The sequence below is a fragment of the Bufo gargarizans genome, chromosome 4 (assembly GCF_014858855.1).
Source record: "Bufo gargarizans isolate SCDJY-AF-19 chromosome 4, ASM1485885v1, whole genome shotgun sequence".
Taxonomy (NCBI): Eukaryota; Metazoa; Chordata; class Amphibia; order Anura; family Bufonidae; genus Bufo; species Bufo gargarizans.
Window position 1 is genome coordinate 1,386,091 of NC_058083.1, and position 72,089 is coordinate 1,458,179.

General features: G+C 46.2%; 1 protein-coding gene across 1 annotated transcript; it reads right to left on the bottom strand.

Annotated features, from left to right (window-relative positions):
- Positions 1 to 36,090: 36,090 nt before the first annotated feature.
- Positions 36,091 to 51,813, bottom strand: LOC122935587 (omwaprin-a-like). Its single transcript, XM_044291353.1, has 3 exons — positions 51,656 to 51,813; positions 45,696 to 45,839; positions 36,091 to 36,312 (listed from the first exon to the last, which is right to left on the bottom strand). Coding segments are annotated over exons 1-3 (231 nt in total). The 5' UTR covers positions 51,741 to 51,813; the 3' UTR covers positions 36,091 to 36,310.
- Positions 51,814 to 72,089: the final 20,276 nt, after the last annotated feature.

A 72,089-nucleotide genomic window follows, 5' to 3' on the forward strand; every position in this document is an offset into this window, starting at 1 on the left:
AAGTCGACACACAATCAAGACATAGCTAAGCCAAGTAAAGAAGTAAAGAAATGGTGGGGAGAGGCCAGTATCTGATCCCAAGAAGGCAGGTAAGGCCTGGAGGGAGACGTGGAGGTACGTACAACGAGGCTAGGTGAATACCCCTAGAGAGTATGACACATGATGGTCCGAAGTGTAAGAAAACTACCCACATGGGCTACAGTCAGAAAATATAAATTACGGCTTGGGAGACCTAAATTTGGACCATAAGGACCATTTCTTAAGGAAAGACCCATGAACGCGTGCTTCCCAGGCTGACAACTCCTCAAATCTATGTATCTGGTCAATCTTTAGAAGCCACTGTTCCAGGGTTGGAACAACAGGGCGGAGCCAGAATTTAGGAATGAGGAGACAGGCCGCTATCAACATCTGAATGAATACGAATGGAGGTTTAGTATCCTCTTTAGATTGAGGGAGGGACAGAAGGGCTATTTGAGGTGACAGATTGATCGAGGTGCTGCACACTTTGTTAGCGAGTGAGAAGACCTCACTCCACCATGCATGTATAAGGGGACAAGTCCACCATATGTGTAGGAAAGTCCCCCTCTCCCCCAGGCATCTCCAGCAAGCGTCAGAAGCAGATCTGGTGTACCTTGATGTTTTATCTGGCGTGCTATACCATCTAGTAAGGATTTTGTAACCATTTTCTTGGATTCTGACGCAGCGAGAGGTCCCGTGGGGAGATTCCAGCAAAGTAGGCAGAAAATCAAATGAGATTGTAGTGTTTAGATCTGACTCCCAATGTGCAATAAATGATGGTTTAGCTAGCATAGGGGGTGAGCGGAGTTTGCTATAGATCCGCGAGATTAGTTTCCTTGGTATCTGACACTGAGATATCAGAGATTCAAGCCAAACCCACGGACGCGTAAGGTCTCCTAGGGTGACATGTTGTTTCAGGTAGGATCTAATGTAGGTAACAGAGAAAAAATCCCGCGGATGAGGATTCACAAGGGCAATCATGTCTTTAAGATCCATCCATTCTCCAGACTGAAGTGCTAGAGAAATTATAAGGGTCTTGGATGACAAGAGCTCCGAAGAGGTCGCCCTCCTCAGTTCCAAGGGGGCCGTGTTTAACACATCAGATACGGACAGGAGCGGAGAGGGGAAAGGAATAGAGCAATGCGTGGAGGACAGCCACTTCCAAGCCTCTAAGGTGGCTTTAAGTATTGGGTAATAGGTCATGGGGCAAGGAGGGACTTGCTTGTGGCCCAGGAGGAGCGCCCTGGCCGGGCTATTCAGAACGTCTAATTCCATCTGAACCACTATGGGTGGTGGAGAAGGGCGTAGCCAAGCCAAGGCCCGTGAGATTTGGATGGCTCTTCCGTATAGTTCAGGATTTGGCAGACCAATTCCCCCTGCCTGTCTAGGCTTAGTGAGAAGAGCACTGGATAGTCTCGCCTTCTTTCCATTCCAAATAAAGAACCTAAATTTCTGCATTATGAAATCATAATAATGTTTAGGGACCGATATGGGCAGAACTTGTTGCAAATATGTAAGTCGTGGGAGTATTAGGGACATGATTAGGTTTTTGCGACCAAACCAAGACAGCGTGGGATTGTTTCGAGCTAGGTGATCAATGGCTTCAAAAAGTGACTGCTTCAGCGGAGTGTAGTTGAGGGAGAATAGGTCCGATACGTTAGAACTAATCTTGACTCCAAGATAGGTAATAGGGGGGGAAGACCAGTTAAAAGGGGAGTTTATCATCAACTGGTGTTTAGTTGTTAGTGGGACCCCTAGGCAGAGGACTAGTGATTTATTAGAATTGATTTTGAAGTCCGAAAGGTTGCTATATTCATTTAGATGAAATTGAATTCGGGGTAGGGAAGTCTTGGGATTGACCGTCATCACAAGGACGTCGTCAGCAAAGGCAGCTAACTTCTGTTCCCTACCTCCCAAACATAGACCCACTACCTCCCGGTCCAATCTAATGGTGGCCAGTAGGGGCTCCAAGGCCAAGATAAAGAGAAGGGGTGACAGGGGGCAACCCTGACGCGTTCCATTTCTAATGGCAAATGGTGAGGATATTGTGCCATTGACTAGGACAGCTGCTGATGCACACTCATACATCGCAAATGTCGCTTGAGAAAAAGAGTCAGGAATGCCAAAGATCCGTAATACGTGTCTTAGATATGACCAATTGACCCTATAGAATGCCTTTTCGGCATCTGTGCTAAGTAAAAGTAACGGGGAGGACACTCGTTTGGCATGGCACAATATGTTAATCACTCTAGTGGTGTTGTCTTTGCCTTCCCTATTGCGGATGAAACCAACCTGGTCTCCATGAATCAAATGAGGCAGGAGGATAGCTAACCTATTGGCCAGCATCTTGGCCAGGAGTTTGAGGTCTATGTTTAGGAGGGAAATAGGTCTATAATTGGCACAAATTTTAGCATCTTTCCCTTCTTTGGGTATAAGAGTGATGTTGGCCGCGGTCATGTCCCTGGACAAGGGGATTCCTCGCAGGGTCTGGTTACATACTTTCAGGAGATGAGGTAGGAGAATTTCATGAAATGTTTTGTAATAAGCCAGTGGGAGACCATCAGGGCCTGGGCTTTTCCCTAGTGGCATTTGATTCATAGCTGTTTTAAGCTCAGTAAGGGAAAAAGGGGCCTCCAGACGCAATTTCTGTTCTGGGGAAACGCTTGGGAGGTTAGCAGCCTCTAGAAAAGAGGATATAGCCGAGGAACGGGATTCCGCAGCCATTTTTGGGGGGAGATTATATAAATCTTTGTAAAAGGATCGAAATTGGTCCGCAATTTGGGATGCCGAATATATGGGAGTCCCATCTTGAGAGGAGAGCTGGTGAACATAATTCGCGGATCTTCTCCCTTTGATCCTGTTCATGACAAATTTGGTGGCCTTATCGCCGTGCGCAAAGAATTTGTGTTGGGAGCTCATGTAAAACTTGGCTGCTCTAGCGTTCAGGAGGAGTTTGAGTCTGGCTCTATATTTTGAGAGTTCACTAAATTGGGGGTCAGTCGGTTTAATTTTGTGGGCGGACTCAAGCCTTTGGATGTTTTTCAGAGTCGTATCTATTTCCTTTTCCCTGTTTTTCTTTTGAAAGGAGCCAATGTTAATGAACTGTCCCCTAATTACCGGTTTGTGGGCGTCCCAGATAGTATTGATTTGGAGTTCCGGACTGTCATTTAGGGAGAAATACTCCTTGATGTGTTTAGCTATCCTCTCGGACGAGTCTTGGTGGCTTAAAAGGGATTCATTTAGACGCCAATTGAAGCACGAGGGGGATTCATTGGGAGCCCTAACAGTTATAAAGATTGGGGAATGGTCGGACAAATGAATTGAGCCAATAGAAGACTTCTGACACAGGTGTAGATGTTCCTTGGAAACAAACAGGTAATCGATCCTGTGATATGTACCATGTAGGGACGAGTAAAACGTATAATCCAAATCATTGGGATGTTGGGTACGCCACACGTCAATCAGATGCAGATCCCACAAGGAGCTCCTAATTGCTTTCAAGGAACTATTGGAGTGAGAAGATTTACGTGTGGAGACATCAAGTTGCGACCATAGAGCCACATTCAAGTCCCCTCCTGCTATCACTATGCCCTCCTTGAAGGACTCTATTAAAGGGAATATAGTACAGAGCCAGCGGGCCTGGTGAGAATTTGGGGCGTATAAATTGATAAAGGTATAGGTCTGTGGTCCTATTGTACCTTTGAGTAGCAAATATCTCCCATCCGGATCTATAACCTGATCGACAAATTTAAAGGGGATTCTCCTCTGTAGCCCTATACTGACCCCACAAGAAGCTGAGGAGCCTCCGCCACAGTGATACCAATTGGAGTAGTGTGAAAACCTCATGTCAGGATAATGGTTGAAGCGGTAGTGTGTCTCTTGTAGGAAGATCACCCCGGCTCTGGCTTTTCTTAGAATGGCAAAGATTTGGCTCCTTTTTGAAGGGGAGTGGAAGCCTTTGACATTGTAAGAAGCTATTGATAAATCAGCCATTAGGTGTGGTGTAGGTGGAATTACCTCGACGCCGGTGTGACCTTCCCAAGAGTAGCACTTCAAAGTTATGCGAAACCTTTGTACCAAATGTTGTAGGGGTCGTGCAGGATAGAAGCCTTTTCCATGTCAATGCAAGAGACAGGTACCTTGGAGTAGGGGAAAAAAGGGAAAACAGAACACAAAAGGAAGAACATTCATAAAACAGAAACATGGACATATTGGGATATGTCATAATCGAAGGGGGAAATTTGGTCAGTAGACCAATTTAGGAGACCGTTTAACGCCTCGTGGATGGCCTTAGATAGGCAAGAAGAGGGAAAGAGACCTCATAAGAAATAGGATTTCACAAAGTCCTAGTGGTAGTGGGACTTCAACTATTGCCGCGACCGCACTATAGAAGTATCGCAAAAGTCCTCAACTGCAGACGGAGATCTCATGAGTCCATTCAGTGTTCCTGTGACAGACTTCTTGGGGTGAGATGGTGGCCCCTTTTCTTTGAACGGGAGGTCTTCGGCGTACGAGGCAGTTCAAAGGGGACCACCTTGGGAACATCCGGCAGAATACTTAAGTCTTGGAAAAGTTCCCAATTTTCGATCGGCATAGGAGGCACATTCAGTAGCTCGTAAACTGCTATAAGATCCGAAAATGATGAGACATTCACTCTCTTGCCCATATATGAAAAAGACAGGCCAAACGGGTATGACCAGCGGTACAGTACCTTGTGGGACCGAAGCCAATCAGTCAAAGGCTTGAGAGCTCTGCGTTTCTTCAATGTGGAGGGTGCCAGGTCCTGGTATATGTCTATCTTAGAATCTTCATATCTCAGATCTTGACGAGAGCGAGCAGCTTCCAGGATGGCCGTTTTCACTTGAAAGTTGAGGAACCTGCAAATGACATCTCTGGGGGGTTCGGCGGGTTTAGGCTTGGGTCTCAGAGCTCTATGTGCTCGTTCTATAACAATGTCGTGCGGGTAGTCGGGTCCCAGCAGGGATCCGCATAGATCAATGATGGCAGCAGGGATGTCACCCGGGGCAACAGACTCTGGTAGACCCCTGAATCTCAAATTGTTCCTGCGCCCCCTGTTTTCCTGATCCTCTAGGGAATTATGCAGGTCGTTCAGATACAGGGCGCACCGGCGAAAGGAGTCAGAAACTGCTGACTGGTGGTTCAGGATTTCCACCTGGTGTGTTTCAAGGGCCTCCACGCGCTCCCCCACCTGCCTCACCTCGTGTCTGCACGCCGACAGTTCCGCAAGCATCGGCTCCAGTACTCTGTTCAGAGCACGGTCGAGGTATTTCCTGGTGATCGGGAGTTCAGCGCTGGGCTGGCAGGCCTCTGAATCGCTCTCCTCGTATGAATCTGCTGAGGCGCGCTTCGGAGCTTTAGGCTGTGGCGTCAGCGCCATCTTGGATTCTTTTGCAGCGATCGTGCCGGCGGCTTTTTTCAGAAACTTCTCCATGTCTCCGCTTGAGACTTGATTTTTAGAGGGAGCAGGAGGGTCATCGTGTCTAGCGTTCCCGATTTTGACCATTCTTGCCTATTTTAGCTTAAGTTAGCTGGCGTTAGGGACGATTCTCCTTACAGAGCTGAGCGCTATGTCACCATTCTCTTCCGGCGCTAGCTCCGCCCCCCACATTTTTACTTTTTTGTTATTAATTGAAATTTACCGAATTTGAAATTTTTCACTTTCAGTTGTAATTATTTTTTTTTAAAACTACATTTTTATATACATTTTTCTCAAAATGTATTGTTCTACATGTCTTTGATAAAAAAAAAATGTTTGGGTAAAAAAATAAATGGTTTGGGTAAAAGTTATAGCGTTTACAAACTATGGTACAAAAATGTGAATTTCCGCTTTTTGAAGCAGCTCTGACTTTCTGAGCACCTGTCATGTTTCCTGAGGTTCTACAATGCCCAGACAGTAGAAAAACCCCACAAATGACCCCATTTCGGAAAGTAGACACCCTAAGGTATTCGCTGATGGGCATAGTGAGTTCATAGAACTTTTTATGTTTTGTCACAAGTTAGCGGAAAATGATGATTTATTATTATTTTTTTCCCCACAAAGTCTCATATTCCACTAACTTGTGACAAAAAAAAATAAAAAATAAAAAAACTTCCATGAACTCACTATGCCCATCATGAAATACCTTGGGGTGTCTTCTTTCCAAAATGGGGTCACTTGTGGGGTAGTTATACTGCCCTGGCATTTTAGGGGCCCTAATGTGTGAGAAGTAGTTTGAAATCAAAATGTACAATAAATGCCCTGTGAAATACCCCACATGTGACCCCATTTTGGAAAGAAGACAATGAGGGGCATGGCGAGTTCATAGAAGATTTTTTTTTTGGGCACAAGTCTCTCACAAAGTCTCCCTTTTCACTAACTTGGGACAAAAAGTTCAATCTTTTATGGACTCAATATGCCCCTCAGCGAATACCTTAGGATGTCTTGTTACCGAATTGGGGTCACATGTGAGGTATTTATACTGCCCTAAAAATTACGCATTTGGATTCCGTGAGGGGTATGGGGAGTTCATGTGAGATTTTATTTTTTGACACAAGTTAGTGGAATATGAGACTTAGTAAGAAAAAAAAATAAAAAAAAAATAAAAAAAAAAAAATTCCGCTAACTTGTGCCCAAAAAATGTCTGAATGGAGCTTTACAGGGGGGTGATCAATGACAGGGGGGTGATCAGGGAGTCTATATGGGGTGATCACCACCCTGTCATTGATCACCCCCCTGTAAGGCTCCATTCAGACGTCCGTATGTGTTTTGCGGATCCGCGGTGTCCGTGTTTTGCGGATCCAAGGATCCGCAAAACACATACGGATGTCTGAATGGAGCCTTACCGGGGGGTGATCACCCCATATAGACTTCCTGATCACCCTCCTGTCATTGATCACCCCCCTGTAAGGCTCCATTCAGAGGTCCGTATGTGTTTTGCGGACCCACGGATCCATGGATCGGATCCGCAAAACACATACGGACGTCTGAATGGAGCCTTACAGGGGGGTGATCAATGACAGGGGGGTGATCAGGGAGTGTAAATGGGGTGATCACCCCCCTGTCATTGATCACCCCCCTGTAAGGCTCCATTCAGACGTCCGTATGTGTTTTGCGGATCCGATTCATGGATCCGTGGATCCGTAAAACAGATACAGGGGGGTGATAATCCTATATAGACTCCATAATCACCCCCCTGTAAGGCTCCATTCAGACGTCTGTATGTGTTTTGCGGATCCGATCCGCGGATCCGCAAAACACATACGGACGTCTGAATGTGGCCTTACAGGGGGGTGATCAATGACAGGGGGGTGATCAATGACAGGGGGTGATCAATGACAGGGGGTGATCAGGGAGTCTATATGGGGTGATCAGGGGTTAATAAGAGGTTAATAAGTGACAGGGGGGGTGTAGTGTAGTGGTGCTTGGTGCTACTTATTACTGAGCTGCCTGTGTCCTCTGGTGGTCGATCCAAGCGAAAGGGACCACCAGAGGACCAGGTAGCAGGTATATTAGACGCTGTTATCAAAACAGCGTCTAATATACCTGTTAGGGGTTAAAAAAATAGCATCTACAGCCTGCCAGCGAACGATCGCCGCTGGCAGGCTGTAGATCCACTCGCTTACCTGCAGTTCCTGTGAACGCGCGCTCCTGTGTGCACGCGTTCACAGAAGATCTCGCGTCTCGCGAGTTGACGCATAGATGCATGACTCTGCCTGAGACAGCCGCCTCCCGACCGCGATCCTGCGTTAGTCGGTCCGGAGGCGGTTAATATATATATTTATGCATTTTTACACTCTGTCGCTGATGTTAGCGACAAGGTTCTGGGACGTTGTTCATACCCCTTTCCCTTCCCCAAACGTTTTTTCCTTTTTATTCAGTTGTTAGTTCTCTGTTGAGGTCTTATTAAGGACTACTATTACTGGGCCATTATCGCCTATTGGCCTGTCATACCAGCTAGTATTTCTATGTCTTCCATGATAGATCTTCACTTCTTGATGAGTAGGGTGAAGTAACCCAAGATACTTCTGTAACTTTGTAACTACAATGTAAGAACTGTTATTTATACCTTATTTATACCTAATTGTACTGGTGTTTCATGCATAACCTATGCCCAATTACTTTGACTGTATTTTGTTTGTTTGTTACAGTACTTTCCTTGTTAATAAAAATAGAATCATAAAAAAAAAGTATCAAGGCAAGAATATGAAGGAAAACACTATCAAAAAAAAAAAAGGCTTTAGCGCCCCCTGTTGGTGATTTTGAACCATGCACCACCTCCTATTTGCCGGGTGTTTTTAATCAGTAGGATTACATAGCTGTACTTTGCCCATATTGTAGGCTGTTAGCCCAGGAAAGGCATGTGTTAGAGTAGGCCCCGTCTATTGGAAGCCACCTTTTCGCCGGTAGATGGGCCCGCCAATTTTTTTATCAATAATATTAACAAAAAGCTACTATTTTTTTCTAACAGTGAGTATAGCAACCAAGCAGTTTATTTTGCATTCATTGTTTGCTTATGTCTTTGTGCATTTGATAGAGCAGTGTGCTGTTACTTGTAGTTCAATTGTATGTGTTGACTCCTCATGTGGTTGCCACCTCACCACTCTGTAAGGCTACTTTCACACTAGCGTTCAGAACGGATCCGTCTGCATTATATTGTAAAAAAATGTCTAAGTGTGAAAGTAGCCTGAACGGATCCGTGCAGACTTTTACATTGAAAGTCAATGGGGGACAGATCCGTTTGAAGATTGAGCCATAGTGTGTCATCTTCAAACGGATCCGTCCCCATTGACTTACATTCTAAGTCTGGACGGATCCGCACGCCTCCGCACGGCCAGGCGGACACCCGAACGCTGCAAGCAGCGTTCAGGTGTCCGCCTGCTGAGCGGAGCGGAGGCTGAACGCTGCCAGACTGATGCATTCTGAGCGGATCCGCGTCCACTCAGAATGCATCAGTGCTGGACGGATGCGTTCGGGGCCGCTTGTGAGCCCCTTCAAACGGAGCTCACAAGCGGACACCCAAACGCTAGTGTGAAAGTAGCCTAACTGGGCCACTATGTTGACTCCTCACACAGTTGCCACCTCACCACTTTGGGACTGGGCCATTGTGTTGAATCCTCATATGGTTGCCACCCTCATCACTCTGTGACTGACCACTATGTTGACTCCTCATGCGGTTGCCACCTCAGTAATCTGTGACTGGGAAACTGTGTTGATTCCTCATGCGGTTGCCACCTCACCAATCTGTTACTTGGACACTGTGTTGACTCCTCATGCTGTTGCCACCCCCATCACTCTGTGACTGACCACTATGTTGACTCTGCAACTGGCGGCCTCCCCCCAGGGCCCTCTATATCGCTTCCCAGGTTTGGTAGGAATGCCGAGTGGTGTAGTGCGGCCTAAATGTCTCTTTGTGTGTCACGGTGCTCCAACCTGGATACGGCTGGACACCAGGCTTTGGCTCCGAAGCAATAAATAGGGGGAATAATTGAGGGATTTGAAGAAATAACTTGAGTCCAAACCTTGAGATGAAGTTTAATGGTGGCTTTACTTGAATAAACATTTCTCCAAACAGTTTCAGGCTTTGTCTTGGTTTCAGCATGCTTTAGCATTAAACTGGCAGGCAAACTCAACTCTGCTTTATGTCTTTCTCTCACTCTGCTGTACTTAACATAGAATGTGTCGGCAGATAAGAACCATTTGGCCCATCTAGTCTGCCCAATAACTTGGTGTGTTTGTTTCCTATTTATGCTGCACTTTACTCTTGTAGTCGGACTTATGTTCAGCCAAAAAGTAGGTTAGAATCCTGGCAGCCCCAACATGGAGTCTCAACCAGAACAAACCAGAACTGCCCCACCTCCTTCTGGTAGCAAGCAGGACTCGCCCACTTCTGCCCAAAGGGGGGAGAATGGAATGGTAAGTTCCATTCTCTCTAAGGATAGCTCTGCCATTTACGCTGCCACCTGCTGGTGAACCAGGCACATTACATGTAATAAACATAACAAGATCATAAATGTACATTGTGGAGGACCAAGTGCATTTAACCCTCAGTAGTGTGGTTGGTCAAGCTGTCACACCAAGTGCATTTAACCAGCAATAGTGTGGTTATTTTTTGGACATATCCCAGTCTAATTCTGTCAGTAAATCCATACCGGTCACCCAGCGCCCAAATACTAGGCCTCAAATTTATATCCCGCTACATCTGTCGTTACCGCTGTACTGTTGTGGCTGGGCAAGTTATTTAGTGTCCGTCAAAGCACATTTTTTGTTCTGGGTTGAAATACAATTCCCAATTTAGCAATTTCATAATTTAGTGGTTTCTGCTATATCAGAGCTATTTGAAATCTATCCCTAAAAGGGTATATAATATTCAAGGTGCACATAGGGTCATTCAGAATAACTTCACACACACCCGCTACTGTGCATTTCCAATTTTAATTCTGTCAGTAAATCCATACCGGTCACCCAGCGCCTAAATACTAGGCCTCAAATTTATATTCAGCTGAATTTGAATACAATACATTGGGCCAAATAATATTTTTGTTGTTGTGGTGAACCATAACAATGAGGAAAACATCTAGTAAGGGACGCGGACGTGGACATGGTCGTGGTGGTGTTAGTGGACCCTCTGGTGCCGGGAGAGGACGTGGCCGTTCTGCCACAGCCACACGTCCTAGTGTACCAACTACCTCAGGTCCCAGTAGCCGCCAGAATTTACAGCGATATATGGTGGGGCCCAATGCCGTTCTAAGGATGGTAAGGCCTGAGCAGGTACAGGCATTAGTCAATTGGGTGGCCGACAGTGGATCCAGCACGTTCACATTATCTCCCACCCAGTCTTCTGCAGAAAGCGCACAGATGGCGCCTGAAAACCAACCCCATCAGTCTGTCACATCACCCCCATGCATACCAGGGAAACTGTCTCAGCCTCAAGTTATGCAGCAGTCTCTTATGCTGTTTGAAGACTCCGCTGGCAGGGTTTCCCAAGGGCATCCACCTAACCCTTCCCCAGCGGTGGAAGACATAGACTGCACTGACGCACAACCACTTATGTTTCCTGATGATGAGGACATGGGAATACCACCTCAGCACGTCTCTGATGATGACGAAACACAGGTGCCAACTGCTGCGTCTTTCTGCAGTGTGCAGACTGAACAGGAGGTCAGGGATCAAGACTGGGTGGAAGACGATGCAGGGGACGATGAGGTCCTAGACCCCACATGGAATGAAGGTCGTGCCACTGACTTTCACAGTTCGGAGGAAGAGGCAGTGGTGAGACCGAGCCAACAGCGTAGCAAAAGAGGGAGCAGTGGGCAAAAGCAGAACACCTGCCGCCAAGAGACTCCGCCTGCTACTGACCGCCGCCATCTTGGACTGAGCACCCCAAAGGCAGCTTCAAGGAGTTCCCTGGCATGGCACTTCTTCAAACAATGTGCTGACGACAAGACCCGAGTGGTTTGCACGCTGTGCCATCAGAGCCTGAAGCGAGGCATTAACGTTCTGAACCTTAGCACAACCTGCATGACCAGGCAACTGCATGCAAAGCATGAACTGCAGTGGAGTAAACACCTTAAAACCAAGGAAGTCACTCAGGCTCCCCCTGCTACCTCTTCTGCTGCTGCCGCCTCGGCCTCTTCTGCTGCTGCCGCCTCGGCCTCTTCTGCTGCTGCCGCCTCGGCCTCTTCCTCCGCCTCTGGAGGAACGTTGGCACCTGCCGCCCAGCAAACAGGGGATGTACCACCAACACCACCACCACCTCCGTCACCAAGCATCTCAACCATGTCACACGGCAGCGTTCAGCTCTCCATCTCACAAACATTTGAGAGAAAGCGTAAATTCCCACCTAGCCAGCCTCGATCCCTGGCCCTGAATGCCAGCATTTCTAAACTACTGGCCTATGAAATGCTGTCATTTAGGCTGGTGGACACAGACAGCTTCAAACAGCTCATGTCGCTTGCTGTCCCACAGTATGTTGTTCCCAGCCGGCACTACTTCTCCAAGAGAGCCGTGCCTTCCCTGCACAACCAAGTATCCGATAAAATCAAGTGTGCACTGCGCAACGCCATCTGTGGCAAGGTCCACCTAACCACAGATACGTGGACCAGTAAGCACGGCCAGGGACGCTATATCTCCCTAACTGCACACTGGGTAAATGTAGTGGCAGCTGGGCCCCAGGTGGAGAGCTGTTTGGCGCACGTCCTTCCACCGCCAAGGATCACAGGGCAACATTCTTTGCCTCCTGTTGCCACCTCCTCCTACTCGACTTCCTCCTCCTCTTTTTCCACCTGCTCATCTAGTCAGCCACACACCTTCACCACTAACTTCAGCACAGCCTAGGGTAAACGTCAGCAGGCCATTCTGAAACTCATATGTTTGGGGGACAGGCCCCACACCGCACAGGAGTTGTGGCGGGGTATAGAACAACAGACCGACGAGTGGTTGCTGCCGGTGAGCCTCAAGCCCGGCCTTGTGGTGTGTGATAATGGGCGAAATCTCGTTGCAGCTCTGGGACTAGCCAGTTTGACGCACATCCCTTGCTTGGCGCATGTGCTGAATTTGGTGGTGCAGAAGTTCATTCACAACTACCCCGACATGTCAGAGCTGCTGCATAAAGTGCGGGCCGTCTGTTCGCGCTTCCGGCGTTCACATCCTGCCGCTGCTCGCCTGTCTGCGCTACAGCGTAACTTCGGCCTTCCCGCTCACCGCCTCATATGCGACATGCCCACCAGGTGGAACTCCACCTTGCACATGCTGGACAGACTGTGCGAGCAGCAGCAGGCCATAGTGGAGTTTCAGCTGCAGCACGCACGGGTCAGTCGCACTGCGGAACAGCACCACTTCACCACCAATCACTGGGCCTCCATGCGAGACCTGTGTGCCCTGTTGAGCTGTTTCAAGTACTCCACCAACATGGCCAGTGGCTATGACGCCGTTATCAGCGTTACAATACCACTTCTATGTCTCCTTGAGAAAACACTTAGGGCGATGATGGAAGAGGAGGTGGCCCAGGAGGAGGAGGAGGAAGAGGGGTCATTTTTAGCACTTTCAGGCCAGTCTCTTCGAAGTGACTCAGAGGGAGGTTTTTTGCAAGAGCAGAGGCCAGGTACAAGTTTGGCCAGCCAGGGCCCACTACTGGAGGACGAGGAGGACGAGGATGAGGAGGAGGTGGAGGAGGATGAGGATGAAGCATGGTCACAGCGGGGTGGCACCCAACGCAGCTCGGGCCCATCACTGGTGCGTGGCTGGGGGGAAAGGCAGGACGATGACGATACGCCTCCCACAGAGGACAGCTTGTCCTTACCCCTGGGCAGCCTGGCACACATGAGCGACTACATGCTACAGTGCCTGCGCAACGACAGCAGAGTTGCCCACATTTTAACGTGTGCGGACTACTGGGTTGCCACCCTGCTGGATCCACGGTACAAAGACAATGTGCCCACCTTACTTCCTGCACTGGAGCGTGATAGGAAGATGCGCGAGTACAAGCGCACGTTGGTAGACGCGCTACTGAGAGCATTCCCAAATGTCACAGGGGAACAAGTGGAAGCCCAAGGCCAAGGCAGAGGAGGAGCAAGAGGTCGCCAAGGCAGCTGTGTCACGGCCAGCTCCTCTGAGGGCAGGGTTAGCATGGCAGAGATGTGGAAAACTTTTGTCAACACGCCACAGCTAACTGCACCACCACCTGATACGCAACGTGTTAGCAGGAGGCAACATTTCACTAACATGGTGGAACAGTACGTGTGCACACCCCTCCACGTACTGACTGATGGTTCGGCCCCATTCAACTTCTGGGTCTCTAAATTGTCCACGTGGCCAGAGCTAGCCTTTTATGCCTTGGAGGTGCTGGCCTGCCCGGCGGCCAGCGTTTTGTCTGAACGTGTATTCAGCACGGCAGGGGGCATCATTACAGACAAACGCAGCCGCCTGTCTACAGCCAATGTGGACAAGCTGACGTTCATAAAAATGAACCAGGCATGGATCCCACAGGACCTGTCCATCCCTTGTGCAGATTAGACATTAACTACCTCCCCTTAACCATATATTATTGGACTCCAGGGCACTTCCTCATTCAATCCTATTTTTATTTTCATTTTACCATTATATTGCGAGGCTACCCAAAGTTGAATGAACCTCTCCTCTGTCTGGTTGCCGGGGCCTAAATATATGCCAATGGACTGTTCCAATGTTGGGTGACGTGAAGCCTGATTCTCTGCTATGACATGCAGACTGATTCTCTGCTGACATGAAGCCAGATCCTCTGTTACGGGACCTCTCTCCTCTGCCTGGGTGCTGGGCCTAAATATATGACAATGGACTGTTGCAGTGGTGGCTGACGTGAAGCCTGATTCTCTGCTATGACATGCAGACTAATTCTCTGCTGACATGAAGACAGATTCTCTGTTACGGGACCTCTCTCCTCTGCCTGGGTGCTGGGCCTAAATATATGACAATGGACTGTTACAGTGTTGGGTGACGTGAAGCCTGATTCTCTGCTATGATATGAAGACTGATTCTCTGCTGACATGAAGCCAGATTCTCTGTTACGGGACCTCTCTCCTCTGCCTGGGTGCCAGGGCCTAAATTTATGACAATGGACTGTTACAGTGGTGGGTGACGTGAAGCCTGATTCTCTGCTATAACATGCAGACTGATTCTCTGCTGACATAAAGACAGATTCTCTGTTACGGGACCTCTCTCCTCTGCTTGGGTGCCGGGGCCTAAATATCTGAGAATGGACTGTTCCAGTTGTGGGTGACGTGAAGCCTGATTCTCTGCTATGGGACCTCTCTCCAATTGATATTGGTTAATTTTTATTTATTTTATTTTTATTTTTATTCATTTCCCTATCCACATTTGTTTGAAGGGGATTTACCTACATATTGCTGCCTTTTGCAGTACTCTAGCCCTTTCCTGGGCTGTTTTACTGCCTTTTTAGTGCCGACAAGTTCGGGTCCCCATTGACTTCAATGGGGTTCGGATTCGGGACGAAGTTCGGATCGGGTTCGGATCCCGAACCCGAACATTTCCGGGAAGTTCGGCCGAACTTCTCGAACCCAAACATTCAGGTGTCCGCTCAACTCTACATACATCCTCTTTAGTAGACAGTATTTATTATGAACAAAAGCGGTTGTGGAATGGGAATAGAAAAATTAATTAGAAAGAGTTTATACAGGGATTATGAGGAGTTATTGCATTCTGACACTTACCTGGCCCCCACTGCTTTCTACTTCCTGGTCCAGTCTCAATACCCAAGAAATACCAAGTGATGCCTGCTTAATTGTCAAGTAGGATAACCACTTTCGAAAGTGATTGGATGAGCAGGCATCACCACAACACAACCTCTTTAATCTGTGTCATTTAATATGTCCATAAATCTCTTTAATGGTGACAATAATGAACACGTCTGAGGCAAAAATGTTCTCGACTGGAAAGACTGGTCAGACACATGGTAAATGTTTCTCAGTGTTTAGAAAGCATTTCTGATCTAGCTATAAGAGACCCGCATGATGACCTATAAAAGGTTTAATGTTGGTGTAGACATGTGTTGAAAGGGAAGGATATATGTAGACTTTGGAGAAAGATTTGTGGAGTCTTGACTAAATCAAGAAAAAAAACGTTCATGTTATTCTGGACTGTGATGCTCAACAGACATAAAGAAAATAGAGGAAGAGGAAGAACAGTGAAGAGATGGAGATGGTGACAGGGAAGGATCATGTCAAAGATTTCTGAAATATTAAAATGTATCCCAGAGCAGAGAGTTTTACCACTGGACCTCTTCCTATGCAGGCATCATTTCTCAGTGCAGCTATGGACATGAGACAAGAACCCAGCCTGGTCACCAGTTATATTCAGCACAAGCAATGAGCCAGAAACAAGTGAAATATGGGAACCATCCCTTAGATGTCACTTAGAAGGTTCTCAATGTATCCCTGTGACACATCAGCATGCTTAGTAGGATTACCTGGAGGGGGTTTGCCATTGGTGTCTGCTAATGCTCCTGCATAGAAAAGAATGAGAAGAATGATAGAGACGGTCACAGGTGCCATATCGGATGAGCACTGGAGATATGCACAATCCAGCTGAAGGACTCACCATTTAAAGAGATTTATGAGGTGTGGAGGAGAAGCTGCAGGGCAGGGCGTACTGTTTCATAATCTTGGATTTCCCATTTTCAGGAACTTCTTGTTTTTTTGGTGGTGGAAGGACATTTCTATTTTTATCTACAAGACATTTGGTATGAGATATGAATAGACCAGACGACACACTTTGGTTTTAGGTCAAAGGAATTACTTTCCATAATTGTGATGTGCATGTTCTTTTAGTAGCTGGAATTTTCTTTCTAGGTGGGGTGGGTGCTCCCCACCAAGGGGAGTTCAGACTGCTAGTAAAACAGCCTGACTCCGATGTCCCATCGGCAAAGGGCACCCACCCCATAGTCTTTTTACATCTCTCAAGTTCCTTTTAGTTTTCTCTATCATTCTATGAATAGATCAAGATAAAGATGGCAATAAATGAAAAATAATAATTGAAAATAATTTAAAAAACAACATAAGATTTAATGTTTACCATTACAAAGAGTTTCTTACATCCATTTAACAGATTTGTGCAATATCATTGAGTACTTTCACTCATTCTATGTGCATAAGGGTATAATATGGGTATAATATGAGTATAATATGAGTAATAATGTTTTAAAATTAACAAAAAATGCATATATTAAGAAAAACGAATGAAAAACACATTTAAACCGCATATGCGTTTTCGTGCAAAATATAGAGAAAGTTATGTGATAAATAACACTATAGATAAGAAGTAATCACTGATAACCGATATTGATCGTTTATGTGGAATTTTTTTATTTTTCATTCTGTTTTAACAATGTGAGAAAACATTACAACTATGAAGAATCAGCAACTGTTTCCTGCCAGGTCTTTAAAGTAATCTACAGCTGGATCCGGGTTTTCCAAGTAACTAGTAATAAGTATAAAAGGAAAGACCTTATGGTGTTTGAAACATGGCTACTGAGGAAGAGGTCTGGGAACCTCGAAACGCGTTTAGCAGGCTTATTGAAAAATGCAAGATACTATACTCTAAAAAGTAATGCAAGGATTGCGGAGATAATTAACAGTGACACAAGCAGTCGGCTTGTCAACAAAGAAACAAGCAACCGATCTACTGAAGGATAAGAATCACGTGATATCTCCTTAACCACGTGAGACGCCAAGCGTAAACTACGGCGGACATAGGAAACCAAGACCATGTGAGCGGCAGCAAGAACACTGTGATCAAGCGGGGTGAATGCACTGACGATCGTGTGGGACGCCACCGAAATCAGTCAGACACTATAGAGCAGCTAACAGAGAGTACAAAACGGATATAGAGTCAGTTTTATTGCTGCAACTAATACTGCGGTTACCAGCGAGTTATCAGTCAAGTAAGCTAACAACAAACACTGCACTACTGATCAGGGCTATCACTGCTGCTATTAGACATACCAATCAAGCCCCACCATTTCAGGACTACTGCTACTAATTTAGGATTCATCATCTGAAAACGCTTTTGCTAGTTGTCTGCATGGTATCTTTGTATATTACCCCCAACCACAAATTTTAGGGTGAACTTTCATTTTATCTTATTATAGGTTTTATTTTAAATTTTTAATATATATATTTTTTATATATGTATTTTAGAGTGATGTGAATAAATGATATACATGCTTATTGATTTACAGTCATTGTTCTATATATAACTAGATGGTGAGTGCCTGCTTACTTGAACTATACTTACTTCATTGTTTGTGATCGGGTGAATTACTTTTTTAACAAGAGCGCCTTTCCCATTGCCAATCCAATTCCATATAAACAACGGCAGGGGCCAAGAAGTCACTGCCGATCCAGGACTCATTCATTTTGATAAATGTCAGTCTATGGAGTCTGTGGACAGACGGGTCCAATTGTCGGTGACCACTCCACCCTCCGCGCTGAATGTCCGCTCAGACAGTACGATGGAGGGGGGGCAAGGCAGTACTTCCAGCGCATACTAAGCGAGCTCACGGCAGGTGTTCCACCTGACAACCCAGTACTCCATGGGGTCGTCGGTGATCATGCTGTCTAAAGCACTGACGGACCCTATGTAGTCAGCCACCATGCGGGCCAGCCGCTGGTGGTGACTGCCGCTGCTGCAGATATCGGATCGCACAGGCTGGTAGAACAGCCTCATCTCACCCATACGATAATCTGCTTGGCTGGAGGTACTTGGGCCAGCCACCTGTAGCTGGCCAGCTAAGACCTGTCCTAGGTTGCTAATATAGCTTATATGTTTATACAGCTAGACCTGCCAATAACCTTAAAACAGTTCCTATGTTTATGTGTTAAAGACAAAATCTGAGTTATTTACAGTCATGTGAAAAAATTAGGACACCCTTTGAAAGCATGTGGTTTTTTGTAACATTTTTAATAAAAGGTTATTTCATCTCCGTTTCAACAATACAGAGAGATTAAAGTAATCCAACTAAACAAAGAAAACTGAAGAAAAGTCTTTTCAAGATCTTCTGTAAATGTCATTCTACAAAAATGCCTATTCTAACTGAGGAAAAAGATAGGACACCCTCACATGTAGTCCCTCTTAAATTGGCTCAGATCTCACACAGGTATATCACACCAGGTGCACATAATTAGTAGATCGTTACTCTGCATGTTGAATGAGGCTTGCCCTATTTAAACCTCAGACATTTAGTTTGGTGTGCTCCTGACTGTTGAAGTGAGAGTGAGCACCATGGTGAGAGCAAAAGAGCTGTCAGAGGACTTCAGAAAAAAGATTGTAGCAGCCTATGAGTCTGGGAAGGGATTTAAAAAGATCTCAAAAGATTTTGAAATCAGCCATTCCACTGTCCGGAAGATAGTCTACAAGTGGAGGGCTTTCAAAACAACTGCCAACATGCCCAGGACTGGTCGCCCCAGCAAGTTCACCCCAAGAGCAGACCGCAAGATGCTAAAAGAGGTCTCCAAAAACCCTAAAGTGTCATCTCGAGAACTACAGCAGGCTCTGGCTACTGTTGATGTAGAAGTACATGCCTCTACAATCAGAAAGAGACTGTACAAGTTTAACTTGCATGGGAGGTGTGCAAGGAGGAAACCTTTGCTTTCCACGAGAAACATCGAGGCCAGACTGACATTTGCCAGAGATAAAGTTGACAAAGACCAGGACTTCTGGAATAATGTTCTTTGGACAGATGAGTCCAAAATTGAATTATTTGGACACAACAGCAGAGGACATGTTTGGCGTAAACCAAACACAGCATTCCAAGAAAAGAACCTCATACCAACTGTGAAGCATGGAGGTGGAAGTGTCATGGTTTGGGGCTGCTTTGCTGCAGCAGGACCTGGTCAGCTCACCATCATAGAATCCCCAATGAATTCTACTGTGTATCAGAAGGTGCTTGAAGAACATGTGAGACCATGAGTTAGAAAATTAAAGCTGAAGCGGAACTGGACCATGCAACATGACAATGACCCAAAACATACTAGTAAATCAACCAAAGATTGGCTGAAAAAGAAGAAATGGAGAGTCCTGGAATGGCCAAGTCAAAGTCCAGATTTGAATCCCATTGAGATGCTGTGGGGTGACTTGAAAAGGGCTGTACGTGCAAGAAACCCCTCAAACATCTCACAGCTGAAAAAGTTCTGCATTGAGGAGTGGGGTAAAATTTCCTCAGACCGATGTCGAAGACTGGTAGATGGCTACAAGAACCGTCTCACTGCAGTTATTTCAGCCAAAGGAGGTAACACTCGCTATTAGGGGCAAGGGTGTCCTATCTTTTTCCTCAGTTAGAATAGGCATTTTTGTAGAATGACATTTACAGAAGATCTTGAAAAGACTTTTCTTCAGTTTTCTTTGTTTAGTCGGATTACTTTAATCTCTCTGTATTGTTGAAACGGAGATGAAATAACCTTTTATTAAAAATGTTACAAAAAACCACATGCTTTCAAAGGGTGTCCTAATTTTTTCACATGACTGTACATTGACTTCATGTTTGAATGTCATAAAACTGTTATACATTGTGTTCCCAGAAGCAGAAAAGATAATATGCCTTTTAAGATTCATTATATAATGTAAGGTAAGCTTAATGACACAGCAGAAACAACAGAAAGCATAGAGTTAAACTGTTGTTGCTGGTCAGGAGTCTAGACCAATCACAGCCAGCCTCACACACAGCCTGTGTGGGAAATTCCCCTAGCAAGAGTTGCTAGAATCATTACACCAGGGGAGAGAAGCTGAACAGACATTCACTCCACTAAGAGCTGTGTTTTATGGAAGCAGAGAGGCCAAAATAGGTATTTAAAACAGTTATATAATGTTCTTACTGTTAATATACTGTATACTGAACCAGTTATATGTGTGTTTACGTACAGTTCCACCAATTGCAAACTACAAAGTTTACATACAAATGAACTACTGAGCCATACAATCATACAATCCAAACAAATTGCATACAAATGCGAACTGCTCATACCAGATCATAAGCAATTGTATAGAACAAACTGCAAACCAAGTAGAGCAGGTGAACTATTGGTTAAGCTCAGATATACCTTCAGAGAGATCATAAAGTGCTTAAATAACTTAATGTGAGAGTACAGATACTCAAAAGAGAAATATTTCCACCATTTTATGTTGAATGACAAGATTGAACAGTTGAACCACCATCCTATGCATACCGCCATTTTATGATACTTTATTTAACATGTGTTTTGTACATTGACCATCTGCTCATGAGTAAGGAACAGTATTAGGGGATCCAAAACGTGTAGATCCGTTTGCTATGTTGGAGTTTTAATGTACATGTCTGTATTAAAATAAAGAGTGTCATTTTTTTGGAAACTGGACCATTTCCTCATTTTCAAGTCTTCTATATTGCACTTGGTTCCCAGTGCAGTCCGTGCCTCCACTACAAGTGAATTTCAGGTGAGCGCAGCCTTGGACTTTTGTTGCTATATATGAAGAAAAGTTGAAGTTAATAAAGAAGTTATTTCAAGCATTTGGTGTGCTCTTTAAACCTACTGATTCCATAGAACGGCGCTAGAGTAATAGACAGTCTGGTTAGACTAAATGGCAGAGATATCTAAATTCTTCTAATGCCACAGCGCAAAAGGCAGTTCATAGTGCTGCACCTGCCACACCACCTGCTGTGTGAGATGAGCGGGGAGAACTGGAGCGTGAGGCAGAGGGTTGGCCTCTTCCAGCCGGTAGAGCAGACAGGCCTGCAGGTGTTACATACCGGCATCTTGCCGGCTGGCTGGGATGAACTGTTCCTGTTTCCCCTTGCAGTGAGGGTCTAAAAGAGTGGCCAACCAAAAGTCATCCCTCTCCTTAATTTTCCTGATCCAGGGGTCCCTCTGGGGGCAGCACAGCATGTGGGCAACCATGAGGAAGAGGACAGCCTGCTGTGACTCTTCTTGGCTGTCTCAGTCCTCCTGCTGCAGCTGATGCTGCTCCCTCTGGGAGTCGCCCCACCCCCGGCCTAACAGTGCCCTCTTGACCAGGCCCAGACTCATGGACGTCAACAACCTCCTTAAATAATCCTTCCTCTTCCTCCTTGTCCTGAGCCTGGTCTTGGAGCAGTGTTGCCCCTTCTTGCTCCACCAAGGCACTCTCCCCAGCAGCGAGCAGGCATTATAGTGTCCTGTCCAGCAGAAACACTATGGGGAGCATGTCATTGAGGCCGACATGCTACCCGCTGACCATCTTGGTTGCCTGCTGGAATGGGGGCAACACGTGGCATACCTGGTGTATCTTCCCCCACTCCGCATTGGTTATGTAGGGGAGTAGGTGTGATGGCCCGAAAGTGCCTTTGTCAAACAGGTACTCTTTCCACGTCCGTCGCTGCTCCCACAACCTCTCCAGAATGTGGAGGGCGGAGTTCCACCACGTCATACTGTCCACAATCAGCCTGTGAGGTGGCAGGCTGTTGTCCTGCTGCAGGTTGGACGGGTACGTGGTGGTGGTTGGGGAACGTCAGAAGTGGCTGGCAATCATCCGTACCCTTTGCATGATGTCACTCAACCTTAAGTATGTGCGTAGGAACTTCTGTACCACAAGGTTGAGGACATGTGCCATGTATGTTAGACTGCCAGCATGGAGGGCAGCGAGGAGGTTGCTGCTGTTGTCACAGACAACCATACCTGCCTGGAGCCTTCGGTGTGTCAGCCAATTGTGGATTTGAGCCTGGACCCGCTTGCTGGGGGCTCAGCAGCGGTGGAGACAGTGGCTTGAGGGAGAGCAGCAGTTCTCCCCTGGACACCCCGGGGTGGCGCCACAAACTGAGATGCCGCCACATCCGATGATCCCTCCCCGGTGCCTCAGAGGGACACCCAATGGGCTGTGAAGCTGATATAGCATCCCTGCCAATGTCTGCTGGTCTAGACATCCATTGTCAAATGCACCGTGTCGCTGACAGCATGATCCAGCGACAGAGATACATTCTACACAATGTGCTGGTGTAGGGCAGGGATGCCAGTCCTGGCAAAGAAATGGTAGCTGTGGACACGCCATCTGGGTGGGGCCTGCTCCAACATCTGCTGGAATGGATTTCAGTCCACAATACACTACGTGCAGAATTATTAGGCAAATGAGTATTTTGACCACATCATCCTCTTTATGCATGTTGTCTTACTCCAAGCTGTATAGGCTCGAAAGCCTACTACCAATTAAGCATATTAGGTGATGTGCATCTCTGTAATGAGAAGGGGTGTGGTCTAATGACATCAACACCCTATATCAGGTGCGCATAATTATTAGGCAACTTCCTTTCCTTTGGCAAAATGGGTCAAAAGAAGGACTTGACAGGCTCAGAAAAGTCAAAAATAGTGAGATATCTTGCAGAGGGATGCAGCACTCTTAAAATTGCAAAGCTTCTGAAGCGTGATCATCGAACAATCAAGCGTTTCATTCAAAATAGTCAACAGGGTCGCAAGAAGCGTGTGGAACAACCAAGGCACAAAATAACTGCCCATGAACTGAGAAAAGTCAAGCGTGCAGCTGCCAAGATGCCACTTGCCACCAGTTTGGCCATATTTCAGAGCTGCAACATCACTGGAGTGCCCAAAAGCACAAGGTGTGCAATACTCAGAGACATGGCCAAGGTAAGAAAGGCTGAAAGACGACCACCACTGAACAAGACACACAAGCTAAAAAGTCAATACTGGGCCAAGAAATATCTCAAGACTGATTTTTCTAAGGTTTTATGGACTGATGAAATGAGAGTGAGTCTTGATGGGCCAGATGGCTGGATTGGTAAAGGGCAGAGAGCTCCAGTCTGACTCAGACGCCAGCAAGGTGGAGGTGGAGTACTGGTTTGGGCTGGTATCATCAAAGATGAGCTTGTGGGGCCTTTTTGGGTTGAGGATGGAGTCAAGCTCAACTCCCAGTCCTACTGCCAGTTTCTGGAAGACACCTTCTTCAAGCAGTGGTACAGGAAGAAGTCTGCAAGGTAAGAAAAACATGATTTTCATGCAGGACAATGCTCCATCACACGCGTCCAAGTACTCCACAACGTGGCTGGCAAGAAAGGGTATAAAAGAAGAAAATCTAATGACATGGCCTCCTTGTTCACCTGATCTGAACCCCATTGAGAACCTGTGGTCCATCATCAAATGTGAGATTTACAAGGAGGGAAAACAGTACACCTCTCTGAACAGTGTCTGGGAGGCTGTGGTTGCTGCTGCACGCAATGTTGATGGTGAACAGATCAAAACACTGACAGAATCCATGGATGGCAGGCTTTTGAGTGTCCTTGCAAAGAAAGGTGGCTATATTGGTCACTGATTTGTTTTTGTTTTGTTTTTGAATGTCAGAAATGTATATTTGTGAATGTTGAGATGTTATATTGGTTTCACTGGTAAAAATAAATAATTGAAATGGGTATATATTTGTTTTTTGTTAAGTTGCCTAATAATTATGTACAGTAATAGTCACCTGCACACACCGATATCCCCCTAAAATAGCTAAAACTAAAAACAAACTAAAAACTACTTCCAAAAATATTCAGCTTATATATTAATGAGTTTTTTGGGTTCATTGAGAACATGGTTGTTGTTCAATAATAAAATTAATCCTCAAAAATACAACTTGCCTAATAATTCTGCACTCCCTGTAGTGAAGGCGACAGAGGAGGGTGCAGAGGAGGCAGAGGTCTGGCTGCTGGAGAAGGAGTGAGGGAGTGGGAATGCATTGTTGGAAGGGGGTGGAATGGCTGCAGGACAGTGACAGGAGCTGCTGTCCCCTGCACACTGCTGCTGGCACTGCTGCGACCACCCTGCATCTGGTCCCACTCCTGCCAGTGGTTGACTCTCAGGTGCTTGGTAATGGCAGTGGTACCCAGCCAAGCAACAGACCTCCCTCTCCTCATCCTGGCATGGCACAGCTGACAGATGGCAATTGTCTGATCGTCTTCTGCCAGGGTGAAGTAAGCCCAAACAGGCGACTAACTCACCGACCTCCTGTCAGATGGGGTGGTGCTGGCTTGCCCCTGTTTGGGCTCTGTGTGCACAAGTGGAGGCTGCACATGCTGTTGCTGCCACCGCCTCCTGATACCATTACCAGTAAAGCCCCTGCCACTGGGCTCCATGGTGGCCTGGCGCACTGTTTGCCTCGGGTGCCTACCTACCTCATCAGTGCTGCTGTCACCTGACCAGGAAGGTAGCACCCATTCTTGGTCACCCTCCTCTTCGTCGCCTGCATTGTCAGACCCAAGGTCGACCAGTGGTGGACTAAGGGTAACAGCAGAAGTGGAGCCCCTGACCTGGCTCCGCTGTCCCCCAGCTGATGCCTGGGTCTGACTATGTGACTAGGTGCGGGGGTTATGTGGCTGAAACCATCCGCACAAGTTGGAAGGGATGTCACTGGGGTACTGACGGGTGGTACCCCCTCCTTCTACTCCTCCTCCATCCCTTCCAAAAGGTTCTGCGCATTTAGACCAAGCTGCAGCTCACTCTCCTGCATTACATCCCCCAAGATCTCCCTCTCGCTGTCAAACAGCATCAGGGACGCATCTTCGGGGCTGGTCCTGAAGGAGGCGGAGAGCTGCTGCTGCTCAGAGCCGGGGCAGAGGACTCGGTGCCACTGGCTTGTGTCACGAATGCCCAAAGCTGCCATGCCCAAAAAAATCTCCGATGAGGCGGAAGCACACGAAACCCTAAGACAATGACACAAAAACACCAAGCAAAATACTTTTTGTTTTTGTTTTGTTTTTTTTTCACAGATGAACAACGATGACAATAGTCCCTCCCTAGCATACTAAACCCTAAGACAATGACACAAAAACACCAAGAAAAAAACTTTTCTTTTTTCTTAACAGAGGAACGACGATGACAATAATCCCTCCCTACGCTAACATACGAAACACTAAGACAATAACAATAAAACAGCAAAGAAAATACATTTTTTTCAGCTACACTCAATAACGAACCTACAGTGACTATCCCCCCCTAACTATCTGTATCATCTATTTGAGCTAACTAACTATATATAGTGTCCCTAACACCCTGCACTTGAACCTATCAGCTACACTATTAACTAAGTAAGCTACACTGAGTATCTCCCACTAACTAACTATCTGTATTATATAATATAAGCGATTGGCCCACAAGCTAGAAGCAGGGAGGGATCATATGTAGAGTTAAGCGAACACCTGGATGTTCGGGTTCGAGAAGTTCGGCCGAACATCCCGGAAATGTTCGGGTTCGGGATCCGAACCCGATCCGAACTTCGTCCCGAACCCGAACCCCATTGAAGTCAATGGGGACCCGAACTTTTCGGCACTAAAAAGGCTGTAAAACAGCCCAGGAAAGAGCTAGAGGGCTGCAAAAGGCAGCAACATGTAGGTAAATCCCCTGCAAACAAATGTGGATAGGGAAATGAATTAAAATAAAAATTAAATAAATAAAAATTAACCAAAATCAATTGGAGAGAGGTTCCATAGCAGAGAATCTGGCTTCCCGTCACCCACCACTGGAACAGTCCATTCTCAGATATTTAGGCCCCGGCACCCAGGCAGAGGAGAGAGGTCCCGTAACAGAGAATCTGTCTTCATGTCAGCAGAGAATTAGTCTGCATGTCATAGCAGAGAATGAGGCTTCACGTCACCCACCACTGGAACAGTCCATTCTCAGATATTTAGGCCCCGGCACCCAGGCAGAGGAGAGAGGTCCCGTAACAGAGAATCTGTCTTCATGTCAGCAGAGAATTAGTCTGCATGTCATAGCAGAGAATCTGGCTTCACGTCAGCCACCACTGCAACAGTCCATTGGCATATATTTAGGCCCAGCACCCAGGCAGAGGAGAGAGGTCCCGTAACAGAGGATCTGGCTTCATGTCAGCAGAGAATTAGTCTGCATGTCATAGCAGAGAATGAGGCTTCACGTCAGCCACCACTGCAACAGTTCATTGGCATATATTTAGGCCCAGCACCCAGGCAGAGGAGGGAGGTCCCGTAACAGAGAATCTGTCTTCATGTCAGCAGAGAATTAGTCTGCATGTCATAGCAGAGAATGAGGCTTCACGTCAGCCACCACTGCAACAGTCCATTGGCATATATTTAGGCCCAGCACACACACAGGCAGAGGAGAGAGGTCCCGTAACAGAGAATCTGGCTTCATGTCAGCAGAGAATCAGTCTGCATGTCATAGCAGAGAATGAGGCTTCACGTCAGCCACCACTGCAACAGTCCATTGGCATATATTTAGGCCCAGCACACACACAGGCAGAGGAGAGAGGTCCCGTAACAGAGAATCTGGCTTCATGTCAGCAGAGAATCAGTCTGCATGTCATAGCAGAAAATGAGGCTTCACGTCAGCCACCACTGCAACAGTCCATTGTCATAAATTTAGGCCCAGCACCCAGGCAGAGGAGAGAGGTCCCGTAACAGAGGATCTGGCTTCATGTCAGCAGAGAATCAGTCTGCATGTCATAGCAGAGAATCAGGCTTCACGTCAGCCACCACTGCAACAGTCCATTGTCATAAATTTAGGCCCAGCACCCAGGCAGAGGAGAGAGGTCCCGTAACAGACAATCTGGCTTCATGTCAGCAGAGAATTAGTCTGCATGTCATAGCAGAGAATGAGGCTTCACGTCAGCCACCACTGCAACAGTCCATTGGCATATATTTAGGCCTAGCACACAGGCAGAGGAGAGAGGTCCCGTAACAGACAATCTGGCTTCATGTCAGCAGAGAATCAGTCTGCATGTCATAGCAGAGAATGAGGCTTCACGTCACCCACCACTGCAACAGTCCATTGGCATATATTTAGGCCTAGCACACAGGCAGAGCAGAGAGGTCCCGTAACAGACAATCTGGCTTCATGTCAGCAGAGAATCAGTCTGCATGTCATAGCAGAGAATGAGGCTTCACGTCAGCCACCACTGCAACAGTCCATTGTCATAAATTTAGGCCCAGCACCCAGGCAGAGGAGAGAGGTCCCGTAACAGACAATCTGGCTTCATGTCAGCAGAGAATTAGTCTGCATGTCATAGCAGAGAATCAGGCTTCATGTCAGCCACCACTGCAACAGTCCATTGGCATATATTTAGGCCTAGCACACAGGCAGAGGAGAGGTTCATTCAACTTTGGGTAGCCTCGCAATATAATGGTAAAATGAAAATAAAAATAGGATTGAATGAGGAAGTGCCCTGGAGTCCAATAATATATGGTTATGGGGAGGTAGTTAATGTCTAATCTGGACAAGGGACGGACAGGTCCTGTGGGATCCATGCCTGGTTCATTTTTATGAACGTCAGCTTGTCCACATTGGCTGTAGACAGGCGGCTGCGTTTGTCTGTAATGACGCCCCCTGCCGTGCTGAATACACGTTCAGACAAAACGCTGGCCGCCGGGCAGGCCAGCACCTCCAAGGCATAAAAGGCTAGCTCTGGCCACGTGGACAATTTAGAGACCCAGAAGTTGAATGGGGCCGAACCATCAGTCAGTACGTGGAGGGGTGTGCACACGTACTGTTCCACCATGTTAGTGAAATGTTGCCTCCTGCTAACACGTTGCGTATCAGGTGGTGGTGCAGTTAGCTGTGGCGTGTTGACAAAAGTTTTCCACATCTCTGCCATGCTAACCCTGCCCTCAGAGGAGCTGGCTGTGACACAGCTGCCTTGGCGACCTCTTGCTCCTCCTCTGCCTTGGCCTTGGGCTTCCACTTGTTCCCCTGTGACATTTGGGAATGCTCTCAGTAGCGCGTCTACCAACGTGCGCTTGTACTCGCGCATCTTCCTATCACGCTCCAGTGCAGGAAGTAAGGTGGGCACATTGTCTTTGTAGCGTGGATCCAGCAGGGTGGCAACCCAGTAGTCCGCACAGGTTAAAATGTGGGCAACTCTGCTGTCGTTGCGCAGGCACTGCAGCATGTAGTCGCTCATGTGTGCCAGGCTGCCCAGGGGTAAGGACAAGCTGTCCTCTGTGGGAGGCGTATCGTCATCGTCCTGCCTTTCCCCCCAGCCACGCACCAGTGATGGACCCGAGCTGCGTTGGGTGCCACCCCGTTGTGACCATGCTTCATCCTCATCCTCCTCCACCTCCTCCTCATCCTCGTCCTCCTCGTCCTCCAGTAGTGGGCCCTGGCTGGCCACATTTGTACCTGGCCTCTGCTGTTGCCAAAAACCTCCCTCTGAGTCACTTCGAAGAGACTGGCCTGAAAGTGCTAAAAATGACCCCTCTTCCTCCTCCTCCTCCTCCTCCTCCTGGGCCACCTCCTCTTCCATCATCGCCCTAAGTGTTTTCTCAAGGAGACATAGAAGTGGTATTGTAACGCTGATAACGGTGTCATCGCCACTGGCCATGTTGGTGGAGTACTCGAAACAGCGCAACAGGGCACACAGGTCTCGCATGGAGGCCCAGTCATTGGTGGTGAAGTGGTGCTGTTCTGTAGTGCGACTGACCCGTGCGTGCTGCAGCTGAAACTCCACTATGGCCTGCTGCTGCTCGCACAGTCTGTCCAGCATGTGCAAGGTGGAGTTCCACCTGGTGGGCATGTCGCATATGAGGCGGTGAGCGGGAAGGCCGAAGTTACGCTGTAGCGCAGACAGGCGAGCAGCAGCAGGATGTGAACGCCGGAAGCGCGAACAGACGGCCCGCACTTTATGCAGCAGCTCTGACATGTCGGGGTAGTTGTGAATGAACTTCTGCACCACCAAATTCAGCACATGCGCCAAGCAAGGGATGTGCGTCAAATTGGCTAGTCCCAGAGCTGCAACGAGATTTCGCCCATTATCACACACCACCAGGCCGGGCTTGAGGCTCACCGGCAGCAACCACTCGTCGGTCTGTTGTTCAATACCCCGCCACAACTCCTGTGCGGTGTGGGGCCTGTCCCCCAAACATATGAGTTTCAGAATGGCCTGCTGACGTTTACCCCGGGCTGTGCTGAAGTTGGTGGTGAAGGTGTGTGGCTGACTGGATGAGCAGGTGGAAGAAGAGGAGGAGGAAGCCGAGAAGGAGGAGGTGGCAACAGGAGGCAAAGAATGTTGCCCTGCGATCCTTGGCGGCGGAAGGACGTGCGCCAAACAGCTCTCCGCCTGGGGCCCAGCTGCCACTACATTTACCCAGTGTGCAGTTAGGGAGATATAGCGTCCCTGGCCGTGCTTACTGGTCCACGTATCTGTGGTTAGGTGGACCTTGCTACAGATGGCGTTGCGCAGTGCACACTTGATTTTATCGGATACTTGGTTGTGCAGGGAAGGCACGGCTCTCTTGGAGAAGTAGTGCCGGCTGGGAACAACATACTGTGGGACAGTAAGCGACATGAGCTGTTTGAAGCTGTCTGTGTCCACCAGCCTAAATGACAGCATTTCATAGGCCAGTAGTTTAGAAATGCTGGCATTCAGGGCCAGGGATCGAGGGTGGCTAGGTGGGAATTTACGCTTTCTATCAAATGTTTGTGAGATGGAGAGCTGAACGCTGGCGTGTGACATGGTTGAGACGCTTGGTGACGGAGGTGGTGGTGGTGGTGTTGGTGGTACATCCCCTGTTTGCTGGGCGGCAGGTGCCAACGTTCCTCCAGAGGCGGAGGAAGAGGCCGAGGCGGCAGCAGCAGAAGAGGCCGAGGCGGCAGCAGCAGAAGAGGTAGCAGGGGGAGCCTGAGTGACTTCCTTGGTTTTAAGGTGTTTACTCCACTGCAGTTCATGCTTTGCATGCAGGTGCCTGGTCATGCAGGTTGTGCTCAGGTTCAGAACGTTAATGCCTCGCTTCAGGCTCTGATGGCACAGCGTGCAAACCACTCGGGTCTTGTCGTCAGCACATTGTTTGAAGAAGTGCCATGCCAGGGAACTCCTTGAAGCTGCCTTTGGGGTGCTCGGTCCCAGATGGCGGCGGTCAGTAGCAGGCGGAGTCTCTTGGCGGCGGGTGTTCTGCTTTTGCCCACTGCTCCCTCTTTTGCTACGCTGTTGGCTCGGTCTCACCACTGCCTCTTCCTCCGAACTGTGAAAGTCAGTGGCACGACCTTCATTCCATGTGGGGTCTAGGACCTCATCGTCCCCTGCATCGTCTTCCACCCAGTCTTGATCCCTGACCTCCTGTTCAGTCTGCACACTGCAGAAAGACGCAGCAGTTGGCACCTGTGTTTCGTCATCATCAGAGACATGCTGAGGTGGTATTCCCATGTCCTCATCATCAGGAAACATAAGTGGTTGTGCGTCAGTGCATTCTATGTCTTTCACCGCTGGGGAAGGGCTAGGTGGATGCCCTTGTGAAACCCTGCCAGCAGAGTCTTCAAACAGCATAAGAGACTGCTGCATAACTTGAGGCTGAGACAGTTTCCCTGGTATGCATGGGGGTGATGTGACAGACTGATGGGGTTGGTTTTCAGGCGCCATCTGTGCGCTTTCTGCAGAAGACTGGGTGGGAGATAATGTGAACGTGCTGGATCCACTGTCGGCCACCCAATTGACTAATGCCTGTACCTGCTCAGGCCTTACCATCCTTAGAACGGCATTGGGCCCCACCATATATCGCTGTAAATTCTGGCGGCTACTGGGACCTGAGGTAGTTGGTACACTAGGACGTGTGGATGTGGCAGAACGGCCACGTCCTCTCCCAGCACCAGAGGGTCCACTAACACCACCACGACCATGTCCACGTCCGCGTCCCTTACTAGATGTTTTTCTCATTGTTATGGTTCACCACAACAACAAATATATTATTTGGCCCAATGTATTGTATTCAAATTCAGCGGGATATAAATTTGAGGCCTAGTATTTAGGCGCTGGGTGACCGGTATGGATTTAGTGACAGAATTAGACTTGGAAATGCACAGAAGCGTGTGTGTGAAGTTATTCTGAATGACCCTATGTGCACCTTCAATATGATCTACCCTTTTAGGGATAGATTTCAAATAGCTCTGATATAGCAGGAACCACTAAATTATGAAATTGCTAAATTGGGAATTGTATTTCAACCCAGAACAAAAAATGTGCTTTGACGGACACTAAATAACTTTCCCAGCCACAACAGGACAGCGGTAACGAGAGATTTAGCGGGATATAAATTTGAGGCCTAGTATTTAGGCGCTGGGTGACAGGTATGGGTTTAGTGCCAGAATTAGACTTGGAAATGCACAGTAGCGGGTGTGTGAAGTTATTCTGAATGACCCTATGTGCACCTTGAATATTATATACCCTTTTAGGGATAGATTTCAAATAGCTCTGATATAGCAGAAACCACTAAATTATGAAATTGCTAAATTGGGAATTGTATTTCAACCCAGAACAAGAAATGTGCTTGAACGGACACTAAATAACTCGCCCAGCTACAGCACTAGGGACAGATTTAGCGGGATATAAATTTGAGGCCTAGTATTTAGGCGCTGGGTGACAGGTATGGGTTTAGTGCCAGAATTAGACTTGGAAATACACAGTAGCGGGTGTGTGTGAAGTTATTCTGAATGACCCAATGTGCACCTTGAATATTATATACCCTTTTAGGGATAGATTTCAAATAGCTCTGATATAGCAGAAACCACTAAATTATGAAATTGCTAAATTGGGAATTGTATTTCAACCCAGAACAAGAAATGTGCTTGAACGGACACTAAATAACTCGCCCAGCTACAGCACTAGGACAGATTTAGCGGGATATAAATTTGAGGCCTAGTATTTAGGCGCTGGGTGACAGGTATGGGTTTAGTGCCAGAATTAGACTTGGAAATACACAGTAGCGGGTGTGTGTGAAGTTATTCTGAATGACCCAATGTGCACCTTGAATATTATATACCCTTTTAGGGATAGATTTCAAATAGCTCTGATATAGCAGAAACCACTAAATTATGAAATTGCTAAATTGGGAATTGTATTTCAACCCAGAACAAGAAATGTGCTTGAACGGACACTAAATAACTCGCCCAGCTACAGCACTAGGACAGATTTAGCGGGATATAAATTTGAGGCCTAGTATTTAGGCGCTGGGTGACAGGTATGGGTTTAGTGCCAGAATTAGACTTGGAAATACACAGTAGCGGGTGTGTGTGAAGTTATTCTGAATGACCCAATGTGCACCTTGAATATTATATACCCTTTTAGGGATAGATTTCAAATAGCTCTGATATAGCAGAAACCACTAAATTATGAAATTGCTAAATTGGGAATTGTATTTCAACCCAGAACAAGAAATGTGCTTGAACGGACACTAAATAACTCGCCCAGCTACAGCACTAAGGACAGATTTAGCGGGATATAAATTTGAGGCCTAGTATTTAGGCGCTGGGTGACCGGTATGGATTTAGTGACAGAATTAGACTGGGATATGGCCAAAAAATAAACAGACTATTGCTGGTTAAATGCACTTGGTGTGACAGCTTCACCCTGATGTAGGCTTTAGCCAAAAAACAACCACACCATTGAGGGTTAAATGCACTTGGTGACAGGCGCAGCTTGCCCCTGATTTTGTATATGGCCAAAAAATGAACAGACTATTGCTGGTTAAATGCACTTGGTGTGACAGCTTCACCCTGATGTAGGCTTTAGCCAAAAAACAACCACACCATTGAGGGTTAAATGCACTTGGTCGCAGCTTGTGCTGGCGCACCACAAGACACAAAATGGCCGCCGATCACCCCAGAAAAATGTGACTGACAAACGGTCTGGGCAGCCTAAAAACAGTGAGCAATTGAGGATCAGCAGCTCAATGATCCACAGCTGCAGATCGATCAGTTAATCAAGTCCTTTGGAGGAGTTAATCTGCCTAATCTCGCCCTACTGTCGCAGCCGCAACCTCTCCCTACGCTAATCAGAGCAGAGTGACGGGCGGCGCTATGTGACTCCAGCTTAAATAGAGGCTGGGTCACATGGTGCTCTGGCCAATCACAGCCATGCCAATAGTAGGCATGGCTGTGATGGCCTCTTGGGGCAAGTAGTATGACGCTTGTTGATTGGCTGCTTTGCAGCCTTTCAAAAAGCGCCAAGAAAGCGTCACAAAAGCGCGAAGAAAGCGACGAACACCGAACCCGAACCCGGACTTTTACGAAAATGTCCGGGTTCGGGTCCGTGTCACGGACACCCCAAAATTCGGTACGAACCCGAACTATACAGTTCGAGTTCGCTCATCCCTAGTCAGGAGACCACAGAGGTGTTATTCAGTCCCTATATATAGGAGTTTATCAGTCACTGTAGTGTGGAGGTTTCAGCAGCATGAGGAGACCACAGAGTGGCAAGAAGACACATTGTGGAGGTGGCAGCAGCATCAGGAGACCACAGAGTGGCAAGGGGACAAAGTGTGGAGGTGGCAGCAGCATGAGGATTTCCTTTGGCGTGTACTTTGGCCCTGTATGGAGGTGTTATCCAGTCACTGTATGGTGGTGTTATTCAGTCACTGTATGGTGGCATTATCCAGTCACTGTATGGAGGTGTTATTCAGTCAGTATATAGAGAAGTTTATCAGTCACTGTATGGTGGTGTTATCCAGTCACTGTATGGAGGTGTTATCTAGTCACTGTATGGAGGTGTTATCCAGTCACTGTATGGAGGTATTATCCTGTCACTATATGGTGGTGTTATCCAGTCACTGTATGGAGGTGTTATCCAGTCACTGTATGGAGGTGTTATCCAGTCACTGTATGGAGGTGTTATCCAGTCACTGTATGTTGGTGTTATCCAGTTACTGTATGGTGGAAGTATTCAGTTACTTTATGGTGGTGTTATCCAGTCACTGTAAGGAGGTTTTATCCATTCACGTAGGGTGGTGTTATCCAGTCACTGTATGGAGGTGTTATCCTGTCACTGTATGGTGGTGTTATCCAGTCACTGTATGGTGGTGTTATCCAGTCACTGTATGGAGGTGTTATCCAGTCACTGTAAGGAGGTTTTATCCATTCACGTAGGGTGGTGTTATCCAGTCACTGTATGGAGGTGTTATCCAGTCACTGTAAGGAAGTTTTATCCATTCACGTAGGGTGGTGTTATCCAGTCACTGTATGGAGGTGTTATCCTGTCACTGTATGGTGGTGTTATCCAGTCACTGTATGGTGGTGTTATCCAGTCACTGTATGGAGGTGTTATCCAGTCACTGTATGGTGGTTTTATTCAGTCACTGTATGGTGGAGTTATACTGTTACTGTATGGAGGTGTTATTCAATCACTTTATGATGGTGTTATCCATTCACTGTATGGTGGTGTTATACAGTCACTGTATGGTGGTGTTATCCAGTCACTGTATGGTGGTGTTATCCAGTCACTGTATGGTGGTGTTATCCAGTCACTGTATGGTGGTGTTATCCAGTCACTGTATGGTGGTGTTATCCAGTCACTGTATGGAGGTGTTATCCAGTCACTGTATGGTGGTGTTATCCAGTCACTGTATGGTGGAGTTATACTGTCACTGTATGGAGGTGTTATTCAATCAATTTATGATGGTTTTATCCAGTCACTGTATGGAGGTGTCATCCAGTGATTATATGGAGGTGTCATCCAGTGATTATATGGAGGTGTTATCCAGTCACTGTATGGAGGTGTTATCCAGTCACTGTATGGAGGTGTTATCCAGTCACTATATAGAGGAGTTAATCAGTCACTGTATGGTGGTGTTATCCAGTCACTATATGGCGGTGTTATCCAGTCACTGTATGGAGGTGTTATCCATTCACTGTATGGTGGTGTTATCCAGTCACTGTATGGAGGTGTTATCCAGTCACTGTATGGAGGTGTTATCCTTTCACTGTATGGTGGTGTTATCCAGTCACCGTATGGAGGTGTTATCCAGTCACTGTATCGTGGAGTTATCCAGTCACGTTATGGTGGTGTTATTTAGTCACTGTATGGTGGCATTTTCCAGTCACTGTATGGAGGTGTTATCCAGTCACTGTATCGTGGAGTTATCCAGTCACGTTATGGTGGTGTTATTTAGTCACTGTATGGAGGTGTTATCCAGTCACTATATGGCGGTGTTATCCAGTCACTGTATGGCGGTGTTATCCTGTCACTGTATGGTAGTGTTATCCAGTCACTGTATGGTGGTGTTATCCTGTCACTGTATGGAGGTGTTATCCAGTCACTATATGGCGGTGTTATCCAGTCACTGTATGGAGGTGTTATCCAATCACTGTATGGTGGTGTTATGCAGTCACTGTATGGAGGTGTTATCCTGTCACTGTATGGTAGTGTTATCCAGTCACTGTATGGTGGTGTTATCCAGTCACTGTATGGTAGTGTTATCCAGTCACTGTATGGTGGTGTTATCCAGTCACTATATGAAGGTGTTATCCTGTCACTGTATGGTGGTGTTATGCAGTCACTGTATGGAGATGTTATCCAGTCACATTATAAAGTTGTTATCCAGTCACTATTGGAGATCCTATGTGTTCTGTGCTGTTGTTTGTATACAAATTCCTGATACTTGTACATTTTGCTCCGTCTGTATTTACCGGTTCAGCACACGAGTCTGGTTGAGCGCAGTCCTCACCTCTGACCACCAGGACCTCGCCCGCTCTAGACTGCAGTGTCTAATGTCAGGGTCAATGAGCAGGAATTACATTTCTCGGCCACCAGTAATAATTTGATGCCTCACAATGGACGGTCAATGATACATCTCAGTCTCATTTTTCATCTTCTGCTTTATTACATTGATAAATGTCACTATGATCGCTGAGAAGGAGGAGGAATCTGCCTCTAATGGGGGTGTATTCAGACTGGGCACCTGGGGCAGCGGATCCAGCCACCTATTTTTCCCGGACTATTACGTCAGTCACCACCATGTTTTCCATGTTGCATTGGTCCCCCAAATAAGCTCAATGGTGGTGGGCATGTCCCGGGCTTCTCTGGAGAAAAAATAATAATTATTGATTTAGATTTCCAGATCTAACTACAGAAAGATAAGTCACATAGTAACTACACTACATATTTTGAGTGACTGGAAGAGCGGCATCAAAGATAGTGATATCCAGATAATGGCAGAATAGTGAGTGCAGCTCTGGAGTATAATACAGGATGTAACTCAGGATCAGTACAGGATAAGTAATGTATGTACACAGTGACTGCACCTCAGAATAGTGAGTGCAGCTCTGGAGTATAATACAGGATGTAACTCAGGATCAGTACAGGATAAGTAATGTAATGTATGTACACAGTGACTGCACCAGCAGAATAGTGAGTGCAGCTCTGAAGTATAATACAGGATGTAACTCAGGATCAGTACAGGATAAGTAATGTAATGTATGCACACAGTGACTGCACCAGCAGAATAGTGAGTGCAGCTCTGGAGTATAATATAGGATGTAACTCAGGATCAGTACAGGATAAGTAATGTAATGTATGTACACAGTGACTGCACCAGCAGAATAGTGAGTGCAGCTCTGGAGTATAATACAGGATGTAACTCAGGATCAGTACAGGATAAGTACTGTATGTACACAGTGACTGCACCAGCAGAATAGTGAGTGCAGCTCTGGAGTATAATACAGGATGTAACTCAGGATCAGTACAGGATAAGTAATATATGTACACAGTGACTGCACCAGCAGAATAGTGAGTGCAGCTCTGGAGTATAATACAGGATGTAACTCAGGATCAGTACAGGATAAGTAATGTAATGTATGTACACAGTGACTGCATCAGCAGAATAGTGAGAGCAGCTCTGGAGTATAATACAGGATGTAACTCAGGATCAGTACAGGATAAGTAATGTAATGTATGTACACAGTGACTGCACCAGCAGAATAGTGAGTGCAGCTCTGGAGTATAATACAGGATGAAACTCAGGATCAGTACAGGATAAGTAATATATGTACACAGTGACTGCACCAGCAGAATAGTGAGTGCAGCTCTGGAGGATAATACAGGATGTAACTCAGGATCAGTGCAGGATAAGTAATGTAATGTATGTACACAGTGACTGCACCAGCAGAATAGTGAGAGCAGCTCTGGAGTAGAATACAGGATGTAACTCAGGATTAGTACAGGATAAGTAATGTAATGTATGTACACAGTGACTGCACCAGCAGAATAGTGAGTGCAGCTCTGGAGGATAATACAGGATGTAACTCAGGATCAGTACAGGATAAGTAATGTAATGTATGTACACAGTGACTGCACCAGCAGAATAGTGAGTGCAGCTCTGGAGTATAATACAGGATGTAACTTAGGATCAGTACAGGATAAGTAATGTAATGTACTGTATGTACACAGTGAGTGCACCAGCAGAATAGTGAGTGCAGCTCTGGAGTATAATACAGGATGTAACTCAGGATCAGTACAGGATAAGTAATGTAATGTATGTACACCGTGACTGCACCAGCAGAATAGTGAGTGCAGCTCTGGAGTATAATACAGGGTGTAACTCAGGATCAGTACAGGATAAGTAATGTATGTACACAGTGACTGCACCAGCAGAATAGTGAGTGCAGCTCTGGAGTATAATACAGGATGTAACTCAGGATCAGTACAGGATAAGTAAAGTAATGTATGTACACAGTGACTGCACCAGCAGAATAGTGAGTGTAGCTCTGGAGTATAATACAGGATGTAACTCAGGATTAGTACAAGTATATAATTTATTATTAAATATTTAGAAAGGCTCCACCAGCAAACTACTGGAGCTCAGCCTTTCAGTTACCAGCTGAAAGAAAGGAATAAATCAATAGTAATACAGGCTGGCTCACAGTATTTTTGCATAACATTTTTATTAATGCTCTAAATCAAAACAAACTAACTTGTTGTCAGCATATCAGCATACATACATAAATAAATGTGTTAAATAGGTATATAAGTGCGGAGCTCACGCACAGACCTAAATAGCTGGAGTACTCCTAAGAATAAGACCTAATGGCTAGAGTGAGGCTGCAAGAGTTATTCAATTAGACCGCTCAGATGTCCATAACATTAAATGCCGATTTACCGGGTAGTTGGAACCAGAAAGGTTCAAAAGCGTCCTTGCTGTGATCTCCCACAGGGACAAATAGTGACCGCACTTCCTCCGGTCAGCGGTGCTCCACTTACTTGTTACTTGCGGAGCAAAACTTCAGACCCGTTCGCTCAGCGTCCCACGTGTCCAGCTGGATAGTCAATCTCTGGTTAGTGACGTAGGCGCTTGGAGCCGTCGGGCTGGCGGAAGCTGGTGAAGCTGAGCTAAGCTGGTAATTGCCTGAACTTGTCGGACCAGCGGAAGTGGACACAGCAGAGTTCACCGTGTATTTGCGGCAACGTTGAATGTATCAACACAGATTTAGTCCACTTTGCCTATAGTTCGTAGATAAGGTCTTTTTGAAGCGGTATAGGACGTCTTACAAGGCTTGAAAAAGATTGAAAAAAAAATCCTCTTCTTGCGTATTTGTAAAAACCGCACCAATAGCCAGGTCTTTATACACACTAGACGGGTTTCGGAAACAAGTTCCTTCCTCAGTAGATAATTGTAGAATGCTGAATGCAGACACAAGTCATGACTTTAAATACCCTTTTAAGTTTGATATAAAATATGGGTCGGATTGCAGACTGGGCTTCATTGCACAGTCTCAATCTCCACCCTGTATAGCATGGACAATGATTAACCACATATCTATTGCAACATATATCTTACTATCACATTATATAGATACATGTTCAAAATACATGCTGAAACAAAAAATTAAAACTTATTAAACAAATAAAAATTACATTATATCACATGCTGGGATGTCTGGAGTTTGGTGTTAGGGGGAGAAGGGAAGGGATGCAGGAGGGGTCAATGCGCTGGAAAACAGCCCGGCATTGACTCCCCGTGTAAACCAACCCATCTCACCTAAAGGAACCCAAAAATTTCAATCTCCGAGTTGAGACCCTGAGGCATCAAGGACCCAAACTCGAATATTTTCTTGGACTCCTGTCTAGACATTTTGGCCACAAAATCTCCTCCTCTCCAGTCTTGTTTGACCGATTGAATAGCCATATAGCTCATATTGCTGGGATCACCTGCATGATATAGTTTAAAATGTTTGGATAGAGGATGCGTTTCAGATTGTTTTTTGATATTATTAATATGTTCGGCTATTCTGGTCTTGAATACCCTGTTAGTACGGCCAATATACTGTTTTGGGCATGGGCACTGAATAATGTAGATTACTGCCTTACTATTGCATGACAAAATCTCTTTGATTTCCCATTTAAAATTATTGGACGTTGATATTATCTGTTTTATGTTTCTATCAAAGTGTGTCTGTCTACACGTTTGACAGCACCCACACCTGTAGAAACCTTTTAAATTAGCCCATGGGGTTATCAATGATTTTGTTTGGTGCTTTCGTATAGTGGGAGCCACTTCAAGTCCCAAATTGGGGGCCCGAGTATAAACTATTGGCGGATGTTCCGGGAGTATAGGACCCAGGATTTTATCATCCTTCAGTAAGTGCCAATGGTTATGGACAATACTGCTCACCATCTTATAATCTTTATTATATGGTAGAATTATTTTAGCTGTATTGTCTTATGGTAGTAGATACTTCTTTGGGTTTGAAAAATAGGGCTCTATCCAGTTGTCTTACCCTTTGGATTGAATTCTCCAATAACTTATTAGGGTACTCTTTTAGTAAGAACTGTGCTTTCATATTCAGTGCCTCTACTTCAAATTGCTCCTTTGTCGTACAGTTTCTTCTTAAGCGCCTAAATTGACTGAAAGGGACATTCAGGAGCCACCTCGGAAGGTGACAGCTTGTGTTCAGAATGAAGCTGTTGTTGGCCACATCTTTTTGATATGTGCTACAGGCAAAAGTTTCCTCTTTCTTTACAATATGCAAATCCAGAAAGTCCACTGTATGTGGATCAATATTGGCTGTAAATTTCAAATTCAGCTTGTTGATATTAATATTGTTTATGAACTCCAATAGTGATGCATGGGATCCCTTCCAGACTAACAGAATATCATCGATATAGCGCCGCCATAGGACCAGGTCCGCTCCAAGCTTTGGGGTGATGGTATCTTGTTCCCACGCTGCCATAAATAAATTGGCATAACTTGGAGCGAACCTGGTACCCATGGCGGTGCCCATAGTCTGTAAATAATAATTGGACTCGAATTGAAAATAATTGTGGTTCAGCACAAAATTGATCCCATCCAGTATGAATTGGAGTTGCTCAATTGCCAGATTCCCTTTTTGAGACAGGATTTTGGACACTGCCTGTATACCCTGATTGTGATTGATGCTTGTATACAAAGAACTCACGTCCAATGTAGCAAGCATCCAATCTGGGTGACAGTACATGTTTTCCAACAGTGTCACTACTGTGGAGGTATATCCCCAAGATACGAAGGAGTGTCTCCGACATAGGGTTGTAGAAACCTGTCTAAATATTGAGACAGGTTTGATGTTAAAGATCTTATGCCAGAGACAATTGGCCTTCCAGGGGGGTTGACCGGATCCTTATGTATCTTGGGGATACAGTAGAATATGGGTAATCTTTTCTGTGTACCCAAAATGAAATTACATTCTGTATCGTTTAAAATTCCTGTTTCTTTTGCTTTGTTACACAGTAATGATAATTGTTTACAATATGAGATTAGGGGATCCTCATGCAATTGAGTATAGGTGGTGGTATCGGACAACTGACTCAAGCACTCTTTGTTGTACTTTTCAGTGTCCAAGATCACAATCGCCCCTCCCTTGTCGGCTGGGCGTATTGTGATCTCAAGGTCTTTCTGTAGTTGTTTAATTGCCTGAATTTCTTGTTGGGAAAGATTTATATTTCCCTTTTGTTTCGGATTTTCTTATGTCTGCCTCAACAGCTCCTCTAAATGTAACCAATTCCTTACTTAATTCTTGTTTAGGATACTTCCTAGATTTAAGTCTTACATCGACAGGTTGATATTTAGTTGTCACTACTTCAGATTGATATTTACTGTTTTTCATAAAATATTTTTTGCAACATAATTTTTTAATATATTTTTCAATTCCAATATATGAATTGAATTTGTTGAGTTTAGCACTAGGGGCAAATTTTAACCCTTTTGACAATAATGATTTTTGTGAAGGGGTTAATTCTCTTGTGCTCAAATTGATTACATTATCTCCTGTGATTTCACTATCTTTTGCTGTGGGCCCTCGTTTAGTTCTACTTCTTCGTGTTCTCTTTTGCGTGTGGTTGTGTTCAATTGTGTGAAAGGGTTGTGTATCTGTGCTTGTGCTGTGAAGATTTTTGGCTGCATGTTCAATATTGGGTCTACCTTGTATGTTGCTGATGTTAATTCTTTGTGTGGCTCTAGTGGTGGATGTGATTCCTTGGATAGGGAAAATGACCAAGGAATCTTTGGCTGAGGTGTCTGTTTCCCTATAGTGTTCTTGTGGTATTGTGATTGTGAATAAGCCCCTTTCTGCTGCTGTTTCAGATGGTGGTAATTTTGTTTGGGTTTGTATTTTAGATGTTCTTGTTTTTTTGGTCTCAGACTTTTTACAAAAAAAGACTGAAGGATGATAAAATCCTGGGTCCTATACTCCCGGAACATCTGCCAATAGTTTATACTCGGGCCCCCAATTTGGGACTTCAAGTGGCTCCCACTATAAGAAAGCACCAAACAAAATTCAGGCAATTAAACAACTACAGAAAGACCTTGAGATCACAATGCGCCCAGCCGACAAGGGAGGGGCGATTGTGATCTTGGACACTGAAAAGTACAACAAAGAGTGCTTGAGTCAGTTGTCCGATACCACCACCTATACTCAATTGCATGAGGATCCCCTAATCTCATATTGTAAACAATTATCATTACTGTGTAACAAAGCAAAAGAAACAGGAATTTTAAACGATACAGAATGTAATTTCATTTTGGGTACACAGAAAAGATTACCCATATTCTACTGTATCCCCAAGATACATAAGGATCCGGTCAACCCCCCTGGAAGGCCAATTGTCTCTGGCATAAGATCTTTAACATCAAACCTGTCTCAATATTTAGACAGGTTTCTACAACCCTATGTCGGAGACACTCCTTCGTATCTTGGGGATACCTCCACAGTAGTGACACTGTTGGAAAACATGTACTGTCACCCAGATTGGATGCTTGCTACATTGGACGTGAGTTCTTTGTATACAAGCATCAATCACAATCAGGGTATACAGGCAGTGTCCAAAATCCTGTCTCAAAAAGGGAATCTGGCAATTGAGCAACTCCAATTCATACTGGATGGGATCAATTTTGTGCTGAACCACAATTATTTTCAATTCGAGTCCAATTATTATTTACAGACTATGGGCACCGCCATGGGTACCAGGTTCGCTCCAAGTTATGCCAATTTATTTATGGCAGCGTGGGAACAAGATACCATCACCCCAAAGCTTGGAGCGGACCTGGTCCTATGGCGGCGCTATATCGATGATATTCTGTTAGTCTGGAAGGGATCCCATGCATCACTATTGGAGTTCATAAACAATATTAATATCAACAAGCTGAATTTGAAATTTACAGCCAATATTGATCCACATACAGTGGACTTTCTGGATTTGCATATTGTAAAGAAAGAGGAAACTTTTGCCTGTAGCACATATCAAAAAGATGTGGCCAACAACAGCTTCATTCTGAACACAAGCTGTCACCTTCCGAGGTGGCTCCTGAATGTCCCTTTCAGTCAATTTAGGCGCTTAAGAAGAAACTGTACGACAAAGGAGCAATTTGAAGTAGAGGCACTGAATATGAAAGCACAGTTCTTACTAAAAGAGTACCCTAATAAGTTATTGGAGAATTCAATCCAAAGGGTAAGACAACTGGATAGAGCCCTATTTTTCAAACCCAAAGAAGTATCTACTACCATAAGACAATACAGCTAAAATAATTCTACCATATAATAAAGATTATAAGATGGTGAGCAGTATTGTCCATAACCATTGGCACTTACTGAAGGATGATAAAATCCTGGGTCCTATACTCCCGGAACATCCGCCAATAGTTTATACTCGGGCCCCCAATTTGGGACTTGAAGTGGCTCCCACTATACGAAAGCACCAAACAAAATCATTGATAACCCCATGGGCTAATTTAAAAGGTTTCTACAGGTGTGGGTGCTGTCAAACTTGTAGACAGACACACTTTGATAGAAACATAAAACAGATAATATCAACGTCCAATAATTTTAAATGGGAAATCAAAGAGATTTTGTCATGCAATAGTAAGGCAGTAATCTACATTATTCAGTGCCCATGCCCAAAACAGTATATTGGCCGTACTAACAGGGTATTCAAGACCAGAATAGCCGAACATATTAATAATATCAAAAAACAATCTGAAACGCATCCTCTACCCAAACATTTTAAACTATATCATGCAGGTGATCCCAGCAATATGAGCTATATGGCTATTCAATCGGTCAAACAAGACTGGAGAGGAGGAGATTTTGTGGCCAAAATGTCTAGACAGGAGTCCAAGAAAATATTCGAGTTTGGGTCCTTGATGCCTCAGGGTCTCAACTCGGAGATTGAAATTTTTGGGTTCCTTTAGGTGAGATGGGTTGGTTTACACGGGGAGTCAATGCCGGGCTGTTTTCCAGCGCATTGACCCCTCCTGCATCCCTTCCCTTCTCCCCCTAACACCAAACTCCAGACATCCCAGCATGTGATATAATGTAATTTTTATTTGAAATTTTAAATTTTTATGTATTTTTAAATATATATTTTTTCAACATGTATTTGTGTAATGTAACATTGCAAGATGTATGTTGCAATGTACTGGTGTTTATTGACCACCTATGCAATATAGGGTGAAGACTGAGACTGTGTAGTCAGCCCAGTCCGCAATCCGATCCACATGTTACATCGAATCTCCCTAATGCTACAATCCAGTCATTCCAGCATGTGCTACAATTCAATTTTAATTGTTTTAATTTTTTGTTTCAGCATGTATTTTGAACATGTATCTATATAATGTGATAGTAAGATATATGTTGCAATAGATATGTGGTTAATCATTGTCCATGCTATACAGGGTGGAGATTGAGACTGTGCAATGAAGCCCAGTCCGCAATCCGACCCATATTTTATATCAAACTTAAAAGGGTATTTAAAGTCATGACTTGTGTCTGCATTCAGCATTCTACAATTATCTACTGAGGAAGGAACTTGTTTCCGAAACGCGTCTAGTGTGTATAAAGACCTGGCTATTGGTGCGGTTTTTACAAATACGCAAGAAGAGGATTTTTCTTCAATCTTTTTCAAGCCTTGTAAGACGTCCTATACCGCTTCAAAAAGACCTTATCTACGAACTATAGGCAAAGTGGACTAAATCTGTGTTGATACATTCAACGTTGCCGCAAATACACGGTGAACTCTGCTGTGTCCACTTCCGCTGGTCCGACAAGTTCAGGCAATTACCAGCTTAGCTCAGCTTCACCAGCTTCCGCCAGCCCGACGGCTCCAAGCGCCCACGTCACTAACCAGAGATTGACTATCCAGCTGGACACGTGGGACGCTGAGCGAACGGGTCTGAAGTTTTGCTCCGCAAGTAACAAGTAAGTGGAGCGCCGCTGACCGGAGGAAGTGCGGTCACTATTTGTCCCTGTGGGAGATCACAGCAAGGACGCTTTTGAACCTTTCTGGTTCCAACTACCCGGTAAATCGGCATTTAATGTTATGGACATCTGAGCGGTCTAATTGAATAACTCTTGCAGCCTCACTCTAGCCATTAGGTCTTATTCTTAGGAGTACTCCAGCTATTTAGGTCTGTGCGTGAGCTTCTCACTTATATATCTATTTAACACATTTATTTATGTATGTATGCTGATATGCTGACAACAAGTTAGTTTGTTTTGATTTAGTGCATTAATAAAAATTTTATGCAAAAATACTGTGAGCCAGCCTATATTACTATTGAAGTATATAATTTATGCAATTACTGGAAATGTATGTAATGGCAGTAGAAACATTACTTCTAGAGGAGCACACAGAACCTTGTTGAGCTATCATATGATGACACATGAAGTGCTCACAGGTCCACACTTTGGAACATTAATGCGCTCCTTGCGTTAGTCCTCGCAGTCATGTGATGCAGATACAGTCCTGATAATTGCCGGGCTGCCTGCCACCAGTGAAGCTGAATTTACCTCTGAGATGTGATTGTGGGGAAGCAGATTTTGGCAGATCAGGTGGAGCTGGTCATGTAACCATACAGCTGTCAGATTCCTTCACCAGGTGCCAAATCCTGTCTAATAATGTGTTACATCTACTTGTTTAATTTGGTTTCTATTGAACTTACACTTGATGGGATCCTTGCATTCTTTATTGCATTTAAAGAAGCAGCACTTCTGTTTCCCAAGGCATTCTTTGTCAGATTTGCACAAATCATCCACAGGTTCAACACAGGCTATTAATAGACTTGGTGGGCATTCTCCTGGTTTTTCTGTAATTAAAGAGGTTTAAACGTCAAAAACTTATCATGCAGATACTGATGTGTTACCAACTGTCACGGCTGAGGATGGGGAAAACCCTCAGCCGTGCGATGCCAGAAGATGTTATTCGCCACTTGGCCAGGAGGACAGGATCAGGGAGCAGGTCACCTCCTATAATGTCCCAAATCTTACCCTGACTCCTAGCTGTATGAGCCAACCCTGATGGTGGGAGGGCTCATACTCCGGAACCTATAGTCCCTACTAGCCCTCAGGGTGGCCCTTAACTAGGAGCAGGGTAAGACGACCTGTTCCTCCTGGATACGGAGGAACGGGAGTCTCACTGGCCAAGCTGCAAGGAAGGGTAGACATATACAGACATATAGATATGGCAGGTGAACAACACTAGTTCCAAACTAACCTGCCACAGCCTTTCTGACTGGAACCCATGCACCAGGTATTGCTGTCTACACAAACACTAAGGAGACAGCACACACAAAACACACAGGAAACCAGGACATCTATAGCTGTAATAAAAATAGAAAGGGACACATCAACTAGACATCATGCATGGGTTTTATGACCACAAGGGTGGCCCTCACTGGCAGATGGTATAGGAAACCAGGAGGATGACTCCAGCAACATGCCTGGAGTACCCCTCAGACATCGGATTACTACAGAGGCTTTATAGCCCAAAGTGGCCACACCCAGACAGACACACACAGGAAAGGGAGTTAACCCTTCCAACACAAACCAGGGGAGTGAAACCACTTAAAGGGGAATACACTCACAAGTATCACACTACAGCTGTTACCCTTGGCAACGACATGCGTGGCAACCATATCCTGAAAACAGCCAGAAGGCCGAGATACTGCCACCACATGTACACAGACACGATGTTGCTGCAGACAACCGCAAGTGAAAGGAACAACACAGTGCACACACACATATAAACCCTGTGCACACTAAACGTATAAAAGGCACACATATGAAGACAGGTTGCCGGGTACAACCGCATGCACCTGGCAGCAAGCTGCCCAGCAACAGCTCAGGCTTCTATACTGCCAAATGTAACAATGTTGCCAGCGGCAACCACACGTGAGGCAACAGACAAGCAGCCCTCACCATGTGGTTGACAACAACACCAAACGCAGGCAACCACATGCGGATCAGGAGTCACGACCATAACCACTTTGTTATGTCTGCACAAGTCTATCCTCTTCATCTACAGCAGTGTTTCTCAAATAGCGGGGCGGGCCCCCCAGGGGGGGCGCCAGGCTCCGTAAAGGGGGGCTCGCAATTTAATATGCGGCAGGGAGATGAGCGCTTCCATTGTGGAAGCGCTCATCTCCCTTCCTCTGAACAGAGGCCAGCGCAGGCGCTAAGGGACTGGGAGGAGGAGCTGGGGGCCGGGAATAGCGGCGGGGCGGTGCAGTCAGTGTACTATAGCCCCGCCCCGCCGCTCCGGTATAGCAATATAAAATATCTTATTCAATTAAAATGTATTAGATATGCCCCCTCACTCCTAAATTCTTAGTACCTTACATCCTATTCCTAGGTTCTGTAATGCCGGCAGGTCGGGTGGGCGGCAGCGTAACTCCCTGGTGTCACTTGCCTGCGCCGCCTACTTTATGAATGAAGCAGGCGGCGCAGGCAAGTGACGTCAGTGAGTGACGCGCCGGCCGCCCGCCCGGCTTCCGCAATTGTACAGAATCTAGGAATAGGATGTAAGGTACTATTAGGAATTTAGGAGTGAGGGGGCATATCTAATACATTTTAATTGAATAAGACATTTTATATTTGAATACTGGGGGGCGGCGGGGGGCGGGGGGTTAGGCTGATCCGTGGATGGCACAGTTAAGGGGGGGGGCTATGGATGCCACTGTTATGGGGTGGGGGGTCTGTGGATGGCACTGTTATGGGGTGGGGGGGTCTGTGGATGGCACATATATAACAGTGCCAGCCACAGATCCCCCACCCCATAACAGTGCCATCCACAGATCCCCCCTGTAACAGTGCCACCCACAGATCCCCCCTGTAACAGTGCCCTCCACAGATCCCCCCTGTAACAGTGCCATCCACAGATCCCCCCTGTAACAGTGTCCGTCATCCACAGATCCCCCCCCGTAACAGTGTCCGTCATCCACAGATCCCACCCATAACAGTGTCCATCATCCACAGATCCCACCCATAACAGTGTCCGTCATCCACAGATCCCACCCATAACAGTGTCCATCATCCACAGATCCCACCCATAACAGTGTCCATCATCCACAGATCCCCCCATAACAGTGTCCGTCATCCACAGATCCCCCCCATAACAGTGTCCGTCATCCACAGATCCCCCCCATAACAGTGTCCGTCATCCACAGATCCCCCCATAACAGTGTTCGTCATCCACAGATCCCCCCATAACAGTGTCCGTCATCCACAGATCCCCCCATAACAGTGTCCGTCATCCACAGATCCCCCCATAACAGTGTCCGTCATCCACAGATCCCCCCCGTAACAGTGTCCGTCATCCACAGATCCCCCATAACAGTGTCCGTCATCCACAGATCCCCCCATAACAGTGTCCGTCATCCACAGATCCCCCCATAACAGTGTCCGTCATCCACAGATCCCCCCCCCGTAACAGTGTCCGTCATCCACAGATCCCCCCATAACAGTGTCCGTCATCCACAGATCCCCCCATAACAGTGTCCGTCATCCACAGATTCCCCCCATAACAGTGTCCGTCATCCACAGATCCCCAGTAATAGTGCCACCCACAGACCACCATTAGTTCCAAACCCACCAAAAGCACACTTTTTGGTTAAAAATATTTTTGTTGTAAAATGATCCACATTTCTTTCTTTTTTTATTCTCTTATACGTGAATAAGGATACAGTGTCATGCAGAGGTGTACTTATTAATTATAACAATTTTATACACAAATGATACTATTTACAGTCGCGCAGGGGGCGCAAAATGTTTTCTTCTTCCTAGGGGGGGGGGGCATTAGAGAAAATAATTGAGAAGCACTGATCTACAGTGACCTTTAACAGGTTATCATCCCAGTCTCCTCTAGTTGGATAACAGGAGAAACATTCATCATGATGCAGAACAGGTTGTCTATCTGTAGAGGATCCAACATGTTAGTACTTTACATGGACTGAGTTTTTACTTCAGTGGCCAAGTGTGATGCTTCAATTTCTCTGTGACACTGGTTTAATAGATCTGAACACTTGCTTTGGGGTTTCCTTGTAGATGACAGCTGATTGTTGAGGGTCCACATAGGTTACATCTAATATATAAAGCTGAGTGTGTGTGTGTGTGTATGTGTGTATGTATGTCCGCTAAAGGAATCCGCGCCGTCGCATTTACAATCAGTCTCAGCTCTCTAGCACGTGCAGTTCCTGAGATATTCCCCAAAAATGCATTAGCCAACAGAAGCTTGATCACATGACCCTGATCAGCCAATAGAAGCTTGCATCTCCTCCAGCCTCCACATACACACAGTTTTACTCCAGGTTTCCATAACAACCCAGCCATTTATCTTCACTGCTGTAGAAGAGCTTTAAAGGAAATCTGTCACCAGTATAATTGCTATTGAAGTAAAGCCATGGCCTAATAGCACTTAGTGGGAGACACACATATAAAATATATGTAATTTATTGAGACATGATCAGATAACAAACAATATATGAAACAAAAGGCACAAGTGTACAGGAGGGGGGGACACCTCATGTAAGGAGGTCAGATACAACCTCTCTCCCAAACACCCAACTGGCAGGGTGCCAGTTGGGTGTTTGGGAGAGAGGTTGTAACTGACCTCCTTACATGAGGTCTCCCCCCCTCCTGTACACTTGTGCCTTTTGTTTCATATATTGTTTGTTATCTGATCATGTCTCAATAAATTACATACCGTATATTTTATATGTGTGTCTCCCACTTTTCTTTGGGGTTATTGGTTCTGTTTTTGGGTTGGCTCAGTATATTATACTAGACCCCAGTGTTATACACACATTATATGTGAGTTTTTTCTTATAGGTTGGTCTAATAGCACCTAGTACCTTATTTCAAGATGTTTATATCCTCTGAAAATCCAGTTTTTGGGTATGCAAATGAGTCAGTAAGGTGCCCAGAGGGGTGTCACTGTTGCAGGAAGGAGCCCAGACACGCCCCCCGCCACAATGTGTCCACCCTCAATAGACTTAAAACTCCGCCCACAAGTCACGCTAAGCCATGTACTTATCTGGTTAGACCACACCCCCTCCCACCCCTGAGCCGACGGGGATTGAAAAATTGAAGGTAAAAATCTACTTCTGTCAGCAGCAGGGGTGGGAGGGAGGGTGACTTTCTCCCTGCAGCTCACACTACAGTACAGTGCTGCTGTCTTAGAGTGAGTTGCTCAAAAGGACATGCCCCCTATCCAGTAAATGCCACTATTAAGGGTGCGGGCCCCTGTGGAGGTTGCTGTCAAGGGGGTTGTATGCTGTGAAAGTTACTGTTAAGGGGAAAGCCACTGTAAAGGCAAAAGTTAAGGGGGTGGGCTGCTGTGGAGGTCCAATTTTAAGGGGCAGGTCACTGTGGGGGGGGGGTCAGTGTTAAGGGTTGGGGCTGTGGAGGTCACTGTTTTGGGGGTGGGGTGCTGTAGATGTCACTGTTATAGTGGATAGTGTTGATATCTTTTAACGACACACACAAACATGAAATTAAATAGATCAAATATATACCCGAGCGAAGTCGGCTCCTTCAGCTAGAAGTTAATACAGTTGAAAAAATACTTAAGTCCATCAAGTTCAACCAAAGGATAGGTGGGGACGTGAATCCCAGAAGGAATTTAGAATTCATCTAAACCCTTTTTGAAACTGTCCACTGTTCCTGCTGTGACCATGTCCCGAGGAAGTCTATTCCACAGATTCACAGTTTTATGAGATCCTTCTAACATAAAGGTATTGTCCAAAGCATACAACCTCTTTAGTAGACAGTATTTATTATGAACAAAAGCGGTTGTGGAATGGGAATGGAAAAATTAATTAGAAAGAGTTTATACAGGGATTATGAGGAGTTATTACATTCTGACACTTACCTGACCCCCACTGCTTTCTTCTTCCTGGTCCAGTCTCAATACCCAAGAAATACCAAGTGATGCCTGCTTAATTGTCAAGTAGGATAACCACTTTCGAAAGTGATTGGATGAGCAGGCATCACCACAACCCAACCTCTTTAATCTGTGTCATTTAATATGTCCAGAAATCTCTTTAATGGTGACAATAATGAACACGTCTATGGCAAAAATGTTCTCGACTGGTCAGACTGGTCAGACACATGGTGAATGTTGCTCAGTCTTTAGAAAGCATTTCTGATCTAGCTATAAGAGACCCGCATGATGACCTATTAAAGGTTTAATGTTGGTGTAGACATGAGTTGAAAGGCAAGGATAAATGTAGATTTTTGGAGAAAAATTTGTGGAGTCTTGACTAAATCAAGAAAAAAAACGTTCATGTTATTCTGGACTGTGATGCTCAACAGACATAAAGAAAACAGAGGAAGAGAAAGAACATTGAAGAGATGGAGACGGTGACAGGGAAGGATCATGACAAAGATTTCTGAAATATTAAAATATACCCCAGAGCAGAGAGTTTTACCACTGGACCTCTTCCTATGCAGACAACATTTCTCAGTGCAGCTATGGACATGAGACAAGAACCCAGCCTGGTCACCAGTTATATTCAGCACAAGCAATGAGCCAGAAACAAGTGAAATATGGAAACCATCCCTTAGATGCCACTTAGAAGGTTCTCAATTTATCCCTGTGATACATCAGCATGCTTAGTAGGATTACCTGGAGGGGGTTTGCCATTGGTGTCTGCTAATGCTCCTGCACAGCAAAGAATGAGAAGAATGAGAGAGACGGTCACAGGTGCCATATCGGATGAGCACTGGAGATATGCACAATCCAGCTGAAGGACTCGCCATTTAAAGAGATTTATGCAGTGGGGAGGAGAAGCTGCAGGGCAGGGCGTACCGTTTCACAATCTTGGATTTCCCATTTTCAGGAACATCTTGTTTTGTTGGTGGTGGAAGAACATTTCTATTTATATCTACAAGACATTTGGTATGAGATATGAATAGACCAGATGACACACTTTGGTTTTAGGTCAAAGGAATTACTTTCCATAATTGTGATGTGCATGTTCTTTTAGTAGCTGGAATTTTCTTTCTAGGTGGGGTGGGTGCTCCCTACCAAGGGGAGTTCGGACTGCTAGTAAAACAGCCTGACTCCGATGTCCCATCGGCAAAGGGCACCCACCCCATAGTCTTTTTACAAGTTCCTTTTAGTTTTCTCTATCATTCTATGAATAGATCAAGATAAAGATGGCAATAAATGAAAAAAAAAAATTGAAAATAATTTAAAAAACAACATAAGATTTAATGTTTACCATTACAAAGAGTTTCTTACATCCATTTAACAGATTTGTGCAATATCATTGAGTACTTTCACTCATTCTATGTGCATAAGGGTATAATATGAGTAATAGTGTTTTAAAATTAACAAAAAATGCATATATTAAGAAAAACAAATGAAAAACACATTTAAACCGCATATGCGTTTTCGTGCAAAATATAAAGACAGTTGTATGATAAATAACACTATAGATAAGAAGTAATCACTGATAACCGATATTGATCGTTTATGTGGAATTTTTTTATTTTTCATTCTGTTTTAACAATGTGAGAAAACATTACAACTATGAAGAATCAGGAACTGTTTCCTGCCGGGTCTTTAAAGTAATCTACAGCTGGATCCGGGTTTTCCAAGTAACTAGTAATAAGTATAAACGGAAAGACCTTATGGTGTTTGAAACATGGTGTCACGGCTGAGGACGGGGAAAATCCTCAGCCGTGCGATGCCAGAAGATGTTAACCCCTGCTCGGCCAGGACGAGAGAATTAGGGAGCAGGTCACCTCCTAATGCATCCCTAATCCGTCCCTAACTCCTAGCTGCATGGGCTGACCTTGAAGGTAGGAGGGCCCATGCTCAGTAACCTCGGATCCCTACTCACCCTCCGCCGGTCCCTGAACTAGGAGTGAAGGGTAAGACGACCTGTTCCTTCTGGACACGGAGGAACAGGAGTCTCACTGGCCAAGCTGCAGGAAAAAGGGGAACAGAAACAGGCCTATGGATATGGCAGGTGCTGCACTTGTTACAGCCACCTGCCACAGCCTTGCTGACTGGATCCGTGTGCAGGCAAGTTGAAGTCCACAACAATACAAATAGAACTCAGCACTCACACATCCACACACAGGAACCCAGATCCATAGCTGCACAGAATAATAAAGGAAAACATCAAGTGGACATCAACATAAACCTAAGAGTCACAGTTTGTTTATGACCACAAGGGTGGCCCCCACTGGCAGATGGAAATACCAGGAGAGTGTCTCCAGCAAAACATGGCTGAAGCACCCCTCAGCAACTGATATGCAAAGAGGCTTTATAGCCCAAAGTGGCCACACCCACACAGACACACAAGGAGAGGGAATTAACCCTTCCAACACTTACAGGGAGTGAAACTTAAAGGGGAAGTGTCCAAAAGCACATCACACTGCGGCTGTTACCGCTGGCAACGACATGGGTGGCAACCATGTCCTGGGAGTCAGCCAGAAGGCCGAGACACTGCCACCACATGTACATAAACCAAACGTTGCCACGGACAGCCACAGTGAAGGGAAATGTCACAGTGCACACCTAACATAAGACCTCGTGCACACCAGACATACAAAGTGCATACATAAACACACAAGCCAAGTGCAACCGCATGCACTTACAGCAAGCTGCCTAGCAACAGCTCAGGCTGCTATGCTGCAACAGTACAACATAACTTGTTGCCCGCGGCAACCACAAGTGAGGCAGCACACTAGCGGCCCTCACCTGTGGTTGAACACCTACATACAAACCGCAGGCATCAGCATGCGGTTCAAGAGTCACGACCATGACCATGGCCGTGACACATGGCTACTGAGGAAGAGGTCTGGGAACCTCGAAACGCGTTTAGCAGGCTTATTAAAAAATGCAAGATACTATACTGTAAAAAGTAAAGCAAGGATTGCGGAGAAAATTAACAGTGACACAAGCAGTCGGCTTGTCAACAAAGAAACAAGCAACCGATCTACTGAAGGATAAGAATCACGTGATATCTCCTTAACCACGTGAGACGCCAAGTGTAAACTACGGCGGACATAGCAAACCAAGACCATGTGAGACGCCGAGTTTGAGCGGCAGCAAGAACACTGTGATCAAGCGGGGTGAATGCACTGACGATCGTGTGGGACGCCACCGAAATCAGTCAGACACAATAGAGCAGCTAACAAAGAGTACAAAACGGATATAGAGTCAGTTTTATTGCTGCAACTAATACTGCTGTTACTAGTGATGAGCGGCAGGTGCCATATTCGATTTCGACGAAATTCGCGAATATTCGATAGAATATTCGTTTTATATTCGTCGAAATCGAATATTCGTCATTATTCTAGTTATCGCGAATAATATGCGATTTAAAAAATCGCATATGCGATTTTTTTAATTATTTTTTATTTTTTTTTAAACTTAACCCCTTAAGGACCGGGCTCATTTTCACCTTAAGGACCGGGCCATTTTTTGCAAATCTGACCAGTGTCACTTTAAGTGCTCATAACTTTCAAACGCTTTGACTTACCCAGGCCGTTCTGAGATTGTTTTTTCGTCACATATTGTACTTCATGACACTGCTAAAATTGGGTCAAAAAAGTTATTTTTTTTGCATAAAAAAATACATTTTTTACCAAAAAATTTGAAAAATTAGCAAATTTCAAAGTTTCAGTTTCTCTACTTCTGTAATACATAGTAATACCCCCAAAAATTGTGATGACTTTACATTCCCCATATGTCTACTTCATGTTTGTAGCATTTTGGGAATGATATTTTATTTTTTGGGGATGTTACAAGGCTTAGAAGTTTAGAAGCAAATTTTGAAATTTTTGAGAAATCTTCAAAATCCCACTTTTTATGGACCAGTTCAGGTTTGAAGTCATATTGTGAGGCTTAGATAATAGAAACCTCCCAAAAATGACCCCATTCTAGAAACTACACCCCTCAAGGTATTCAAAACTGTTTTTTCAAACTTTATTAACCCTTTAGGTGTTCCACAAGAGTTAATGGCAGATGGAGAAACAATTTTGAAATTTCTATTTTTTGGAAAATTTTCCAATATAATAAATTTTTTCCAGGAGTAAAATAAGGGTTAACTGCCAAACAACACTCAAAATGGGTTGCCCTGATTCTGTAGTTTGCAAAAACACCCCATATGTGGTCGTAAACTACTGTTTGGCCGAACGGTAGCACATAGAAGGAGGGGAACACCATATGGGTTTTGGAAGGCAGATTTTGCAGGACTGGTTTTGTTTATACCATGTCCCATTTGAAGCCCCCTGTTGCACCCCTAGAATAGAAATTTCAAAAAAGTGACTCCATCTAAGAAAGTACACCCCTCAAGGTATTCAAAACTGGGTTTACAAACTTTGTTAACCCTTTAGGTGTTCCACAAGAGTTAATGGCAGATGGAGAAACAATTATGAAATTTCAATTTTTTGGAAAATTTTCCAATATAATCAATTTTTTCTAGGAGTAAAACAAGGGTTAACTGCCAAACAACACTCAAAATGGGTTGCCCTGATTCTGTAGTTTGCAAAAACACCCCATATGTGGTCGTAAACTACTGTTTGGCCGAACGGTAGCACATAGAAGGAGGGGAACACCATATGGGTTTTGGAAGGCAGATTTTGCAGGACTGGTTTTGTTTATACCATGTCCCATTTGAAGCCCCCTGTTGCACCCCTAGAATAGAAATTTCAAAAAAGTGACTCCATCTAAGAAAGTACACCCCTCAAGGTATTCAAAACTGGGTTTACAAACTTTGTTAACCCTTTAGGTGTTCCACAAGAGTTAATGGCAGATGGAGAAACAATTATGAAATTTCAATTTTTTGGAAAATTTTCCAATATAATCAATTTTTTCTAGGAGTAAAACAAGGGTTAACTGCCAAACAACACTCAAAATGGGTTGCCCTGATTCTGTAGTTTGCAAAAACACCCCATATGTGGTCGTAAACTACTGTTTGGCCGAACGGTAGCACATAGAAGGAGGGGAACACCATATGGGTTTTGGAAGGCAGATTTTGCAGGACTGGTTTTGTTTATACCATGTCCCATTTGAAGCCCCCTGTTGCACCCCTAGAATAGAAATTTCAAAAAAGTGACTCCATCTAAGAAAGTACACCCCTCAAGGTATTCAAAACTGGGTTTACAAACTTTGTTAACCCTTTAGGTGTTCCACAAGAGTTAATGGCAGATGGAGAAACAATTATGAAATTTCAATTTTTTGGAAAATTTTCCAATATAATCAATTTTTTCTAGGAGTAAAACAAGGGTTAACTGCCAAACAACACTCAAAATGGGTTGCCCTGATTCTGTAGTTTGCAAAAACACCCCATATGTGGTCGTAAACTACTGTTTGGCCGAACGGTAGCACATAGAAGGAGGGGAACACCATATGGGTTTTGGAAGGCAGATTTTGCAGGACTGGTTTTGTTTATACCATGTCCCATTTGAAGCCCCCTGTTGCACCCCTAGAATAGAAATTTCAAAAAAGTGACTCCATCTAAGAAAGTACACCCCTCAAGGTATTCAAAACTGGGTTTACAAACTTTGTTAACCCTTTAGGTGTTCCACAAGAGTTAATGGCAGATGGAGAAACAATTATGAAATTTCAATTTTTTGGAAAATTTTCCAATATAATCAATTTTTTCTAGGAGTAAAACAAGGGTTAACTGCCAAACAACACTCAAAATGGGTTGCCCTGATTCTGTAGTTTGCAGAAACACCCCATATGTGGTGGTAAACTACTATTTGGCTAAACGGCAGGACATAGAAGAAGGGGAACGCCATATGGTTTTTGGAAGGCAGATTTTGCTGGACTGGTTTATTTACACCATGTACCCTTTCAAGCCCCCTGATGCACCCCTAGAGTAGAAACTCCATAAAAGTGACCCCATCTAGGAAACTACGGGATAAGGTGGTTGTTGTTTTGGGACTATTTTTGGGGTAAATTTGATATTTGGTTGCTCTATATTACTCTTTTTTGAGGCAATGTAACAAAAAAATTAAAATCTAAAATTGTTTCTACATTCGCTATTTAGTTTTGTGGAACACCTAAAGGGTTAACATAGTTTGTAAAGTAACTTTTGAATACCTTGAGGGGTGTAGTTTCTTAGATGGGGTCACTTTTTTGGAGTTTCTAGTCTGGGCTACATCAGGGGGGGCTTCTAATGGGACATGGTGTCAAAAAAAAAACTGTCCATCAAAATCTGCCTTCCAGAAACCGTATGGCGTTCCCTTCGTTCTATGCCCTGCCGTGCGGCTATATAGCCATTTACGACCACATATGGGGTGTTTCTGCAAACGACAGAATCGGGGCAATAAATATTTAGTTTTGTTTGGCTGTTAACCCTTGCTTTATTACCGGCAAAATGGATTTAAATTGAAATTTTGCCCAAAAATAGGTGTTTTGGCACCGTTTTTATTTTATATTTTTAACACCGTTCATCCGAGGCGTTTGGTCAAAAGTTATTTTTATAGCGACGACTTTTACGCACGCGACGATGCCCAATATGTATGGCTCTCAGACTTTGGAGACACTAAGCAGGCATCCTAAAACTGCGGCCCTCCAGATGTTGTAAAACTACAATTCCCACCATGCCCTGCTGATGGCTGTAGGTTGTCTGGGCATGCTGGGAGTTATAGTTTTACAACATCTGGAGGGCCGCAGTTTGAGGATGCCTGCACTAAAACTAATATTTTTGGGGGAAAGAAAAATAGTTTTCGTGTCTCCAAAGTCTGAGAGCCATAGTGTTTTATGTTCTCTAGTGAACTGTTGGGGATTATAAAAATTTAGTACTCCATGGAAGTGTGATACTCCCTGAAGCAATCGATAACGCAGAGGCCCGGATGATCGGGGCACGTGTCGCACTGAGTGGTGGTGTCCTTCCGTATCCCCCTCCTGCGACACACTCTGCACTTTTTTTGGGTTCGTCCCTTCTTTCCAGTATGGGGGACCACACCTGGAAAGTGTTGGCCAGGGACGATCCGGGCGCCTCCAGTTCCCGAGGTACTCCGGCCTGCTCTTTCCCGGTCCGAAAAGATCAGGTCCTTGAGGACTGCCTCATAGAATTGGAGGAATGTCCCTGTGCTGCCAGCGCTTCGGGATAGTACAAAAGAGTTGTACATGGCAACCTGCACCAAGTAGACCGCAACTTTTTTGTACCATGCCCGGGTTTTGCGCATGGCGTTATATGGCGTGAGGACTTGATCCGAGAGATCAACTCCTCCCATATACCGATTGTAGTCGACGATACAATCGGGCTTGAGGACCGTTGCCGCGGTACCTCGCACAGGGACTGGGGTGGTGCCGTTACCGTGGATTGTGGACAGCATAAGGACATCCCTCTTGTCCTTATACCTGACCAGCAACAGGTTTCCACTGGTAAGTGCACGGGTCTCACCCCTGGGGATAGGTACCTGGAGGGGGTAGGCAGGGAGGCCGCGCTGATTTTTCCGCACGGTCCCACAAGCGAACGTAGATCTGGCGGCAAGGGACCTGAACAAGGGAATGCTGGTATAAAAGTTATCCACGTACAAGTGGTAACCATTATCCAGCAGTGGGTACATAAGGTCCCACACGAGTTTCCCGCTAACACCCAGAGTGGGGGGACATTCTGGGGGTTGAATACGGGAATCTCGCCCCTCGTACACACGAAATTTGTAAGTGTACCCTGAGGTACTCTCACAAATTTTGTATAGCTTCACGCCATACCTCGCTCGCTTTGTGGGAATATATTGGCGGAAACTGAGTCTCCCCTTGAACGCAATGAGCGACTCATCAACCGCGACCTCCCTTCCAGGTACGTAGGCCTGCTGAAATGTGGCCCCAAAGTGATCGATGACAGGCCGTATCTTATACAGCCGGTCATAGGCAGGATCACCTCGGGGTGGACATGCTGCATTATCGGAATAATGCAGACATTTCCGGATGGCCTCAAACCGGGAGCGTGTCATGACCATACTGTACAGTGGGGTCTGGTACAGGACGTCCCCACTCCAGTATTGCCTGACACTGGGTTTTTGGACTAGACCCATATGCAGCACGAGGCCCCAAAATGTCCTCATTTCGGCTGCACTGACCGGCGTCCAGCCACCGGGTCTAGCCAAAACTGAGCCTGGGTTTTGAGCGACGAACTGTTGGGCGTACAGATTCGTCTGCTCCACCATCAAATTCACCAGTGGGTTACTGAAAAAAAAACTAAAATAGTCAATTTCAGTAAACCCCACTGTGGGAATCTGGATTCCAGGATTGCCAGCGAAATCCGGAATCTCAGGCTCAAAGTCCACTGGGGGACACCAGCTAAGTTCATCGGCAGGGGTCTCCGGTGAACTTATTTGGTGGGCCGGGAAACCAGTACGAACCCCAGGGCGGCTCGTACTAGGGTGGGCCACAGGATCCCTAGCATGTGCGGCCCCTGGCTCCGCCTGGCGGCGTCTCCGCCGCCTTGGTGGCTCATCGTCATCCGATGATGATGAGGAGGATGCTGATGATAAGAGGAATGTGGGGTCATCCTCATCCTCACTGGGGCTCTCGGAGTCGGAGGCAATCTGGGCATATGCCTCCTCGGCCGAGAACACCCGGCGGGCCATGGGTGTGTGTGCGTGTAGGTGTGCGTGTGTGTAAAACTTTATTATATGTGCGTGTGTGTGGGGGCAACGGGTGTTCGCGTACTAAAAAAAGGAAAAAAGGGCAAGTGTTAGGAAAAAAAAAAGTTGCTGATTAGCGGTACAACGCTGATCAGCGGTGGGGCAGGCGATGCGCTAACAGTGGACGGACGCTAAAAAGTGCCGACCAGTCAGCGAACGCAGAAAAAAAAGTGGTGGTGAGGGGGCTAGTGGTGGTGGTGGGGGGGGGGGGGTTGGGGGGAGTGGTGGGGGGATGGGTGGAGGGGGTGGGGGGGCTGGTGGTGGTGGGGGGCTGGTAGGGGGGGGCAAGTGGCAGGGGGGGGTCTGGGGTCTGATAGATGGATCAAAAAAAGTTTTGTGTAAAAGTTAAAAGTTTTTTTTTTTTTTTTTTTTTCCTAACTAACTTTTCCCTTCTTTCCCTGCCTAACGATGCCTCTCCCTCACTGACCCTAACCTACCTGGGTGGCGATGGGTGCAGGAGGGTGATGGATGGCGATTAGGGGGACACAGGAGCTGGTGCTGGACGATGCTGCCGGGTGCTCGTGCAGAACAGGAAGAGGAGGGGAGAGAGGAGCGCAGGAAGTTTGAATCTCGCGCCTCTCTCCCCTGCACCAATCAGCACCCTGGACAGCAGTGTTCAGCACCAGGGCCAGCACCGCCTCCTCAAATCCTCGGACTGCGATTGGTGGTGTATAATTACGCCACCGATCGCAGTCTTTTTCCGGTTCATCGGGTCACCGGACACCCGAATGGACCGGAAACGCAGAAAACCGCAGGTCTGAATTGACCTGCGGTTTTCTGCGATCGCCGATACGGGGGGGTCAAATGACCCCCCCCTGCGTTGTTACGGGATGCCGGCTGAATGATTTCAGCCGAAATCCCGTTCCGATTAACCCCCGCGGCGCCGGAATGCCGATTTTAAGTCAGGACGTACCGGTACGCCCTTGGTCCTTAAGGACTCGGGAAATAGGGCGTACCGGTACGCCCTGTGTCCTTAAGGGGTTAAAGGCTACTCTCCTATTGAAATCGCAAATGCGATTAATATAACACGAAATAATCGCATTTGCGATTTCAACGTAATTCTAAAATCCGACAGTACATTCTAGTATATGGAGACGTTACCATGGTGATGGAATATAGCAGGGATCAGCAACCTTCGGCACTCCAGCTGTGGTGCAACTACAACTCCCAGCATGCACACCTCCATGGCTGTTCTCAGGACTCCCAAAGAAGTGAATGGAGCATGCTGGGAGTCGTAGTTTGACAACAGCTGGAGTGCCGGAGGTTGCTGATCCCTGGAATATAGCATTACTAAGGTGAAATCGCAAATGCGATTATTTCGTGTTATATTAATCGCATTTGCGATTATCTATTTTTTATTTTATTTTTTACTATGGTTGGCTTCAATGGTAGAATTAGCGAATATGACGAATATATTCGTTATATTCCACAAAACGTAGATAACGAAGTATTCTGCATCTCAGTTATATCTACCTATTCATCAACTTCGCTAATTCTAGCAATCATATAGGAAAGTTGACTATAGAGACAGCTAAGTATAATTCGCTATGCGATTATATGACTGCTTTTTTTTTATATAAATAGAATAATTATAATACCTGATAATTATTATAATCTATTTATATAAAAAAGCAGTCATATAATCGCATAGCGAATTATACTTAGCTGTCTCTATAGTCAACTTTCCTATATGATTGCTAGAATTAGCGAAGTTGATGAATAGGTAGATATAACTGAGATGCAGAATACTTCGTTATCTTCGTTTTGTGGAATATAACGAATATATTCGTCATATTCGCTAATTCTACCATTGAAGCCAACCATAGTAAAAAAAAAAAAAAAAAAAAAAAAAAAAAAAAATCGCAAATGCGATTAATATAACGCGAAAAATTCGCATTTGCGATTTTAACTTAGTAATGCTATATTCCATGCTCATGGGAACGTCTCCATATACTAGAATGTACTGTCGGATTTGAGAATTACGTTGAAATCGCAAATGCGATTATTTCGTGTTATATTAATCGCAATTGCGATTTCAACGTAATTCTCAAATCCAACAGTACATTCTAGTATATGGAGATGTTCCCATGGAGATGGGGACGCTCCATGAGCACGGAAGGCGGCAGAAGCGGCAACGGGCACTGACTGGAGCAGCCAGGAAGCCAGGAATCCAAAGGACAGGTAAGAACAACTTTAGGGAAGTGGGAAAGGAAAAAATATAACAATTAAAAAAAAACAAAAAAAAAACGAATATTCGAAATATCGAATTTATAGCACTATATTCGAAATATTCGCGAATTAGCGAAGTGCCGATATTCGCGAAAAAAATTCGCTATTCGAATATTCGCGCTCAACACTAGCTGTTACCAGCGAGTTATCAGTCAAGTAAGCTAACAACAAACACTGCACTACTGATCAGGGCTATCACTGCTGCTATTAGTCACTGCTGCTATTGTTATCACCAACTATTATCACCAACTGTTACTAACTGTTACTAACTGTCATGACTACTCAATAAGTGATATATAAAACGCTATTGGACTGACGTTATTCATTAAAGGATTTATAATTTGCCAAACTATTACTATTATTGATGCCACTAACCATTGCTGTTGTCACTGTTACTAATAGGGATGAGCGAACTCGAACTGTATAGTTCGGGTTCGTACCGAATTTTGGGGTGTCCGTGACACGGACCCGAACCCGGACATTTTCGTAAAAGTCCGGGTTCGGGTTCGGTGTTCGTCGCTTTCTTCGCGCTTTTGTGACGCTTTCTTGGCGCTTTTTGAAAGGCTGCAAAGCAGCCAATCAACAAGCGTCATACTACTTGCCCCAAGAGGCCATCACAGCCATGCCTACTATTGGCATGGCTGTGATTGGCCAGAGCACCATGTGACCCAGCCTCTATTTAAGCTGGAGTCACATAGCGCCGCCCGTCACTCTGCTCTGATTAGCGTAGGGAGAGGTTGCGGCTGCGACAGTAGGGCGAGATTAGGCAGATTAACTCCTCCAAAGGACTTGATTAATCGATCGATCTGCAGCTGTGCATCATTGAGCTGCTGAAATTCAATTGCTCACTGTTTTTAGGCTGCCCGGACCGTTTGTCAGTTACTTTTTTCTGGGGTGATCGGCGGCCATTTTGTGTCTTGTGGTGCGCCAGCACAAGCTGCGACCAAGTGCATTTAACCCTCAATGGTGTGGTTGTTTTTTGGCTAAAGCCTACATCAGGGTGAAGCTGTCACACCAAGTGCATTTAACCAGCAATAGTCTGTTCATTTTTTGGCCATATACTACATCAGGGGCAAGCTGCGCCCGTCACCAAGTGCATTTAACCCTCAGTAGTGTGGTTGGTCAAGCTGTCACACCAAGTGCATTTAACCATCAATAGTGTGGTTATTTTTTGGCCATATCCCAGTCTAATTCTGTCAGTAAATCCATACCTGTCACCCAGCGCCTAAATACTAGGCCTCAAATTTATATCCCGCTACATCTGTCGTTACCGCTGTCCTGTTGTGGCTGGGCAAGTTATTTAGTGTCCGTCAAAGCACATTTCTTGTTCTGGGTTGAAGTACAATTCCCAATTTAGCAATTTCATAATTTAGTGGTTTCTGCTATATCAGAGCTATTTGAAATCTATCCCTAAAAGGGTATATAATATTCAAGGTGCACATAGGGTCATTCTGAATAACTTCACACACACGCTACTGTGCATTTCCCAGTCTAATTCTGTCAGTAAATCCATACCGGTCACCCAGCGCCTAAATACTAGGCCTCAAATTTATATTCAGCTGAATTTGAATACAATACATTGGGCCAAATAATATTTTTGTTGTTGTGGTGAACGGTAACAATGAGGAAAACATCTAGTAAGGGACGCGGACGTGGACATGGTCGTGGTGGTGTTAGTGGACCCTCTGGTGCTGGGAGAGGACGTGGCCGTTCTGCCACATCCACACGTCCTAGTGTACCAACTACCTCAGGTCCCAGTAGCCGCCAGAATTTACAGCGATATATGGTGGGGCCCAATGCCGTTCTAAGGATGGTAAGGCCTGAGCAGGTACAGGCATTAGTCAATTGGGTGGCCGACAGTGGATCCAGCACGTTCACATTATCTCCCACCCAGTCTTCTGCAGAAAGCGCACAGATGGCGCCTGAAAACCAACCCCATCAGTCTGTCACATCACCCCCATGCATACCAGGGAAACTGTCTCAGCCTCAAGTTATGCAGCAGTCTCTTATGCTGTTTGAAGACTCTGCTGGCAGGGTTTCCCCAAGGGCATCCACCTAGCCCTTCCCCAGCGGTGAAAGACATAGAATGCACTGACGCACAACCACTTATGTTTCCTGATGATGAGGACATGGGAATACCACCTCAGCATGTCTCTGATGATGACGAAACACAGGTGCCAACTGCTGCGTCTTTCTGCAGTGTGCAGACTGAACAGGAGGTCAGGGATCAAGACTGGGTGGAAGACGATGCAGGGGACGATGAGGTCCTAGACCCCACATGGAATGAAGGTCGTGCCACTGACTTTCACAGTTCGGAGGAAGAGGCAGTGGTGAGACCGAGCCAACAGCGTAGCAAAAGAGGGAGCAGTGGGCAAAAGCAGAACACCCGCCGCCAAGAGACTCCGCCTGCTACTGACCGCCGCCATCTTGGACCGAGCACCCCAAAGGCAGCTTCAAGGAGTTCCCTGGCATGGCACTTCTTCAAACAATGTGCTGACGACAAGACCCGAGTGGTTTGCACGCTGTGCCATCAGAGCCTGAAGCGAGGCATTAACGTTCTGAACCTGAGCACAACCTGCATGACCAGGCACCTGCATGCAAAGCATGAACTGCAGTGGAGTAAACACCTTAAAACCAAGGAAGTCACTCAGGCTCCCCCTGCTACCTCGTCTGCTGCTGCCGCCTCGGCCTCTTCTGCTGCTGCCGCCTCGGCCTCTTCTGCTGCTGCCGCCTCGGCCTCTTCTGCTGCTGCCGCCTCGGCCTCTTCCTCCGCCTCTGGAGGAACGTTGGCACCTGCCGCCCAGCAAACAGGGGATGTACCACCAACACCACCACCACCACCTCCGTCACCAAGCATCTCAACCATGTCACACGGCAGCGTTCAGCTCTCCATCTCACAAACATTTGAGAGAAAGCGTAAATTCCCACCTAGCCACCCTCGATCCCTGGCCCTGAATGCCAGCATTTCTAAACTACTGGCCTATGAAATGCTGTCATTTAGGCTGGTGGACACAGACAGCTTCAAACAGCTCATGTCGCTTGCTGTCCCACAGTATGTTGTTCCCAGCCGGCACTTCTTCTCCAAGAGAGCCGTGCCTTCCCTGCACAACCAAGTATCCGATAAAATCAAGTGTGCACTGCGCAACGCCATCTGTGGCAAGGTCCACCTAACCACAGATACGTGGACCAGTAAACACGGCCAGGGACGCTATATCTCCCTAACTGCACACTGGCTAAATGTAGTGGCAGCTGGGCCCCAGGCGGAGAGCTGTTTGGCGCACGTCCTTCCGCAGCCAAGGATCACAGGGCAACATTATTTGCCTCCTGTTGCCACCTCCTCCTACTCGACTTCTTCCTCCTCTTCTTCAACCTGCTCATCTAGTCAGCCACACACCTTCACCACCAACTTCAGCACAGCCCGGGGTAAACGTCAGCAGGCCATTCTGAAACTCATATGTTTGGGGGACAGGCCCCACACCGCACAGGAGTTGTGGCGGGGTATAGAACAACAGACCGACGAGTGGTTGCTGCCGGTGAGCCTCAAGCCCAGCCTGGTGGTGTGTGATAATGGGCGAAATCTCGTTGCAGCTCTGGGACTAGCCGGTTTGACGCACATCCCTTGCTTGGCGCATGTGCTGAATTTGGTGGTGCAGAAGTTCATTCACAACTACCCCGACATGTCAGAGCTGCTGCATAAAGTGCGGGCCGTCTGTTCGCGCTTCCGGCGTTCACATCCTGCCGCTGCTCGCCTGTCTGCGCTACAGCGTAACTTCGGCCTTCCCGCTCACCGCCTCATATGCGACGTGCCCACCAGGTGGAACTCCACCTTGCACATGCTGGACAGACTGTGCGAGCAGCAGCAGGCCATAGTGGAGTTTCAGCTGCAGCACGCACGGGTCAGTCGCACTACAGAACAGCACCACTTCACCACCAATGACTGGGCCTCCATGCGAGACCTGTGTGCCCTGTTGCGCTGTTTCGAGTACTCCACCAACATGGCCAGTGGCGATGACGCCGTTATCAGCATTACAATACCACTTCTATGTCTCCTTAAGAAAACACTTAGGGCGATGATGGAAGAGGAGGTGGCCCAGGAGAAGGAGGAGGAGGAGGAGGAAGAGGGGTCATTTTTAGCACTTTCAGGCCAGTCTCTTCGAAGTGACTCAGAGGGAGGTTTTTGGCAACAGCAGAGGCCAGGTACAAATGTGGCCAGCCAGGGCCCACTACTGGAGGACGAGGAGGACGAGGATGAGGAGGAGGTGGAGGAGGATGAGGATGAAGCATGATCACAGCGGGGTGGCACCCAACGCAGCTCAGGTCCATCACTGGTGCGTGGCTGGGGGGAAAGGCAGGACGATGACGATACGCCTCTCACAGAGGACAGCTTGTCCTTACCCCTGGGCAGCCTGGCACACATGAGTGACTACATGCTGCAGTGCCTGCGCAACGACAGCAGAGTTGCCCACATTTTAACGTGTGCGGACTACTGGGTTGCCACCCTGCTGGATCCACGCTACAAAGACAATGTGCCCACCTTACTTCCTGCACTGGAGCGTGATAGGAAGATGCGCGAGTACAAGCGCACGTTGGTAGACGCGCTACTGAGAGAATTCCCAAATGTCACAGGGGAACAAGTGGAAGCCCAAGGCCAAGGCAGAGGAGGAGCAAGAGGTCGCCAAGGCAGCTGTGTCACGGCCAGCTCCTCTGAGGGCAGGGTTAGCATGGCAGAGATGTGGAAAAGTTTTGTCAACACGCCACAGCTAACTGCACCACAACCTGATACGCAACGTGTTAGCAGGAGGCAACATTTCACTAACATGGTGGAACAGTACGTGTGCACACCCCTTCACTTACTGACTGATGGTTCGGCCCCATTCAACTACTGGGTCTCTAAATTGTCCACGTAGCCAGAGCTAGCCTTTTATGCCTTGGAGGTGCTGGCCTGCCCGGCGGCCAGCGTTTTGTCTGAACGTGTATTCAGCACGGCAGGGGGTGTCATTACAGACAAACGCAGCCGCCTGTCTACAGCCAATGTGGACAAGCTGACGTTCATAAAAATGAACCAGGCATGGATCCCACAGGACCTGTCCATCCCTTGTCCAGATTAGACATTAACTACCTCCCCTTAACCATATATTATTGGACTCCAGGGCACTTCCTCATTCAATCCTATTTTTATTTTCATTTTACCATTATATTGCGAGGCTACCCAAATTTGAATGAACCTCTCCTCTGTCTGGGTGCCGGGGCCTAAATATATGCCAATGGACTGTTCCAATGTTGGGTGACGTGAAGCCTGATTCTCTGTTATGACATGCAGACTGATTCTCTGCTGACATGAAGCCAGATTCTCTGTTACGGGACCTCTCTCCTCTGCCTGGGTGCTGGGCCTAAATATCTGACAATGGACTGTTGCATTGGTGGCTGACGTGAAGCCTGATTCTCTGCTATGACATGCAGACTGATTCTCTGCTGACATGAAGCCAGATTCTCTGTTACGGGACCTCTCTCCTCTGCCTGGATGCTGGGCCTAAATATATGCCAATGGACTGTTGCACTGGTGGCTGACGTGAAGCCTGATTGTCTGTTACGGGACCTCTCTCCTCTGCCTGGGTGCTGGGCCTAAATATCTGACAATGGACTGTTGCATTGGTGGCTGACGTGAAGCCTGATTCTCTGCTATGACATGCAGACTGATTCTCTGCTGACATGAAGCCAGATTCTCTGTTACGGGACCTCTCTCCTCTGCCTGGGTGCTGGGCCTAAATATCTGACAATGGACTGTTGCATTGGTGGCTGACGTGAAGCCTGATTCTCTGCTATGACATGCAGACTGATTCTCTGCTGACATGAAGCCAGATTCTCTGTTACGGGACCTCTCTCCTCTGCCTGGGTGCTGGGCCTAAATATCTGACAATGGACTGTTGCATTGGTGGCTGACGTGAAGCCTGATTCTCTGCTATGACATGCAGACTGATTCTCTGCTGACATGAAGCCAGATTGTCTGTTACGGGACCTCTCTCCTCTGCCTGGGTGCTGGGCCTAAATATATGCCAATGGACTGTTGCACTGGTGGCTGACGTGAAGCCTGATTGTCTGTTACGGGACCTCTCTCCTCTGCCTGGGTGCTGGGCCTAAATATCTGACAATGGACTGTTGCATTGGTGGCTGACGTGAAGCCTGATTCTCTGCTATGACATGCAGACTGATTCTCTGCTGACATGAAGCCAGATTCTCTGTTACGGGACCTCTCTCCTCTGCCTGGGTGCTGGGCCTAAATTTATGACAATGGACTGTTGCAGTGATGGCTGACGTGAAGCCTGATTCTCTGCTATGACATGCAGACTGATTCTCTGCTGACATGAAGCCAGATTCTCTGTTACGGGACCTCTCTCCTCTGCCTGGGTGCTGGGCCTAAATATATGCCAATGGACTGTTGCACTGGTGGCTGACGTGAAGCCTGATTGTCTGTTACGGGACCTCTCTCCTCTGCCTGGGTGCTGGGCCTAAATATCTGACAATGGACTGTTGCATTGGTGGCTGACGTGAAGCCTGATTCTCTGCTATGACATGTAGACTGATTCTCTGCTGACATGAAGCCAGATTCTCTGTTACGGGACCTCTCTCCTCTGCCTGGGTGCTGGGCCTAAATTTATGAAAATGGACTCTTACAGTGGTGGGTGACATGAAGCCTGATTCTCTGCTATGATATGAAGACTGATTCTCTGCTGACATGAAGCCAGATTGTCTGTTACGGGACCTCTCTCCTCTGCCTGGGTGCTGGGCCTAAATTTATGACAATGGACTGTTGCAGTGGTGGCTGACGTGAAGCCTGATTCTCTGCTATGACATGCAGGCTGATTCTCTGCTGACATGAAGCCAGATTCTCTGTTACGGGACCTCTCTCCTCTGCCTGGGTGCTGGGCCTAAATATATGCCAATGGACTGTTTCACTGGTGGCTGACGTGAAGCCTGATTGTCTGTTACGGGACCTCTCTCCTCTGCCTGGGTGCTGGGCCTAAATATCTGACAATGGACTGTTGCATTGGTGGCTGACGTGAAGCCTGATTCTCTGCTATGATATGAAGACTGATTCTCTGCTGACATGAAGCCAGATTGTCTGTTACGGGACCTCTCTCCTCTGCCTGGGAGTTGGGCATAAATTTATGACAATGGACTGTTGCAGTGGTGGATGACGTGAAGCCTGATTCTCTGCTATGACACGCAGACTGATTCTCTGCTGACATGAAGACAGATTCTCTGTTACGGGACCTCTCTCCTCTGCCTGGGTGCCGGGGCCTAAATATCTGAGAATGGACTGTTCCAGTGGTGGGTGACGTGAAGCCAGATTCTCTGCTATGGGACCTCTCTCCAATTGATTTTGGTTAATTTTTATTTATTAAATTTTTATTTTAATTCATTTCCCTATCCACATTTGTTTGCAGGGGATTTACCTACACGTTGCTGCCTTTTGCAGCCCTCTAGCCCTTTCCTGGGCTGTTTTACAGCCTTTTTAGTACCGAAAAGTTCGGGTCCCCATTGACTTCAATGGGGTTCGGGTTCGGGACGAAGTTCGGATCGGGTTCGGATCCCGAACCCGAACATTTCCGGGAAGTTCGGCCGAACTTCTCGAACCCGAACATCCAGGTGTTCGCTCAACTCTAATTTTTTAGGGTGAACTTTCATTTTATCTTATTATAGGTTTTATTTTAAATTATATATATATATATATATATATATATATACAGGGGCATAGCTAAAGGCTCCTGGGCCCTGGTACAAGAGTTAAGCTTGGGCCCACTTCCCTCAGTGCTTATGCACCACAAGGGTCTTTGGGACCCCTCAGGTTTCTGGGCCCGGTAGCGACTGCTACCTCTGCACCCCCTATAGCTACGCCTATGTATATATATATATATTATATATGTATTTTAGAGTGATGTAAATAAATTATATACACTCACCTAAAGAATTATTAGGAACACCTGTTCTATTTCTCATTAATGAGATTATCTAGTCAACCAATCACATGGCAGTTGCTTCAATGCATGTAGGGTTGTGCTCCTGGTCAGGACAAACTCAATTTTGAGTGTGGCATGGTTGTTGGTGCCAGACGGGCCGGTCTGAGTATTTCACAATCTGCTCAGTTACTGGGATTTTCACGCACAACCATTTCTAGGGTTTACAAAGAATGGTGTGAAAAGGGAAAAACATCCAGTATGCGGCCGTCCTGTGGGCGAAAATGCCTTGTTGATGCTAGAGGTCAGAGGAGAATGGGCCGACTGATTCAAGCTGATAGAAGAGCAACGTTAACTGAAATAACCACTCGTTACAGCCGAGGTATGCAGCAAAGCATTTGTGAGGCCACAACACGCACAACCTTGAGGCGGATGGGCTACAACAGCAGAAGACCCCACCGGGTACCACTCATCTACACTACAAATAGGAAAAAGAGGCTACAATTTGCACGAGCTCACCAAAATTGGACTGTTGAAGACTAGAAAAATGTTGCCTGGTCTGATGAGTCTCGATTTCTGTTGAGACATTCAAATGGTAGAGTCGAATTTGGCGTAAACAGAATGAGAACATATATCCATCATGCCTTGTTTCCACTGTGCAGGCTGGTGGTGTAATGGTGTGGGGGATGTTTTCTGGGCACACTTTAGGCCCCTTAGTGCCAATTGGCCATCGTTTAAATGCCACGGGCTACCTGAGCATTGTTTATGACCATGTCCATCCCTTCATGACCACCATGTACCCATCCTCTGATCGCTACTTCCAGCAGGATAATGCATCTTGTCACAAAGCTCGAATAATTTCAAATTGGTTTCTTGAACATGACAATGAGTTCACTGTACTAAAATGGCCCCCACAGTCACCAGATCTCAACCCAATAGAGCGTCTTTGGGATGTGGTGGAACGGGAGCTTCGTGCCCTGGATGTGCATCCCTCAAATCTCCATCAACTGCAAGATGCCATCCTATCAATATGGGCCAACATTTCTACAGAATGCTATCAGCACCTTGTTGAATCAATGCCACGTAGAATTAAGGCAGTTCTGAAGGCAAAAGGGGGTCCAACACCGTATTAGTATGGTGTTCCTAATAATTCTTTAGGTGAGTGTACATGCTTATTGATTTACAGTCATTGTTCTATATATAACTAGATGGTGAGTGCCTGCTTACTTGAAATATACTTACTTCATTGTTTGTGATTGGGTGAATTACCTTTTGAGCAAGAGCACCTTTCCGATTGCCACGTAGAAGGTGAGCCAATTATATTACTTAAAAACCTTTTTAATATTTACTGTCCAATAAAGGGGTTGAAATGCTTTAGACCAGTGATGCCCAACCTACGGCCCGCGGGCCAAATGCGGACCGTGATGCCGTCTCATGTGGCCCGTGCAGTGACAGGACTTTATCAGCGCAGGGAGCGCTGCGAACGGCACAGGCAGCAAAGCGATGCTGCCTGTGCCTGCAATCTCCCCGCCCAGCCCTGCCTCCTAGCTAATTTATTCACTGCTCTTGCCTCTGTGAAATTGAAGAGAAGCGCCGTAATCTCACACATACGCACTGGCAGAGGCATCGAAGTGCGCATGCACCATCTTCCTGGCCTCTGCCAGTGCGCCTGTGCGAGATTATGGCGCTTCTCTTCAATTTCACAGAGGCAAGAGCAGTGAATAAATTAGCTAGGAAGCGGCTCTGGGTGGGGGGGATATCTGTGGACGACACTGAAGGGGGGATATCTGTGGACAACACTGAAGCGGGGGTATCTGTGGACGACACTGAAGGGGGGGATATCTGTGGACGACACTGAAGGGGGGGATATCTGTGGACGACACTGCAGGGGGGATATCTGTGGACGACACTGCAGGGGGGATATCTGTGGACGACACTGAAGGGGGGGATATCTGTGGACGACACTGAAGGGGGGGATATCTGTGGACGACACTGAAGGGGGGGATATCTGTGGACGACACTGAAGGGGGGATATCTGTGGACGACACTGAAGGGGGGGATATCTGTGGACGACACTGAAGGGGGGGATATCTGTGGACGACACTGAAGGGGGGATATCTGTGGACGACACTGAAGGGGGGATATCTGTGGACGACACTAAAGGGGGGATATCTGTGGACGACACTAAAGGGGGGGATATCTGTGGACGACACTGAAGGGGGGGATATCTGTGGACGACACTGAAGGGGGGAT

What these genes read in the sequence shown, in the direction of transcription:
- LOC122935587 (XM_044291353.1), bottom strand. Translation starts at nt 51,740, where the DNA reads ATGGCACCTGTGACCGTCTCTCTCATTCTTCTCATTCTTTGCTGTGCA. An exon ending in CAATGGCAAACCCCCTCCAG is followed by an intron (nt 45,840 to 51,655) that starts GTAATCCTACTA and finishes CTTTAATTACAG; the next exon opens with AAAAACCAGGAGAATGCCCA.